Below are 68,239 nucleotides of genomic sequence, written 5' to 3' on the forward strand. Positions count from 1 at the left end.
CTATAGTATGTTGAAAATAGTAAAAAAGTCATAGTATAGTATGTCGAAAAAAGTAAAAAAGTCAAAGTATAGTATGTCATAAAATGTCATGATGATGAAGTCATAGTATAGTAAGTCGCAAAAAGTTATGATAAAGTCATAGTAGAGTATGTCAAAAAAGTCATCGTATATGTGGACTTATATGTCGTAAAAAAGTTATAGTATAGTACGTTGTAAAAAATCATAACAAAGTCATAGTATAGTATGTTGTAAAAAATGTAAAAAAAGTCATGATAAAGTCATAGTATATTGCCACAAAAGTATAGTATGTCATACAAATGTCATAAAAAGTCATAGTATAGTAGTTAATTAAAAATGTACTTAATAATGATCAGAATTAGAATAATTTTAATGGCCACGTAATTGTGAACACATACAGGGAATTTGACTTTGGCTTTTTGTTACTCTCACTCACAGTATAAACAGAAATAGACATAGGGCTAAAAACAAGGACAACAAAGCTGAACAAGGTTAACATAAAGATTTGACTACTATGTACAGGTATAGGTTTGTAAATAAAAAATGTATATGCACATTCATATGAATACACATGCGTATATATACACATGCGTATATATACACATGTAAACAAACAGCTCTGTGAGGATTAAAAGATCAGCACAGTACTTTCATTGAATGTGGGTGTTTTATTAAATTTTATAGCATGTGGAGAAAAAAAATATGATAAAAGAACGTTGAAAAGAGTGTCTAAAATGTCGGAAATGGGGGGGGAAAAACAACAAAAAAACCGTCAAAAAAAGCGCAGGAAAAATGTGACAAAAATATCAGTAAGAAGTGACAAAAAAACTTTGGGGAAAAGCGACAGAAGTGTCGAAAAAGACGACAACGTTGAAAAAAAGAAGTACATTTTGACCCAGAAAAATAAAAAGTTGCACGGTCGACGGGAAGAGTATTTCTTCGCATACTGATACTTTGACTAAACATATATCACTAACATATCCGAGCACTTCTTTCACCACTGTGTGTGGCAAGAAAAGCAAACATAAGAATGTGTGACTGAGAGTTGGCTGGCGTTGTGACACCTCTCCTGGAAGTCTGCAGAGACTGAGAAGGGCACCTAGTGATCCTCTGATTGGCCTGGATGTTGTGAAGCACTGCTGCAGCAGCTGCTGATACGACAGAACACTCACTGGTGTCACCAAACATGGAACTGCTGAGAGCGAAACTGGTGTCTGATGCTTGTGTGTTCAGTCAGTGGAATGAAACATCATTGAAACGTGCATTTACTCAAGCAGCCTACTGTACTTTTTTACTGTTAACATTTTATTTGAAGGTATCTACATAAGAGTGACATGACACTGTCATGAACACATGACACAGTCATGACACATGAACCCTAACCCTAACCCTGACCCTGACCCTGACCCTGACCCTGACCCTAACCATAACTTGTCATGACAAAAACCGAATGACACTAACTAAAAGAAGTGTAATGTCATAAATGTTTATAACTTGTTTATAATGTTTATGACACGTTCACGACAGTGTCATGTCACTCTTATGTAGATACCTTCAAGTAAAGTGTAACCTTTTTTACTTTTACTCCACTAAATTTGTCTGACAGCATTAGTTACTTTTCAGAAGACGAAGACATTTTTCATCCCCCGTCTTCTCCAGTGAAAACCCGGTCTCTCCAGATGTGTTGATGTTTGTGATGAACTGAAGGATGAAGTGTTGCTTTATGTTGAGAGAATTCTTCTGTTTCTTAAGCTAAATAAAGTCTTTAAAAAGCCTCATGGATCAGCTGGAAAATGCATCGTCACAATGCTGAAAACAGGGCTGTTTTTCTGACACCGTGAAAAGTTGACTTTTTAGAGATACGTGCTTCTCACAGGACAGCGACACTACAAACATATGATCATATTATGGAATATGATGTATTGCTGTACCCAACAGTTAAAACGAGCACAACCTTAAACATCTACAGCAGTAAAAATGCAACATACACATTAATGCAGCAGGAATATTAATCCAGAAACATCAGATAGAAGAGGAGAACACTGACAGGGAACATTTTACTGAACAATACATCATTTTACTTTAAGTACTTTAAGTGCATTTTGCTGATGATATTTTTACTTTAGTAAGGTTCTGAGTGGAGGACTTTTACTTTTAGTGGAGTATTTCCACAGTGTGACGTTAGTACTTTTACTGCAGTAAAGGATCTGTATACTTCTTTCACCACTATCATCAAGTATCATGTTCAAACAGCCTGGATTTCTAGATGAAGTCATGTTCTGTTCTTATTCTCTACAACAGTTCAACTGTTGATTGATGTTGATGTTGAGATGTTGAATAAAGGAAAAAACACTCATCTGATCGCCAGTTAAACTTCAATTTATCAAAAGAACGAGGAACAGAAAAGGCATAGACCTTGGGGAAAACAAAGTGCAAATTTTGAGTTTTTTTAAACACAACTTAAATGCCCCTCAATTTACTGAGAATGATACAGAAACAAATGTCAACACTTAAACCAACAGTCAGCGCTTTCAGGTACCACTGATGCCCATATCTTCATCATATTTTTGCTGTGTGCTGGCATGGAGCGTTTGGTTGGGTGTTGTTGTGTTATGGGTGGGGGGTGTGAGGGGGCTTCTGATCTCTCTCTGGTAATCCTGCTCCAACAGCTGCACCCCCTTAACTCCAAACCCCCAACCTCCCACCATTTAACAGCAGCATGCTTATATTAATTTTGTCAACAAAGTTATAGCACTGAAATGCTTCCAAAAATAGAAACTAACAGAAGTAGCTTGGTAATTAATCTGATTCGTATTCATTAGCCATTTTAGTCAGCTACTCTTTGCCACTTGTTACCGCATGTATTGTTAACTTTTGAAGTACATTCAGACAATGTATAAAAGAAACATAAAGCAATATAAAGACATGAGCTATATAAAGGGCAGAGCAAGGTATGAAAGAAATAGCCCTGAATTTAATTTCATAAAAGGCAAACAAAAAGTTTTCAGCCTCAAATTAAAAGAACTGAGAATTTGGAGAAGTCTTCTGAGAGTTTGTTCCAGAAGCTGCTTGCAAAAATGTTAACTGCATTAGTAGTAGTTAAGGAAAGGAGGTAAACCAAATACACAATACAGTATGGCTTAAAGTAGTGAGTACAGCATGTCGGGTACATGAACAAAATAATACCTTTTTAGTAACTACGTCCTTGCAACTGTGGCTTCAAACACAGTCAGATAAGAGCATAAAATACAAATAAAAAGGACAAATAGTTATGAGAGTAATACTAATAATAATAATACAAATAATAACTTTATTTGTATAGCGCCTTTAAAAACAACAGCTTACAATGTGCTTTAACAGAAGAAACAAAAGCATAAACAAAACGCAAGTATACACAGCACATCAATATACATAACTATACACACACAACAAAAGATGGGGCAGCTCTAAAGGACAGGAAGTAGATCGAAAATAAGTGGAAATAGCAAGTTATAGGATGACATACAGTCTGTAAGTGGCGTTGAACAGAGAAAAGGCAAAAGGATAAAACGATAAAAAGACAGCATCACATAAAACCAAGTCTATTAAACTGTGTTTTAAGAAGTGATTTAAAAGAAGTCACTGATTCAGCAAGCCTTATCTCCTCGGGCAGGTCGATCAAAAGCCGAGGCGCCCTGATCGAGAAGGCACCATCACCTCTGGTTACAAGCCTCGACCTCGGGACGGTTAAAAGGGCCCCGCCAGAGGATCTACAGCTGCGAACAGGCTCGTATGGGACAAGCATCTCCGAGATATAGTCGGGGGCCGGACCCTGACGAGCCTTAAAAGTGATCAGTGACATCTTGAAATCAATTCCCTTGTGTTGTCTTCCCGTCGACCACGCAACTTTTAGTTTTTTCTGGGTCCAAATTTTAAATGAAAACTTTTTTTTTCAACCTTTTGTTGTTCTTTTTCGACACTTGTCACTTTTCCAGATGTTTTAGTCTAAAATTTTTTTCCAGGTTTTTTTATCACTATTTGACGTTTTTGTCGATTTTTTCCAGTGATTTTTCTGACGTTTTTGTCGATTTAATTCAAAATTCTTTGGTCATTTTTCTTTTCAAATGCTATTAAATGAAATAAAACACCCAAATTCAATAAAAGTAGTGAACTGATCATTTATTATTTATGTATGGAACCATCCACTTTAGTTTCTTTGACAATTTGGTGGAAAGAAACCCACATTTCTGATATGGAAACTTTTAAAATATTTGACCCGAGGACAACAGGAGGGTTAAACGGACAGGGAGCCAGTGAAGTCAAGCTTGGGTTGGAGTAATGTGTTGCCGTCTGTGAAAACCACTGAGAAGCTTTATCACAGCCGTAATAAATGTCTAAACAGGCTAAAGGCTGAAAAGGAAAAGCTCATACTGTCCTCTGGGATGAACATGAACATCCAACCCAATAAAATGTAAAGATATGGGGATTTGTCTCAGCCAACATGCCCAGTAGGGATTCCCAAAACATATCGTCAGCTCAGCAGTGAGCTGGCCAGCAGAAACCCAGCCAGAGAGAGGTGCATTGTGGGTAAAGACTCACAGTGACATTACTGGAAAGTGACTGTCAGCTTGACGAGCTCAAAGCAGCTGCACAAACACACACACACACACACACACACACACACACACACACACACACACACACACACACACACACCTGCTCTCTTGTGCTGGTGTGTGTGACTCTCGTTCTTCAGTGCAAGTGAAACACAAGCGTGGGACACGTGGTGGAGACGAGCTGAGGTAATTCGGTCATCACCAGGATTTTCTGCATTTCTGATCACGTTCATGCAAAAGATCAGCAATTGTGGGTGTCCATATAGCTCAGTTGGTAGAGCGATACATGGAGGTTTGCTCCTTGACACAGAGGGCCAGGGTTTGACTCCGACCTATGACCCTTTGCTGCATGTCATTCCCCCTCTCTCTCCCCTTTCATGTCTTCAGCTGTCCTGTAAAAATAAAGGCTGAAAATGCCCACAAAAAAATCTTTAAAAAAGATTAGCAATTGTATCTGAGTACATTTTTTTAAGCAACCTTGCCATTCCCCGGTAATATGATACAGTTTATGATCTACAGTGACTGAAATGAATCTGAATGAGGATTCCTACGAAGCATGGTGTCCTGTGTCCGTGCTCCAAGAATTCGGACAGGTGAAAGATAGACGTCATCGAACGTGACAGAGGCAGAGCTGCGTGGTTGGTCATCATTGGTCTGCCACTGTGACTGCTTTGTTATTCTTGCAGTTATCGAACAGGAGAAAGCAAATCTCATGCAAGCAGCGCCCAGCATGACTTGGAATCTCCCATCAGAAAGTCATGAAAGCCTGCTGACAATGTAATATACTTTCCATTCAACCTTGACCAGTTTGTTTTTGGTTGAATGGATTATGAAAGTTTTAAATGAGTCCTTTTATACTGAATAAAAAAAGGTCTCCCAGAATAATCAGATCACTCCAGTTCTGACAGAAAATGATCTTTAACCTAATTCAGTTATTTTTTGTCTAATTATAAGTGGAATTAAAAGGCATATTATGTCATAGTGTCATAGTGCCAAAAGAATACAATCAAAGAAACTACAGATTTTTTTTTACTTCGACATGCTGATGAGTGCAGTTTTCCTTCCTGTTTCAGGTCAGAAGCTCATTAATCACGTCGGGACTGTCGTCACTTCAGTCTGTGCTCCATTGGTCACTGTGGCTTTGAACAGAACAGCAGCGTAGCTCTGATTTAGGAGGAGGAGGAGGAGGAGGAGGAGGAGTGAACAAACATCCCGCCGTCAGAGGCAGCTGATGACAAGGCCAGATCCCGGCCATCAGGGGATGTCCTGGGACAGAGCGCTGGACATTTGTCCCCTCTACAGGAAGTGACCTGATGGCTTTCTCACAGCAGGAGCAGATAGAGAGAGCAGGTTGAACTGATTTAACCTTTGACCCCTGAGAGGAGCGAAGACAGAGGCTGACCTGATCTGTTCTCAAGAACCAAAACGCAGAGGAGGAGCCCAGTGGGGGTAGAGAGATAGACGCTGCAGCTTCCTTAAACTGTAAATCACAGTTTGGAAATGATTATGATGTTCTGTAATGGTGTGTTCAGATATTCTACTTTTAAGTAAAGTTACCAATACCCCACTAAAAATACTCATTTACAAGTAAAAATTTAAGAATAAGGAAATTACAGATATATTAGCAACAAAACGTACTAAAACAGCCTGGTATCACCAAATGGCGTAGCCTATGAATAAACACGCCAGTTCCTTAAAGGACAATTCCGGCACAAAATGAACCTAGTGGTTAATAACACATTTGTACCAAGTTGACCGTTTTCTGGGATATGTTTTCATGCTAATCGAATGTGACCAGTTTTAGCGCAAACTGCTAATTAGCTTATAAAGCTAGTTGTCGGGGCACTGGTAAAGTATCTTTGGAAAACACTCACGATCAGTCGAACGTCGAATGCCGTGCAACCAGTAACCAGTAACATAGCTCAAGCACGGCGTTCGTCGTTCGACTGGTCGTGACTGTTTTCCCAAGATGGCGCCTGCCTGTATACGTGAACGGTACTGTCTTAATAATCTATCTTTTTAATAAACTGTCTGTACACTTACAAAGTTCTCAATGCTTCGGTTAACATGTAGGGACCCTCATTATGCTACCGTTTAAAAATTTAAATACTGAAGTACTGTATATGAGTAAACATTCCACCACTGAAATTACTTATAATAATAAATGTACAAGGATTTTTCTGTTTCTTGGGTTGACCATCCCTCTACTCAAATTCTGTTACCAAGTGATGAAATACATTCCTGTGGTTTTCTCTCAGCCGTGGTGATTCATAACTGCAGAGTTGTTTCATAAGAGAGGGGAACAATGACTGAAAAGTCCCAGAGCAGCAAGGAGTCATACAGATCAGACAGCAGCTGCTTGCTCACTTACTCTAGTACTTATAGCACAGTTACCATACAGCTTAACAAACTATATTACTATAATATAGTTACAGTGAAGTTACTGTAATTGACTTATTGGAGTTACTCAAGGAATTGTTTCAGTCCTATTGTACAGTATTGAAAACATAAACAAATAACTAAATCCCAGAATTCAAAACCCGAGTACCTGCCCAATGAACAAATATCTTAATAGTCAAATATCCGGATCCATCCCTAGATACAATATATAGAGTTTCCTTTAAGTGTTTATAGCCGAAAGGTTACGGACGCTTACGGTCTATTTTCATAATGATTAGGATACATTATAATCAAGCTAATGTAGGTTATCACCAAATTTAAGTTACTTTCTAACAGAATGGTATAACTGCAATTTGTTTTATATATAATACATTAAGAGCACAGTTACACATTTGAGTGCAGTTGTGTTTACAAGAAGCACTTGAGCAACTCCTTGATGTTGTATTTCTGACCTATTAAAGAGAAATTGTAACAACCGTTTTTCATAAGTTTTATAATCTCTTGCCACAAAGCTTGATTGGGTGCAGTCAGATGTCTGAGAGGACTACTCTATATGTCTGAATGGTCTGTGATGTTTTTAGTTTTGCAGAAAGTCCTCTTTACAAATAGATGTTATTTTGTATGAAGGGTTTGTTTTGTACATGGAGAACAAAACGCTGTACAACGGTTCAACCAGACGGACAACTGAAAGGGCAGAAAGAGACAAAGACCCCTCTGAGCAACAGTTGAACAAGAAGAGAAGAAATCAACAGTCGTTGGTAGAAGAAACGGGAAGCTCGGCATCTAAATGTGTGCAGATTTAAACAGGAACAGCTTCAGGTTTCAGGGTCAAGTTCACAATAAGAGCAGCCAATAAGAAGCTGGAATTACCAGGCAACGTGTTGCTTTAGCAAAACTCTTCTTCAAACTTCAGAATAGAAACAGAAGGTTAGCCTAGGGTTAGCATTTTTGGAACATCAGCGGAACACACTATGAACTGATAAATCATTGTTTAAACCTCTTCAATCTAACCACTGAGTAGACTGCAGAGGGCCCAAAGACAAAACGTAACAACTCAATATTTAGAGCCACATTGCACCATTGTGATTCAGTAATGATCGATGGTCAGTTACGCTTTTCTGGACTGGAAAACAAATTCAACATCCAAGGGTATTTATGTGTGTGTGTTTGTATGTGTGTGTGTCTGTGTGTGTGTGTGTGTGTGTGTGTGTGTGTGTGATTATGCATGTTTGTGTGTATTATGCCTGCGGCTTGTTGGCCAGGCCCTTTCAAGAGCCAAGCGAGTGGACATGTGGACACGTTAGGGATAAACCGATTATCGGGCCATTTTTTGGCAGTTAGCAGATTATCTGTGTCAGCGTTTTATTTGCCTGATAACCGATAAAGTTAATGAATTAAAAAGTGTTCTACTTTGGCTCTGCTACAGCTCTGTGTCTGATCCTCTGCTTCAGTTTCACTCACCACTGAGTCTGACTCAATGTCCCGCCCACAACGCTATCTGACTCTCTGTTACTGGCTATTATGTTTCTAATTTATTAAATAATTGCTTAAAGCATTTAAACAAAGTTTTGTGTTGGTGTTTGTAACATTCCAAAATCTTAATTTTGATTTATAGATTCACATTTTCACTGTAAATGCATATCGGCTCCAAATATCGGTTATCAGTTTCATTAACTACTAATAATCGGTAATGGCATCTGTCATGAAAAACCAGTATCGGTCGATCCCTAGTGTGTGTCTCTGTGTCTGTGTGTGTCTGTGTGTGTGTGAGTGTGTGTGTCCCAGCAGGCTACTTTCATCCCATCAGAGCAGTTAGTCGCGGCCATCCCAGTGTGTCCAGAGGTCGGCCACCTCGCCACGCAACAGGAAGTAGTAATTCACAGCCAGCCAGTGGCAGCGTCACTCAGCCTGTCCAGTGAGAAGTTGTACACCTGTCAAACTCCACCTCCACCTCTTCTCTCACATCACTACGACACACGGCAGCTGCTGGAATTGTTGTTTATTTTGGACTCCTTTTTTGTTTATTTTCCACCATTTTCCCGGGGTTGAGAAATAACTGCTTTGTGTGCTTTAAGGGTAGACTTTATACTTTCACAAGTTCACTGATTTCCTGTCTATTCTTTACCTATGTGTTTGAACCAGTATTGGCATATTTTAAGCAACTTTAAGTTATTATTGAACCTTTGTACCTCTAATTTGTTTTTTTTCTCCAAAATTCCTCAGGAAAAATCAAAAACTTTAGCTTGGCCTTAAATGTTTTGACAGTTAAGCCTCTTTAATTACTCTACGATTCATTCACTAAGTCTGTTTCCATTATACTTTGTCGCACTTTGTTTTATATTTTGACTTGGAAAAAAAAAAAACTCGTGTTTTCCTCGCAGGTTTTTATTAATGTACAAATTGAAAATAAGAAAAACAGGTGGATTTTAGAGAGTTGTGAGATTCGATGAATCGTACGTACAAAGAGTGCACCCTTCACAGGTTTTTTCAATTGTTTACACGCAATTTTGAAAACTGGGTTCTTTTTTGCGAAATATAATCATAATTATCCAAACACCACACAATTTGCATAATACCTAGATTGTTTGCAAAATGACACTTCAGTCAAAACATACACATATTTGTGAAAATGCTATTAGTTTTCATTTAACCAACACAGTCCTCAATGATCAGACACTAGTGCAGCCAGTTTCACACTGCTGTGTGAAATAAAAAACACATTTGTAAAAAAAAACTAATTTTAGGAAATAGCATGTGTTAGATTTTTGGCCAGACATTGTACATTATATACATTGACATTATAAGGGATAATTTAGATGACAAAAAGTGACAAACCCACAACATTCTTCATGATTAGTTTGAGATATAGGGAGAATGTACACAAATAGGCCTACTATAAACTTACCAAGCACTGCACAACACTGATGCTGCAGACTGAATATTTCAAGTATTTATTTCAATACTTACAGTATTTCTTACCATAATCAGTTACAGTAATAAACCAACAATGAAACAAATAAAATCTGTAGATAAATAAAAATTACTGCATGAAGTACATACACTTTGACTCTGAAGGAAAACTACTGTAAAAGCAACAAGAATACTGTAACTATTCATCATCTCTCCGTCTGGCTGGATCAGGCCATAAGATTTCATCCACATCACAGGCTATGTCTTCATTGGCAAGGCACCGTTGGAAGAATCGCCTCATGTGACGAATCCACCCCTGCACAGAAGCTGCTTCGATATGATCACAGGCCTGCTCCATGGCCTGAATGAGGGGCATACAGCCATAGGGCCATAGGTCGTATACCTTCCACCGCCATGCTGGAAAAAACTAAAAACTATTGGATTCAGGAAGGGGGAGTACGGGAGAAGGTATAAGACTTCAAATTCAGGGTGCTCATGGAACCAATTCTGGACCAGAGCAGCCCGATGGAATGAGACATTGTCCCAAACGACAATGTACCGCTCCTGGTCCACTTGGTTTAATGCTGTGACAATCTCGTGCAATCTGTCAAGAAATGCAAGTATTAGATTTGCATTATAGGGTCCTAGATTTGCATGGTGGTGGAGGACCCCCATTTTGTGTAATAGCAGCGCAAAGGGTGATGTTACCCCCCTCGCTGCCTTGGCACATTGGTGATTGCCCTGTGTCCAATTACATTTCTCCCATATTCTTGTTTTTGCAAGGTTAAATCCAGCCTCATCCACATATATACATTCATGTTGAATTTCTGCAGCATCCATTTGCAAGACTCTCTGAAACACAGTAAAAGACAATAGGATGCTATTCAATATCTATTGGACAGTATTTACTTGTGCCAGAACATTAGGAGCAGTGCACAATACCACACCATAGTAAGATGAACAATACATACCTCCAAATACTCATTGCGCAGATGTTTCACTCTCTCTGAATTTCTGTCAAATGGTACCCAATACAGTTGCTTCATGTATATTTGATTTTTCTTGAGGATTCGACCTAATGTTGACAGAGAGACTCGTTGGATGTTATTGAAAATATGGTCATCGTTGATGATATTGGCCTGATACAATTATTGGTCAAAACCCATGTTCACAACGGCGGCCTCTTGTACACGAGTGAACATAGGGCCCCTTCCACCTTGGTGTCCTCGACCCTCAATCCTATGTAAAAAAAGATATATAAAAAAAATACACATGCAGCCTACTGTCAAATGTCACAGTAAACAATATTGATGATAAGTACAGCAAGCTTCAGTTTCAATGTACCGTGTGGTTAGCTTACCCGTTTTCTCGATGAAATGTCCGAATTACTGACGCAACAGTATTTCTGCTGAGATTTGGTTGAACTCTTCGTCCAGCTTCCATCAGTGTCAGTCCATGGTTGATAACACGGTCAATAAGTGTTTCTTGAGTCTTGGTCCTCGTCTTCTTTGTTCAGGTTCTATCAACTCTTCAAGTCCTTCTCTACCTCTTCCTCTACCTAGGCCTCTTCCTCTATCTCCTTCTTCTCCTCTTCCTCTACCCGGGCCTCCTCCTCTACCTCTTTCTCCTCTTCCTCTACCTAGGCCTCTTCCTCTACCTCTTTCTCCTCTTCCTCTACCTAGGCCTCTTCCTCTATCTCCTTCTTCTCCTCTTCCTCTACCTCCTTCATCGCCTCTTTGAGCTCCCCCTCTCATTCTCATTCTCACTCTCACTCTTCTTCTTCTTCTTCTTCTTCTTCTTCTAGCTCCTTCCATTTTTGTTGAAGACAGGTGAACTCACCTGCTGCCTTTTATAGCACACCTGAGTGCTGCGTTTTCATATTAGCACATGTGTGCTTCCACACCTGGTGGATGTGATTATCCAATTCGTTCATTAGTGTGGTCATAGGCAATCCGGGGCTTTGTAATGACGAATGACGGAAGTAAGCTCACAATCCTTATCTGTGGTGATGAGGTGTGAAAATGTGTGCAGAGTTTTACAAATCACTGTGTGTAATGTTTTGCCAAAAGGGTGAAGCAGACATTGTGTGTAATGTTGTGCAAATCTGTGGAGGTGTTTTGCTCACTGAAGTAGAATTTTGCAAATTGTGTGGAAATTTTTATTTTAGTGTGTAAACAATCGTAAAAAACTGTAAGACAGTCTCTCCTCGAAGGCGTTCATGTTGTTGGACTCGGCACAAAAAGTGGTTGAGATAGGGGAAGATGAAAAAAGAAGAGCTTGAGAGGGATGTTCATACTCTGTCTAGTGTTTCACCCACATACAATTGTGGCCTATTGTGTGAAGTTGGTAGGATTGTCAGATTTTATCTTTTGTAAAGTTACAAAAATCGTGAACAGAAACCTAGTTTTTTTTGCCATTCCAAAGTGGGTTTCAGAGGCTTTTAGACAATCTGACAAGTGAATGACACATACTTAGGCCTTTAGTGAGCTCATAGTGTTGTGTCTCCTCTCCATTGAGTAGAACAGCGAGAAGAGTGCTGAGAATCAAGAGGAGTGAAACAACTTATTAGCCAGACGACGGTCAGTTTGCTTTGACTGTTAACAGGAGTCATAAAACTGAGCAGGGGGTACAGTGGTGTGTGTGTGTGTGTGTGTGTATGTATATGTGTGTATCTGTGTGTATCTGTGTGTGTGTATGTGTGTGTACGTGTGTATCTGTGTGTGTGTATCTGTGTGTGTGTGTGTGTGTCTATGTGTGTATCTGTGTGTGTGTGTGTGTGTGTGTGTGTGTGTGTGTGTGTGTGTGTGTGTGTGTGTGTGTGTGTGTGTGTGTGTATATGTGTGTGTGTATGTGTGTGTGTGTGTGTGTGTGTGTGTGTATGTGTGTGTGTGTGTGTGTGTGTGTGTGTGTGTGTGTGTGTGTGTGTGTGTGTGTGTGTGTGTGTGTTTGGGGCGTCCCTCTGAACTCCGATCCATCTGGAAACCACATCCCTGGCACCCTGTCCGATCCTACGTGTCCCAACATGTCCGCACTGAGCACAACAGATCAGACTGAGGTTTCATGGTTTCCTCGTTTGAGCTTTGATGATGACGCTGACGACAGGTGAAGATTTACTGTTTGTTAGTGTTCATTAAGACCAAAAACAACAGCAGCGTTGGACAACGACGGTGGGCTTTAACAAAACTCTTCAGCTGAAAACGATCAGTTAGGTAATCAGTTTATTCGATCAGGACCAAATTAATCTAATTAGAATTATTTTAGTACAAATACCAAACAGTTACAGCTTCAAAAATGTAAAGATTTTTTGTTTGTTGAGTTTCCATTTTCGTGGAGAAATTTGACTCTGGGAAATGTTATGGACTAAATAATTAATTAAATTATCAAGAAAAGGATTATAAAATATTTTTAGTTGCAGCTTGTTATAAAAATAAAAGACTGTTCATATGCTAATTAAGATAAACAAATCTAGCAACGATGGCATACTGTTGCCAATAAAGTTCACACTATACAATCTAACAAACCACCACAGTTAAAACAAACCCTAAATACAAATCAAGTCCAACACAACAGCAGAAGATGCCCTGAACAACACACACATACTGTACAACAACATGCTGAATAAAAATACCCTCGGCTGGTAGATGCTATAAACAGATCGGGCATCCGTCCCTGGTGGGATATCAAGGGCACTTGAATGAAACATGAGACGTTCGCTGTAACGGCGAGCAGACGGAAATGGGATTAAAAGGTTCAGACAAACTAAAAAAGCAGAGAGAATCTGGATTGAGGACAGACAGTGTGACAGGGGGAAGGACTGTGTTGGTTCTGCAGAACTACAGAACAAACAATTTAGTTTCAAAAAGTTCTGTTTCTAAAATGGGTACCTTTCTCAGTAATTGCATTTATCTGTTCTCATACTCTAACGGTGTAGTTCCAGTTTTTACTGTTGTTCAGGCTTACTCTATTCCACCCCCCCCCCACCCCACTCGTGACTGTGTGTATACCTCGTATATATATTAAAGTGTCTTTCATGTGTTTATACCTGCTGCACACCCAATCGCCCTTTTCCAGGACACAAATAAATAAAGTTAGTTGGGTGATGGGTCCTGTAACTGGCTAACAGGGAGGGGGTAATTAAGTCTTTGCAGAATGGATCCCTTTTTATTTCAGTAATATTTAATAGCCCATTTTCATTACTTTCGCTATTGACATTAGAATGGGAATCAAGGAAATTTTCAATGCAGATTATTGTCTTCACTGTGATGCTTGTGTAGCGTTTCTACTAGCTCCAGTTTGTGCTTCTAATGTATTACCAACCCGGTCTCACGCCAGTTCGTAAATAGTCACGTTATTTTTATTTATTGATACGTGTACATACAGGCTATTATATAAAGTATATGTAATTAGTCACAAATGAAGGTTGTTTAAATGCACATACCATTGTTCTAAACAATGGTATTCAAACATCACTGGTTAATTGTCTTTTAGAGAAACCTGTGGTTACCTCTGTGACTCGAACTTAATACATACACAGCCGGAACTGGATCGACAGTGTACTGGCATTTTACTCAGCAGTAACTGTCCTGACATCTCACCAGAAAATACACATTGAGTAATATAAAATATATAAATGATGTGTCCAGAGAGGGCTGGGGACTCTGGTTTCCTCTGGGTGCTCCGGTTTCCTCCCACAGTCCAAATACATGCAGGTGAAAGGGTGAACTGGAGACCCTGAATTACCCATAGGTGTGAATGTCAGTGCCAATGTGACAGACCACAGTTCAAGCCTGAGTGTAGTCCTGTGAGTTAAAGAAATAGTTCACTCAAAACAATATAAATTGTAGTACTCACCTCCCTAGGCTCTCTATGTTCCCAGAAAAAGTTTTATATTGAATGGTGTTAAGGAGAGCGGAGTGCCTTAAAAAATGAAGGCATATAAAGGCATAGGATTGCAAACAGAAGTCCCTAACGAAAGACACCAAAATGGTTACAAAATGTTCCAAAAACTCCTGTGCAGCATTATCCAGGTGTCTTGTATCCATTCACGAGCTTATGGAAATCCAAACAACCATTTCCCCACTAACTATTGCTTAACAAAGCATGTTTTTGAGGAGGTTGATAACCTTTTTTGCTGTCTTTCATTCACCCTCTGTCCTCCTTGCAACTTTAGTTCACTATTTTCATTATACAAATGAGGAACATTTCAAACTCTTCTGTGTTATACTGTACGGACACTGAACAAACAATTTCCCATAAGGCAACAGGTCACAGGAGGCTACAAAACTGCATCTCTCAAGCTTCAAAATTAAAAATACCAAAATACATAGAATAATAAAAAATCTAACTTGTGTATTAGTGTTTCAGTTCCACCTTGGCTATATTTAAACAATCAAAACATCCAAACATGTATCATCCCGGGGATCGGCACATCTGGGTGATGCCGTCGAATATTTGTTAGCATATTTGAAATGCTTCCAAAAACCCACCCTACAACAGTGGAGCCGACACAACGCCCTAGTCTAACTGACAACTCTCTCTCGTCTCCAGTGCTGTTGTAGCTGAGCAGGTCTCCATCTCCAGCATTTAATTTGCCCTCCCATAGTGTGCCAATCCGCTTGTTTTGTTTTGTTTTGTTTTGTTTTGTTTCTCGCCTCAGCACATGTTGCTAATGTCGATTGGCTTAAAGTATCCAGGCGGAACTCGTTCTTGTAAATTTGGATCCACAATAAAGACAGAGCGCAATGCGTCATACAGCTTGTCAGCCACGCCCACCGGAGGGGAAAACTTTCTCGCCACAATATGCAACCAAGGGCTAAAATGCTAACAAAATTCCTGTAGCTAGCTAAAAACATTCAATTTAAGTATCTAAAATGATTACTTTAGCAACCTATGTCTACCAGAGAGGACAAGTTAGCTGTTAGTAAGCTAATGTTAGCTATGTGTTAGGAAGCTAAGGCATGCTGCATAGCTTTAATAGAGTTGCATACTGTCAAAATGCTTTACCTTAACATAAAGAAAAATATAGTAGGCCTAAGTCTAAAACTGACATATGTGATGACAAATGTCAGTGCACACATAACGTTATAAATACCCATAGACAGTACCCATAGACAGTACAATGAATGGACAAAGCCACGCCGTAGACTTCCACGGAGACCAGTGAAGTCTATTAGAAGCACTTTTCCGGTGATGGCTGAGCGTTACTGCGCAGCCTCAAACTGAGCTTGATGATGTAAATGTGACGTGAGCAAAAGTTAAGTCTGAAAGTTAAGTCTTCTGGTAGCTGTGCCAAGAGAAATCTCAATCATTCAATCTTGCAGAGACAGAGAGATTGAGCTGTCAATGAGCGTAAGAGCAGGAGCAACTTGTGGTAAGTATTCTGATTCATTATTTTGTGATTTTGACTGTATGCCTCCACATCCCCCCGATTGCCTGCGAGCTTCTCCTGTACTATACGGTAATTCCTCTAATATGCGACAGTAAGTCGCGTGGTTATGACACAATCGTTAGCCTATTTTTATAAAATTGCCTGCTACGGGGCCATAACGTGAGATACAAGGTAATGGAGCCTTTTATACATTGTCGTGTTTCTTTAGAAATAAACACTGGACAAATAGAGTCTTTAAACGCTTCAGATGTAAAGTTTTTCGCTGTCAAAGTGACGCCAAAATGAATGGGCAGTCAATGGGATGCTAACGGCAGGTGCTGGCTTATTAGCATCAAAATGGCTCCATAGGAGGTACGCTTTGCGGGGGCTGGCTTACCCCTTGGACATACCCAGTGTCAGGATCTAGTCCTGCTAAGGCCATTGCACGTATCCACTTTTGTCTTCATAAAGCTCAGCTTTTTGGTTCTGTAGAAAAACTTAGTAATGGGTTCTTTACATTGCTGTTAGTGCATATCACCACACAGCAGCTTTTAGGCATTTTTCTGTTGTTTGCTAGCAGCCGGAATTCACAAGGAGGCACCTTTACGCAATGCAAAGTCAATGGAGAGCGATGATTTGTCTTCCCCTCCGGTGTGGGCGCTTAAATGCACTCTGTCTCTATATGTGCATCAATCTATACCGTGTATTCTGTGTGCAGCTGCCTGCAATACATGACTGTTACACCCCTCGGTTTCACCATTAGACTCTCTGCAATGAACCTGACAGCTTTAAAGTTGTGTAAAAACACAAAAACATTTGTAGGCTACTCTTTATATACTCTATACTCTCCCCCCTGACATACACACAGCCCTACACACTGAACCTCCCACACATCTGATATCAAAAGAAATGTTTGGCTGACGTAAACGGGTTGTGTAAGAGAAGAAGGAGTGCAGGGGTGTGTTGTTTCCAGGCATTACACTCATACATATATGATTATGGGAGGGGTGGTGATGAGGCTGACAAAGCATTCTCTACAAATCACCCAAAAAAAAGCATCAAAATACCAGCCGAGAATTTACAATCAGGAGTGGCTCACTTGTCTGTTACAGTAATAAACACTGAAGCGAACAATGACAATAGAAATAAACAAGTTTGCCTATTTCACATATCTCCGCAAATCAAATAAACTGCCATGTGGGACTGGGATTGGCCTCTGATTGGCTGCTTGCTCAGACACCTTTCGGGCTGTGTTCCAGCTGCGGAGAGTCTAGCTGAGAATCTGAGAATATCTGACCGTAATGCAGCATTATAACAGCTGACTGTAATGTTAAGTATCCCACTACAGAGTTAGTACTCAGTCTATGATCACACTAAAACAGCCTGTGTGTTAAATTAAAGGAAAAGTCTGATGATATTCTATATTTTTTAAGTATTGTGTGTGTATTACATCCTGATATCTCTTCTTCCTCTGTGCCATAGAGCTCCATTGTTGTTAAAACCACATCAGTGATCCATACTGTTGCACTGGCTGACATGTTCCTTCATCACCATAAACACACACACTGTAGTTTATTTTGACTCAATCACCGTCCTGCTGCCACAAATACTCGCTGGAGCACCAAATTCATCCACCGCAGAAAATAGTTACCCAACAAATGCACTATTTCCTCCTGTTTGTTTGATAAGAACTACAGTAACCAGCTGTTTTAGGAAACTTAAACTGTTAGATTTGCATCTTAGATGTGTAACACTTGGACAGTTTTTGGAGCATTTTATGTCCAAAAACCTTGTTCTAACAATTTATCTTATTTATTTGTTTGTATATTTCGTTCGTCAACACTCTCTCGTACATCTGTGTATATAATCTTTTTAATAGCTTGGAAAATTTCAAAACTGTGCCAACCCCTTCATGGCAGCATTTGACTCTGCTGCCATCAGGTTCATGTTTTTTTGGTTTATTTGAATATGTCCCAATGAGAGAAGGGGGTGAGAGAGTCCAGAATGATACCAGCCTCAGTTAAAAGGGCACTTGTCTTAGATTTCACGAGCTGCTAAATTTAACGCACTGCCTTCCCATTAAGCAGTGAGGAGTCTGTGATGTGAGCTGTTCTGTCACACAGCAACACTTCATATCTCTGAAGCTGTGGAAAAATCTCACTTTTACAAGACAACAAACAAATGAACACAAAACACATTTACAAGACAACAAATAGATATATAAAGATTAAAAATATCCAAACAAACTGTTTAAAACGAAAAATCTGAAGTTTGTGTGAAACAAACCATTAGGCCTATACATTTTCTGGCTTTGCTTTTTGGTCAAAGTTAAGTTTTGTGTCATTAATGCAAAAAAAAAAAAGAAAAAAAAAAAAACTCACATATTTCCCAATTTTTTTACATGTATGTTGACCAATATATATTGCTTTGGATATACAATATAGAAAAGTATGAGTTCACTGTAAAAAAGGTTTTTCATTTTTTTGCCAGCAATACATGTTATTCATGTTTACAATTCCAAGGGACTTGGGCAGCTTCCCCCAATCCATTGGACACACTAGAGTGCTGTCGGTCTGACAGATTTGATTTCCATTGGATCAGAGTCTGTCACTCTGCTGCCTGTTCCTCTGGTCACTGTCTTTGGTAAATGGATATATACTTTAAACATACATTGTATGGCAACTGTGTACTTTGTTGAAATGTTGAAACATATTGAACTCACTGTAGAGCACTAGCTGCTGTAAGAAATAAATAGTGTATTGCACTTTAATTCAGTTCAGTTTCCTGTTATCTGAAAATTGTACACAGCTACTTTTCATCTAGTTTATTGTGAGTGTATTTCACTTTATTTTTATACGGTTCTGTGAAAAAAATGAATGTTTCCATGAGGACTATCCAAATTTTTTCCTTAAGACCCCGTAGAAAATGTCGATTGTATTTGGACGCACAATTTGTTGCAAATAAAAACAAGTAAAAGTATTAGTGAATGTGATGTATTTTATTAAGCAAAATTACATTGTGTTGTTTATCCGATATTTCCTACATTTATTTCCTACATACAGATTTTCTATGCTGTATTCTGTGCCACCCCACTTAAAAAATGCTGTGAGCTGAGATCATTTCACCTGTTCGGACAAATTGTCTTAAACTGTTGTCCACTGGATGACACACACACGCACGCACGCGCACACGCACACACACACACTGAAATCAGAGACCTGACGACATGCGTGACATTACGACCGCCTCAGCAGGACGTCAGACTGAAGCACTCGGTCGACACAGCTCTGTCAGTCTGATGGAAAAGGACAAAAGTGCCTTCAAAAACCTGAGAAAATCTGACTTAAATTTTTTTATTTTTTATTAAAGAACCCTCAAGTACAATTACACTTCAAAAACCTTTGATGATTTACAGTAATGAGTTGCATTTTCAATTACAGCACAAGGTCACAATTAAAGACACTGAAACGCCAGAAAGTCACATACTGTCAGATATCTGCATGGTGTAAGGTTGTCACGACTTTGATACAATACTAGTATAAAGAAACCATTCTCAATACCTCTTTTGATACCACGGCAAAAAGAAAAAAAGGTCCTAGGCACACAAAATAGGATATTTTTCTTTTTTCTATGTATTAACAAATGTCACTGAACACATTTGTAATAATGTCATCGTTTGATTGAAAACGTGATTGTAGATCTGGTTTTTTTTATAGCTTTGGTACTCGCGATACTATCGATTGTACTGTATAATTAATGAAGATCGTATCGTCTTAAACACCCGGTATCGAACTAACACAAATACAATCTTGTTTCACTGGGATTTTAAACACAAAGAGCTCCAATAAATCAAAAGTAGGCAAAAACACACTAATGATATATGTATATTTATTTCTACTATTCTATCACTGTTTGTATCCCATTATTATTAATGACAATTATGATAATGAGTTGCTGCAGTGTGAACAGAAGTTCAGTCTCTAACAAGTTGTTTAAATTAGAATTAGAATGTAATATTTCTATTTATATAAATGACTAGTCTTTGAAATTATTGTTTTTCTTAACTGTGACAAAATTTGATCTGCAGTTATAGGAACAGTTATCATGTCATGTGAATATCAGGTGAAACTGTGACGAAAAGTTTACATGTGTGTACAAACCTGCCTGCACTGCCAAATGTTCTGGAAAAGTCATTTCTTGGAGTAAAATGATATTTTTTAACATCTAATTTTCAGAATCCAGATACTCTGACAGGAATCTAAACACTAAATGATGCATAAACAATCTCAAAGAGTCATCTTAGTTTAAACCTGAGGTTTTTTTATGTATTAAACATCAGAAGACTCAGAGTGAATGATATGTTAAGATGAACTTTTTTATTGCTTCCTTTTTGTTGCTGACTTTGACCACACACACACACACACACACACACACACACACACACACACACACACACACACACACACACACACACACACATACACACACAGAGATCATTGGTCACTTACACCACAGCCCCGCCTACACACTGACTTCTTTATAAAGACAGACCAAGCTGAGGGAGCTGAAGTTACACAGACTGGCCCTTTAAACACTCAGATCTCCTCTGCACTGCTCTGCAGACAGTTTTAAATCAGCCAAACAGCCTTTAAGAGACCTTTTCTTTTTCTATTCTTTTTTGCTTGTTTTGAAGACACTTGTGGAGACCTTTTCTTTCATCGGACACACGTTTCCGGGAACCTTGACTCTCTCTTGCCACTCTTGAGGGAATCTTCTGCAGGGGCCGATGGATCTGTCCGACCTTCCCTTCCCTCTCTCCTCTGCCGATGACCTGTACGATGACCCCTGCTTCAGCACCAGCGACATGAACTTCTTCGACGACCTGGACTCCCGGCTGGTGCACGCCGGCCTACTGAAGGCAGAGGACCATCTTCATCACCATCATCACCACCACGTCCCCATCGCAGAGGAGGAGGACGAGCATGTGAGGGCTCCGGGGGGCCTCCACCAGGCGGGGGGGCACTGTCTGCTCTGGGCCTGCAAGGCCTGCAAGAGGAAAACGTCAAACGAAGACCGGAGGAAAGCGGCGACGATGCGGGAAAGGCGGCGGCTTGGTAAAGTCAACGACGCCTTTGAGACCCTGAAGCGCTGCACGGCGTCTAATCCAAACCAGCGGCTGCCCAAAGTAGAGATCCTGCGCAACGCTATCAGCTACATCGAGTCCCTGCAGTCGCTGCTGAGGACCGGCCGGGATGACGGCTTCTACCCGTCGCTGGAGCACTACAGCGGGGATTCGGACGCCTCCAGCCCCCGCTCCAACTGCTCTGATGGCATGGTGAGTCAGAGAGCAGCTGAACGGTGCATGTGCTGCCTCATGAAATGTTTGGAATGTGTTTGGGATAGTTATTTTTGGCTACAGTGCTTCATTACATTTTCAATGTAGGGGGTCTTTAAAGTCAACTTTTATGTCACATTTTAAGGTAAAATCTTTTTATTCTAAACCATGAGATATGCTTCTTCAGCATATCAGTCAGCTGGTTTCAAATACTGAAACTAATTTGCTGTTTTTTTGGAAAGAGTGTGGAAATAAATGCATAATCAGATTTTGTCAAATATAGCAGACATTCATTTTCAGACGGTCTGCCTAAAATATACTTTTCAATTTGTCATTTTAATGTGACATATGTTTTGACCCGTGTCCTTGTTTTGTTGTCTGTGTGTTGCACAGGGAAGTTATGATTTAAAGAATTAGCAGAAGAGTCGTGCAGATTAACATTGGGAAGCTTTCAACAAGTCCCACGTTGTTGCCAAGCATATCCATCCATACTGTAATTACATGCTCAAATGTAGAATAAAGAGTAGAAATGATTTGTATCAAAGGCACACAGATGGGATGAAACCGATTATTTGACAGAATTAAATTTCTCTTGTTATTTGAAATGTTAAAATCCCAACAAACTCTGCAGAACAAATACCACAAAGACTTAAACAATGAAGTCATATAAAATTAGTTTATCTAGTTAACTGCTTGATCATTGATGTTGAGTCACTGACTGAAATCGACTTTCTTGATCCGTGTTTCCAGATGGATTTCATCTCTCCGTGTTCAACCCGAAGTGAGAACAGTGATGGTTCCTACTGCAGCCACACAGACGGTCAGTTTCCCATTCAGTCCTTTATTATGATGTGTTTCTACTTTATTAGGACTTCATTTGACCAGTTTCTGTTTTAATAAGACTTATTTCTGATGGTGTGTTTGTTCTTCAATACTAACTAGCTTCTTCTTTGATATAACCAATTTGTCTTCTACAGTGAACACATTTGTTGGCTTCTTCACTGATAAAACAGATTTGTCTTTTAACATGACCACACTGTAATTAAAAGTAACTTCCAGCTTAAGTTTCACTCTTAATATGATATATTATGTTGTCTCCTTAAACGTGTCTGCTTTCTCCTTTAATGTAACTAAAATGATGACTTTATGACTGCCCCTCCCCTCTTTAATTATGGTCACATGACAGATTTGTCCATTAATATGATATTCATTCAGTCATTTAATACAACTTTCCTCTCACCTCTTTGACCAGTTTCAATACGACCATTTTCTCCTGTGATATGCCTTAAATATGACCATTTGTTCTTTTGATACGATTACCGCCGTTTTTAATACGAGCAACTCATAAAACTAAGAAAAACTCAAGATGTTAGCCAACTGAGCAGAAACTGATGTTACCGTTTCTTTTCTTTACAGATTCCAGCATCCGTAAACCGTCGCTCATTTCCAGTTTGGATTGTTTGTCCAGCATCGTAGAGCGGATCAGCACAGATCCAGCTGTGGCCCCCCCGGGCGACAGTGTGGTCCCCCGGGGCCCCGGGTCGCCTCAGAGCAGCCCTGCAGGCTCTAGTTCTTCTGCTGAACCCAACAGCATCTACGAGCCGCTCTGAACCCGATGAAGCCGAGGACTTTTATTCCACAAAAAGCCAGGACAAACTTTATTTTTCCTGAAGTTAGAGTCGGTTTTTAGCCTCCTGAACAAACTGAAGAGTGCTGCTGTGTGTGACATTCATCAGCAGAAAAATACGACATTTTCCTGATGGATTTCTGCTGCAGAGATATGATAAGTGAGGACCATTTTGTACATCACGCACGCGCGCACACACACACACACACACACACACACACACACACACACACACACACACACACAGGGATGCTGCGATTGTTGTGTCATATGTTTATATATATATTATTTATGAGTGAATGACATTTTAATAAAGACATATTTATATCCAGTAAAATATTTTAATGGCTTTCATGTACTATTTTATTAATGGAGTCTATATTCAATTGAAATGCTTCATTCTCCTAAAGAAACAACTGGCATTATGAGCTTCGTGTATATTTGAGTCTTTTAGATCTTTTCATCTTTTGTTCCAAATGTGCAAAACTTTTTTTTAGTCCAATATTGACTTATGTTTTAGCTGTGCTTTTATTTTCTGGTCCTGGTTACTAACTTTATTATTGATTAGGTTTATGAGCACTTTTCCGCTGAAAAAACACTGATGAGAGAACTGAGACTGAACCAAAACAATGAGCTGAAAGACGCTAAGACGCTCCATAGAGCTGAGTCTGGATCATCACTATGACCAACCTCTTTTACAGTAAATACTAGTGGCGGGAATCTCTAGGCACCTCACAATGCAATTTGCGGAAATGTACTTGTGAAAAATGTACTTTATTGATCCCTCATCTGGGAAATTTAATTTGAAAAATGTAGTCAGACCATCTTTACGCTTCAAAATAAAGTACATTAACAATTGCACAAGTGGAACAACGCCACAGAGCCCTCAAGTCTAAGCGAACATTACCTTCCTTTTCTATAGACAGACTTTTGCAGCCTGTGAATACAATCGGTCAACTATTCCTCTGTATAGCATTAACAAGAATCAATCAGAAAAGAGGACAGGACTCTGAATGTCTGACAAGAAACAAAAACATCTATTGGACACCGCGGCGGGTGCAACAAGCAACAGCAGAAGAAAGAGATGTATAAACAACACAAACTAAAGCACACATTAAGCTGAACAGATTGTGCACAATGTGTAGGCCTATAGTACACCCACACTAGTTACAACCATCACAGTAGGTTTGTTATTGTGAGGGTCGCGCACCGTGAAGTCAGCCTCCATCTGCTCTGGGTTCAGCTTCTCTGCTCGTTCATACTCAAAGCTTTATATAACCAGTCCACTCCTCTCTGTCCCATTAAAACCAGTCCACTCCTCTCTGTCCCACTAAAACCAGTCCACTCCTCTCTGTCCCACTAAAACCAGTCCACTCAGTCTCTCTGTCCCACTAAAACCAGTCCACTCAGCCTCTCTGTCCCACTAAAACCAGTCCACTCAGTCTCTCTGTCCCACAGTAACCAGTCCACTCAGCCTCTCTGTCCCACTAAAACCAGTCCACTCAGCTACTCTGTCCCACTAAGACCAGTCCACTCAGCTACTCTGTCCCACTAAAACCAGACCACTCAGCCTCTCTGTCCCACTAAAACCAGTTCACTCAGCTACTCTGTCCCACTAAAACCAGTCCACTCAGTCTCTCTCTCCCACTAAAACCAGTCCACTCAGCCTCTCTGTCCCACAGTAACCAGTCCACTCAGCCTCTCTGTCCTACTAAAACCAGTCCACTCAGCTACTCTGTCCCACTAAGACCAGTCCACTCAGCCTCTCTGTCCCACTAAGACCAGTCCACTCAGCTACTCTGTCCCACTAAAACCAGTCCACTCAGCCTCTCTGTCCCACTAAAACCAGTCCACTCAGCTACTCTGTCCCACTAAATCCAGTCCACTCAGCCTCTCTGACCTACTAAAACCAGTCCACTTAGCCTCTTTTTTTTAAGATTATTTTTTGGGGCATTTTAGGCCTTTATTATGGAGGACAGCTGAATATGTGAAGGGGGAGAGAGAGAGGAAATGACATGCAGCAAAGGGCCACAGGTCAGAGTTGAAATTGCAGCCGCTGCGACAAGGACTGAGCCTTTGTAATGGGGTGCACGCTCTACCAGGTGGGCTCTCCAGGCATCCCGGCCTCTCGGTGTTCTCTCTTTTCGCTGGCTGGTGCATTAAATCATTGATTAATTAAGGTAGAGGCACCTTAACCCATAATGTCCTCATCCTTAATTTTATTTCATTGTTGTGCATGTATGTATAGCTCACAAACTGCTACGCCTGGCTTAGGTACGACCCTAACCCTAACCCCCCTGACAGTCGGCTGGTAAATGTACACATTTAACATTAATCAGCGGGTCAGAGGGTCAGCTGAGTGCAGTGTCACTTCTCAGAAACTCTGCCCTCCTGCAGCTGCAGACACACCAGCCACTTCAGACAGACAGATAGACAGACAGGTAAACAGACAGACAGGTAAACAGACGTACAAGTGAACAGACAGACAGGTGTACAGACAGTGTACTGCTCCATTCTCACACAGTTTATCAGGACCTTTTCATTTCTCTTTGATTTTACTGTGATGCAACTTGAAATGTAGGGAAGTACAATACTTGTGATAAAAAGTAGCCTACAAGAAACATTTAAGATTTTATAAAAGAAATACTCAAAAAGGTACAAGTATGTGAATGTAATGGGTTCTTCCTTGGCCCATGCTACCTTCTTCCACTAAGTTTTATGAAATTTGGGCAAGTCATTTTTCCAGAATCCTGCTGACAAACAAACGGTGCCGAAAACATGACCTCCTTGGCAGAGGTAATAAAGTTCTGAGTAATTGAATGCAAAACATTTTAGAAGCAGACTGTTAATATAGAATACAATTTAGGCTCAACAATAATAGGCTATATAATACAATTAAATATAATATAGGCTATTATTAGCCTATATTATATAGGCATATGTTTATAATATAAAAACTGCAAGAGGTTAGTTATAGTGATGCTGTTGGGGATTTTTCAAATAGTATTACCTTCAGATGCAGGTTTGTTAATTAGATCGATCAAACAGATTGATAGATACAAACTTAGATATGCAGGCGGGAGGATCAATACCTCTGGCAGTTTATTGTCTGAATTTTTTTTATTTATTTTTTTACACAAAGACAGTTATGACATTTTTTAAAATTTCTTTATTAGAGCTAAATTCATCCAGAAAAAGATTTGACTCAATCAGACATAAGACATCCAGTTGTTTCGGTGCTCCGGGTGTCTATGGGGGGGTCTGAGACGCTGGTACCCGAGTAGAGGCGCCTCCTGTCGGGGCTGACCGTCACTCAGCCGCTCACTTCCTGCGACGTGAGGCGGCTCCCTTCTTGCTGCTGCAAAGCGCAAAAGTGCAAAAACAGAGTCAGATGTGTACAGAGATCCTTTAAGTTGAATATTCTAGATGGATAGATGTTTAAAAAATATATAAAATATAATATATAAGAGAGCACAGGAGCACAGGATGAGTAATAAACAACTATTAGACCATAAACTATTGGACCAATTACCTGAAGCTACATCGCCCTCTAGTGGCCAGACATATGCCATGGACCTACATTCTATTTAACATGGCATTAAGTTGTGAAATATACAAAGTTAAGTGCTACTTAAGTAGCCTACACATTTTAAGGTACTTCTACAATACTTGAGTATTTCCATTTTATGCAACTTTATACTTCTACTCCACTACATTTCAGAAGGAAATATTGTAGGCTACCTTTTACTCCACTACATTTATTTGAGTGTTACTAGTAAAATTGTAGATTAAGGTCATTAACACTAAATTTAAATCAATTTATAAGTTATGATGTATTATTATAGGTTAAACTAGCCAGCAGTATATAAAGTAATTAAAATGAACTCCACCTTTACCAGCTGCAACATTAAAGTATACATCAATAATTATAATACAATATTACAATTTATATTATTTTGTATTGGGCCATTCTACATTACTTTTGATATTTTAAGTACATGTTGATGCTAATACTTTTGGACTTTTATTTCAGTAAGATTAAGAATGCAGGACTTTTACTTCTAAATACTTCTTCCACCACTGATTTGATGTCATTATAATGTAGCCTATGGTTGACCACACAGTAAATATATAGTCATATGTTCATAAGTAAATATCCTCCTGTAGAAGATGTATTAGTGTATCTTTTAGTTTTTATTAAATGCATTTTCTTTGTTTGCACTTAAGTATCAACATTACACTTAGTTTAAGTTTGGATTTTAAAGTTGGATTGTTTGGTCATTTTTCCAGTGTGAACATACTGTATGTGCACCCAAAGACCCAAATAGAATAAAAATCTAGTATGAGATGAACTGTGATGCAGAGTTTCTTGGATTGACTATGTATCCTCGGTGTGTTTTTAACACTTTGTTTATCTTGAGTGACTTACTGTTTCTGCAGCTCATCGATGCGGTTTCTGAGAGAGATTACCTGAAAGACAGACAGCTGTGTTTGAAGCAGATACACTCACCTGCATGCCTTCAGGACTTTGACATTGTCTGTTTAAAGCTGCAACATGCAACCTTTTCCAAATTAAAATGCCAACAATTGAACACAATACACACAGTATTTAGCCCCTTTCACACATGCACTGCAACCCTGAACTTATCTAGACATTACCCGGAGGAGCTGTATGTGAGAAAGCAAATGTCCAAATCAGTTAGATCAGACATAGTCTCGCATTGCCAGACCTTCCTCCACAGCGCTGCGTAGGAGGGTCTGGCTAGTCCACACAGTATTCCGGAATGGGAGAAAAAGATGCTCTTGTTTATTGGCATTTCTTTAAACCAATCACAATCGTCATGGCTGGTGCTAAGCGCCGAGCGGAGCCTATGGTGCCGCTGCAAAACAGTCTCGGGAAGGAACTTGTTTTGGTGGAACGTGTATGTTCAAAAGTTGTTTTAATCGTGCAACAGAAAACTCAGATTAGACAGATAGTCTAGCTAGCTGTCTGGATTTACCCTGCAGAGATCTGAGGAGCAGTTAACCATAGTCCTCAGAAATCCACCGGAGTTTTAAAGGCTAACACAAAGAAAGCAGAAGGTAACGGACATCCGAAAACGGACATCCGAAAACGGACATCCAAATAGAGTGACATCCAGCAGAATTTTCGGCAGATCAAGAGTTTACCCTGCCAGTTCTCTCGTACAAAGCCTGTGTAATGTACGATTGACGGATTGACCCCATGTGTGAATAGAGCAGCTCATTGTCCATGGGCATGTTGATGACATTTCTATTATGCGGCTGGCGTGAAACCAGAGGAACCAAACATCTTCGGGTGAAGAAGAAGGGTCATTTACACAGAGATGGCAACGCAAATGTCTAACTGAAGAGGCGACACGGTTCAGGAACGTTTGTCGGTAAGGGGCCGACATCGAAATCGTTATGTGTGTAATTTGCCTCATGTCTTGCCTCCTAAACACTCTTTCCAGGTGCCACCTCTCACCTAAACCAAACAAAGTGTTTCCAGTAGGTGAGAATGTGTCTCACAGGGACACTTTTCTGTTGTGTGCCACATGTGTGATGGAGAAAAAACGGACAATGCCCGGACTTCATTTTCTTGGATTTGTTGGCATTTAAATGAGAAAATAGCTTTTCAGTCCCAAAACTTTTGTTTACCTAAAACTAGTTAACCAGCATAGAGTGTCAATGGGAGATTTACACAAAAAGGACAAACACAAGTCGAGTACATTCGTACCTTTCTTCTCTGTGATCCAACAACCATAGTGAACTAAAGGCTAACCACAACAACTAAAGTCAAAACTTAAGTTTTTACTGCTTTTAATTTAAATTTTCCCTGCTATTTTGACAGATTTACTCAATCATTGAAAAAGCATATTTTCAAAAGATACTTCAGACAAAGTTTCACAATTTTTACATTTTAGTCTTTGATGTTGTGTGTTTTATTGTCGGTATTGAAATAAGTCGGTCTGATAAACAAAGGTTCTTGATACTACAAGCGTTGCTGGAGTTTTGACCTCCTCAGACTTTCCCTTCTGCATCCTGGCAGACGCTGAAGTTGTGCCAGAAACCGAACTCTGCTTCTCCTGTATGCTGTAAGTGGATCAAACTATCCCCACCAGAGGACAGACATCCACATACAGGAAAACTCACAGGGAGATTCAGAGTGTGTTGCAGTGTGCACAAACATTCCTCACTGACCTCATATCTCTGTCTCTTGAGACTCTCGCAGTGGTCGTATTTAATCGCCTCCAGGTTGTGCAGCCACTCCCACAGCTCCTTTGCCTTTTCCCTGACAAACACAAACCAGAAACCAAACATTCAATGAGGTATATTTTGCAGCAACTGAAGAAAAATACATGTTGCTTCATGCAAATGAAAAACAATCTTATACCCTTATTTTAACCCTTAACTGTGTTTTTTGGCTTGAGCCAGTCACTGTTATTTTAAAGGACAAATCTGGCGCAAAATGAACCTAGGAGTTAATAACACATGTGAACCGAGTCGACCGTTCTCTGGGATATGTTTTCATGTTAATTGAATGTGACCAGTTTTAGTGCAAACCGCTAATTAGCTTATAAAGCTAGTCGTCGGGGCACTGGTAAAGTAAAAAGAAATCTCTATTTCTATACCACTAACAAGGCTCAAAATAGCACCACACTTCCACGGTAGCATAATGAGGGTCCCTACATGTAAACCGAAGCATTGAGAAATTTGTAAGTGTAGAGACAGTTTATTAAAAAGATAGTTTATAAAGACTGTACCGTTACACGTATACATGCAGGCGCCATCTTGGGAAAACAGTCATGACCAGTCGAACGACGAACGCTGTGCTTGAGCTATGTTACTGGTTACTGGTTGCACGGCGTTCGACTGGTCATGACTGTTTTCCCAAGATGGCGCCCGCATGTATAAGTAAGTGTTAGTGGTATAGAAATAGCGATTTATTTTTACTTTACCTGTGCCCAGGGCTTCGTGTTTTTACAGAAGCCCTGAAAGGACATTGTTGGCCAAAACCAAAACTTTATGTCGTACGTACGAGATAAACTTATGGTTTTGGCCATGGATAGCAGTATTTTCCCTAGCAGACTTAGGTGCTTGTACTTGGCGGGGGGTTTAAGTGTCTTTCCTCAAAAAAGTGTGCATTTTCAATAAAAAAAATTAAAAATAAATGCAATTTCCCCATACATTTTGTGTCTCTTTGTGGGATTTTGTCTCTTTTTGGTCATTTGTGTTATCTTTGGGTTTGTTTTGGGTCTCTGTGGTCATTTGGCGTCAGTCTGTGTCCCTTTGTGGTAGTTTTGCGTCTTTTTTCACATCGTTTTGGACAGTTATTATTCCCATATCTGTGTCCAAAACATTTGAAAAGCTAGAGCAGATGATAAATAAATAACACTCAAAAAGCTTAAAGACAAAACTTAAAGCTTATAAAAAAAGTCCAACTACAATCATTAGATCTGAGAAAAGTATTTTAGTTAGATTCACCTGAACCTTAAAAAGGCAGGGAAAACCCTGGATAGCATCTTGTACGAGATAAACATTTACTTCTTAATTAGGGTGTTTTGAGGGCCACACTTAGTGCACAATAAGGAACATATAAGTTCAGCCAATTGAAACCCACGGAAAAGCCTGTGCAGCCAGGAAAAGGTAGAAGGAGTTTTCTTAATATAAGCCTACTTGTATTGTACTTTATTTTAGACGTTATCTAGCCTGGATGCCAGCCGGTCTGGACTTGATCCGTTGTGGAGCAACCATGCTTGAACCAGAGCTGTTCGGACCAATCAAATTGTCAGGGCGGGCTTTATTCGATGATGGACAGATGATCAACAGTAACGTAATCAACCACGTCACCAAAGAGCGCTTGGGTTGAATTTGTTTACAACAAAGATGGCTGCCGCTGGAGAATTGAGATGTGTAGATTCTGCCATCGCGTCTGTTATAGAAGATTTCGACAGCACATTCATTTTAAAAGAGGAACAGAGAACTGAGATCAAGGCATTTGTCGTTGTTTTTGCCGTCCTTCCTACGGGATTCAAAAGTTTAATTTGTCAGCTGGCCCCGATGGCTCAACATACATCACATACTCCGTTGCTCTGATTGGTTGTAGGTCTATCCAATTGAGTGCAGAGGCATTTTATTTCCTGGTTCGGTTGAAACACGCCCCAAAATCACAGCCCAATGGAGCGGTATCAGACTCATATTCTGACTAGAATCTGAGTATGACAACGCCAGGCTAGAAGTTATCTGCTGTAGTTATGGCTGATACTGGGGCAGGGCCATCACAGAAAAACAGGAAATTAAACGAAGAACAACTAAAAGCTAAAAGGGAAAGACAGACGACGGGCTGGTCAACTTCGGTCAGGTTTTCAACAAATGGAGAAAAATTACGGGTTTGCAAATTATTCAAAAACGACAGTGACAGTGATACCTGGTTTAGCTCACAATTCATCCAAAGTAGGCTAAGTTACCGTATGCAACACTTGAAATGCAACAATGCATCTGTAAGATATTCTATTACTGTAGCCTAAATTAATGCTTTTCTGTCTAAGCAAAACATTAATCGCAACTATATGACCTCCCCGTAATGCTAACTCAGTAATCTACGGTGGGCAATAGAGCATAAACAGTACCGCGGCCGCCCCTCCTCCGAGAGACCTTGGGTTCCGGAAGTAAATTTCCCATTCATTTCTCCCATTGACGTCTGGAAAAATCCGTATATAAAGAGTTTTAGACCATGCCTTAGGCTAACCAGCTACGACGTGACTCATAAGCATACAACATATCATTTCGAGTGAAAAAACGAACAGAAAATCCCCCAAAAAAGTCAAAGGTACAAGACTGTGTACATATTTTCATTATCGAGCGAAGGAACTACTCATCCCATAAACCACCGCACACCACTGAATAAAGGAAGCTAACGTTAGTTTAGCTAACGGTTAATTCGGCTAACCGCTAGCTGAGACAGCATGTAATAACTTTAAAAGACCCTCAAAATAAAACCTGAAAATAACTGTTAAAATATATAACAGCTGTTACGTCAGCTGTAGCCTGCTTTTCCCAGTGTTTAGTTTAAGTTAACGTTATTTTAGACTGAATCAAGCTGTCAGCTAGCGGATAGCCGAATTAGCTGTTAGCTAAACTAACGTTAGCATTCTGGTGGAGGCTAATGGCAGAAGCGTGGAACAGATCGTGATTGTGCAGTGTCCTAAATCCTCGTAAAACAGGATTATCATCTTGGGCATGCGCATGACGGATCGTGCAGGCAGCTCCCGGCAGCTCCCCCTCCTCTCCAGCATGAGTTCCACCAATCAGAGGCATCATTGTGGGATTGTGGGATTGTTCAGGATTGTGGGTAATGGAGTACTTATCCAAGACAAATTGCGAATAAAAGATATTTATCTCAAAACAAGGTTGGTGCCCCATGAAATTTTGGGATCTATTGGTGCTTTTCCATTACATGGTACCTGCTCGACTCGCCTCGACTCTACTCGCCTTTTTGGTTTTCCATTACGAAAAAAAGTCCCTGGTACCTGCTAACAGGTACTTTTTTTAGTACCACCTCAGTCAAGGTTCCAAGCGAGCTGAGCCGATACCAAAAGGTGACGTGAAAGCGACAGAGGGGGGTGTCCTGAACAAACCCGCTATTTTTAAATAGTTTAGCCAGCTGTGTTTTTTTTTGCTGCCTCCAGCTTCATTTGAAACAAAATGTGTCTTCTGGCTGTGGCAACAACAACACACCTTCGATGTTCTGTGTGTGTGTCATGTTAGGTCATGGCAGTTTCCTGTGGTGCCGCTTGTTTTACAGTTCTGCGGAGGCTCCAGGCAGAGCTTTCGCCGTAGCCTACGTACACACACACATGCCGGCTTGACGCACACACCAGCGCACAAGTATAAACATTAGGCCACTTACATAGGCTACGGTGGAGCCTCCACAGAACTGTAAAACAAGCTCAAGTGGCCTATTGTTTATATTTGTGCGCTGGTGTTTGCGTCGAGCCGGTGACCAGCCACACTGAGGCGGTACTAAAATCTGCAATGGAAAACGGACGCACAGTGTGTCGAGTCGAGTCGAGGCGAGGCGATTTGAGCAGGTACCATGTAATGGAAAAACGCCATATATGAGCATATACAATGTATATATAATGCTGTGGGCGGGACTGTTGAGCTCTATACAGCACCATAAAGAGAAGACCCTTACAACAGCAGGTGTGGTAAAAACACTGCTGCTTTTGTCCAAAGCGGCCGCTAGAATCAAAACAAATTGAAAGTTACAAATAGCCACTTTAACAACAAATCTCTACTGTAAAACAAAATGGAACTGTGGCGGCAACTTGGGTTAAACAGTGTAGATAGCCTCCTGTGAGTATACCTCAGTTTATCCTCGCTGAAATCGTCAACCTTCAGCGGTTTGCATCTCTCTGCCATGATCTTCTTCTTCTTTTCTCTTTCAGTCTGCTTCTTGCCTCTCTTCTGGTCAATCTAGAAAAAGTCCAGTTCAGTTAAAACACCATGTCTTCACAGACGCACAAAAAACATGTTGCTACCTGTTTTAAATGAGGTTGGAGCAACAATTTGAAAGCACGACAACAGAAGGAAAAGAAATGAAAACTGCCTTCTGCAGATGGCTGCTGTAGCCTGATCCCATGTTGCTCAGCGCTATCTTCTTCTTGGCTTCATCCTCAGCCTTCCTGTGGGCGTCGGCATCCTCTCTTTTCTGCCGCTCGGCCTGTAAAATTCAATTGAAAGTGTCACAATTTGGCAGCATGACAAGTGGAAAGACAACCACTTGCTTATTAACCGGTTTTATTTATTCCTATTCGCCAGTTATGTCCAAGTTTAAAGAGTAACTTTTGCTGACCTCCGGTGATTGAACTTTGCAGCTTTACAGGTGTTGCAGTGATGTAGAAATGTACTCAGTACACTCTGACATCACTGCTGGGTGTGGTGAGATGTGCAACATACTTGAAACTCCTAACTCCTACATTCTCGGGCGGAGGCGCCACGTTCTGGTATTGTTCCATCGTCTGCCATGTGTAATACCACACCAGGAGCGTCCGAAGCGGAGCGTTTTGCCTGGCTGACTCTAGCTTAAACCTTTCCACTCCTTGTTGAACACCCCACAAATAGCAGAAAAAAATAGACCTGGCATGTATTTTTAGCATAGCGAAGCGTAGAACTGCTTCTTGCACGCTTCCGGGACGCGCTGGTGGAATTTAGGGGTAAGACGTCAGTGTGATGCTGCTTTTCAGCCTGGTGTTAAAGTGCTCATATTATGCTTTTTGGCTTTTCCCCTTTCCTTTATTGGGTTATATATCTTTTTGTGCATGTTATAGGTTTACAAAGTGAAAAAGCCCAAAGTCCACCCCAAAGGGACTTACCATCTCCAACAGAAAACACTGTTCACAAACTACTCCAAACAGCTCTATTGTAGTCCAGCCTTCACTTAGAGACAAACGTGCGTCACTTTGTAACACACGTTATAATGCTCACCTAGCTGCTAGCGTGGCACGCCCTCATACTCTGCAACTGACCAGCTAGTAGTCCTTACCTAGCTACTGCACGAATGTGCGACTCCCAACAAAGATGGAACAGAAGTGAGATGTCTCACTCTGTAGCTAAAACGGAGAGCTCAACACACAGGGTGAAAAGAGGAGTTGCAGCAATGTGCAGTACAACAAAAATATGGTGTTTTTTGTAAATTAAACCACATAAACCTATTCTGGTACAACCTAAAAAAGCAATTATGAATCTGAAAATGAGCATAATATGAGCACTTTAAGTTACTCTTTAAATCCACTATTGTGTTCTCCACAGTCAGAAGCTTACATGCATTCAAAGTGGAATGAGTGCAAATACTGTATAAAAAGTCTAAGATAACAATAAGGTGCAAATCCAAAATATAGACAATAAATTACTGATGATGGGGTATTTTGTAAAGGTGAATCTATTTGAACAGTTCACTACCGTTGAACGAATCAAAAGAGTGAAGTTACAGATTAGGAAAACGTACCTCCCGCCTGGCCTGCCGCTCTTTATCCTTCTCATCGCGAACCCTTTTCTGCTCGGCTCGCTCAGCGCGACGCTTCTCCTGAAAATGCAAATCAAGACACAATGCTGCAAAGCTTTCTGCCACGTGCAGAAATTAAGCTTAAGCTTTAGTAGTCTGGTTTATTTTCCACATATCTGCTGTGGTCTTTAAAACCATCATGAACGTTTTTTTGTTTTTGTAAAAACACCAGCAGGTCATGCAGGTCATCAAGTGCATTGTGCAATGTATGTTTTTTATTTGGGTAAAATCTCACAATTCTGTCTTTGAGCGCAATGAGCTCCTCCTCCTCCTTCTTCCTGCACTCGAAGTGAGCGTCGATCAGCGACTGCAGCTCATACAGGTCTTTGTTCTGACGTTTCTTATGGATGTCCTTTAGGAGGTAGACAATACAGATCAAATAAAGAGTTGATATACAGTTGCAAGGTGATGTCTAAGTGGTATGGCAGTAACACAATAGAAATACAATAGTCCAAGTAAAAATACTGAACGTAGTACAAAGTCTATATACAGTTTGTGCAAATGGAATAGTGCAAAAGAGCATTAAACAAATATGACAGCAGTGCAGGGGAGAATGGGCCACTATGCAATGGATCAACGAGACAATAAAGTAAGGGTGTTCGATACTGCATAAATGGAATGAGTTAACACGTGCAGTGATCGGACAAGAGCTCAAGTGTTTCAATTATTAAGGTTTCTATGTAATTCATTCCAGTCATTGGGAGCTAAGAATGATGAGAGCAGGTTTTTTGGTAATTATCTTTTTTTGTGGTTTGTTCTTAGTAAGTGTAACGAATATAAACAATTATTTGTTTTTCACTTAAAGGTGCTCTAAGCGATGTCACACGTTTTTCAGGCTACAACATTTTTTGTCACATACAGCAAACATCTACTTACTATTCGCGAGCTGCCTGTCCCCTGAACACACTGTTCTGCGCAAACCGCATAGACAGTAAAATGAATGGACAAAGCGACGCTGTAGACTTCCACGGGAGAGCAGTGAAGTCTTGACGACGTAGATGTGACGTGAGCAACCTGTCTGAAAGTTGTAAGTCTTCTGGTAGCTGTGCCAAGAGAAATCTCAATCATTCCCAATCTTGCAGAGACGGAGAGCGTAGGTATATGTAAGGAGATAACATAGGCACAGGCTAATTATTGCTAAAAGTGTTATTATGCTAGTTAACATTAGTAATTAAACTTAAACAGCTAATGGAAGTCGAAACTGCCTGCGAGCTTCTCCTGTACTGTACAGTAATTTATCCACAATGCGACAGAAAGACACGTGGTTATGACACAATCGTTTTTACAAAAACGTCTGCTACGGGGCCATAAATACAAGGTAATGGAGCCTTTTATACATTGTCGTGTTTCTTTAGAAATAAACAATGAACAAATAGAGTCTTTAAACGCTTCAGATGTAAAGTTATTCGCTGTCAAAGTGACGCCAAAATGAATGGCAGTCAATGGAATGCTAACGGGGGGTGAGTGCTTGTTAGCATCAAAAAGTCTCCATAGGTAGATAGATATAGATAGAGGTACGCTTTGCGGATGTTCGCTTACCCCCTTGGCCAACCTGCACCACGAAACATAACAAACAGTGTTCTAGCTAATAACCGACAAGAAGGATTTGGGGGTGGGGGTTAGTGCGCGGAAGGGAGGGGGAGGGTACGGGATGAGGAGGACGGAGGGACGAGCTAGCCTCCGTTTTGTTTGACAATACTTCGAACGTCAACAAGAAGTGACGTCACCCAACATCGCTTAGAGCACCTTTAAAATCCCTCTCCATTTGATTTTGTCATTACTGTAGTGTTGCCTTTTACCCATCTGTTCACGCTGACCTTCTCCCTATACGCAGACTTAGATAAGTATTTGTGATACAAAAACAAATATAATCCGGAAGAAAATACGTTTCCCTCCAAACGTAATTGAGAATGCAGTTTTCGTTGTATGGAACATACATTTTTTGGAGACAGGGCTGGGTAGGGAGAACTAAGCCTACACATTCATGTATCTTTCACTTGATGAATATCAATCAACATAAACAAGTCGACTTACATCAAAGTCCACTTTCTCGCCATCAGGTAACTTTGGAGCAGGAGCTCTGTTAAAAAATAAATATTATGAAAAATAACTTCAAGCTGCCAGCAGTGTAAAAACATGACAGGTCAGAAGAAAGACAATACATCTTTAAAATTATATATATATATCCATTCAAATTGTATAAATGTGTATGTGTGTATATATATAGTATTATTAAGTATATATGTGTATGTGTATAGTATATGTATACATATTTATATTTCAATTTACAATGCTCTTTGCACGTTTATAATATAATGTCATTTGCACGTTTGTGATCCCACCTGCTGTCCTGATTCTGTGAATAATGTTGATAATATCAATAATATTGTGTTCTTTTTTTTTATTTTCTGTTTATGTGCCCGCCACCTGCACTGTTTTTTGGAAGCCACTGACCTACATTTCATCACATATGTGCCTGCACATTGTGTCACATACAATACAATAACATTTTATTTAACTGAATAAATGGACTCACTTGAACTTCGGCTTCTCCTCTGTTTTTTTTCCAGCGATAAAACAGCAACAGAAAGAGAGAAGAGCGAGAGATCAAACTGTTAGAAACACAAATATGGAGAGAGACAAAGACTAAAAGGCTGCTGGTTAATCAGGGGGAAGATCCACGTGGACAAGTTGAGTTACATCTCAGGGCTGCAAGTGGTTTCACACCTCCAGTAGAACAAGAACAAGTCATTTGAGTAAGTCTAAATTTAGAAACACTTTTCATCACTGGTGGCCCAATTCCTGTGTGTTAGCCTCTGATTTAAGTACTGTAAGTACACAGTGTTACCTGCTTTTTCTATTTATTATGTGTTAATTTTGTATGCATTAGTGTGTAAATCAAACCAATATAATCTGGGACATTTGCGTGTGCCAAAAATCACCACATAAACTATTTAAGAGTTTAATTTTCTGAACATACTTCATCGCACACTTTTCACAACAGGGAGTTTTACTTTTGTAATTACTGTTAATTGATGTGCAGGTACAACAACAACACAAAAAAACACAACTGGGACTTTAACAGAAACAAATAACCAAGTTCGTGATTAGCTTTTTTAATTTTTTTTTTTTTTACGGGACCCTCAAATAAAAGACAACGGGCAACAAGGGGATGAAAAACGCAGGCAAAGCAACAGCGACTCAGCAGGAAATACAAACTACCATCTTGATCATCCTCGTCCCCTGGCAGGACACATTCATGCAAAAAAGAGAAGAAGCAGAGATGAGCAGTGGGGCCCGTAACCATGACTCAGCATTTCTGAATCCTTCGCCCTGTTCCTCCGTGTCACGAAAGCGAACAGATACATTCTGCCTTTCTTTTAAGAAAGATCAGTAAGACAAAGAACAGAGAAGAATGCAAATCAACATACCTTCCTCTTCATAGGCGTCTGCATGCAGCAAGCGTCCAAAGCAAGAGCAGAACAGAAATCATTAGTGGTCGGACTGGTCAGCCTGCTCCTGTCCTCTTTACGGTGCACAGCTTATGAAGCACATTTACCAAATTGGGGTGTTTATATTCGTAATGTACAGGCAGTGGCAGCCACTGCAGAAGACCCATGTCATGTCATGCATTAACACAGTTGGTAAATGGTGCGTTCCTTCTGACTGCATTATAAGGACGGTATATAATACGTTTATTTCTTTAACTGATTACAGCTCCTCATTTCACTGTGATAGATCATATTTACTATATTACAAAGCTCCTTTTATTTTTCTAAACTGTATGGACTTATCAGGAGAGAAATAACATTACGAGGATTTCACACCAAACATGTTTTATGCCTTGTACTTTCCTCTCCCAAATAAGCTACTTTCATTTAATATTCTAAGAGGTTTTGTGCCTAGAATCAAATTTCACTGGTTGACCAAGCCAGGAATAAACTGACACTGTCCTGACAGAATTGGTTAATTGTTTAAACCATAATTACATTGCTTAAAAGGACCAACATTTGGACTATGCCTTTCAGACAAGAGCCTTTTTGTGGTTGTGGCTGTCCTGTTTAGGTAGCAAAGATGGAAGTACTGTCACGTTGTTATACCTCCGTCAAACAGCTAACAAACTGTGTGACTTTGACTGGGCAAACGCTGGAAACACTCTTATAAGTTGTTTTTAAAATGGTCATATGAGTCCTGGGAATTTAGTGACAAATGACCTAGGCTATTATTTGTTGGTGACTGAAATGCTGATTAACACTGGACTTGCAATTCAACTCTAGGTGAGAAAAAAAATTCAATGCTAACCTACTAGCCACTATAACTTGGTAAATCAGTGGTTGATTTGGTATGTTTTGGGGTCTTTCTGCACCTGGTGTATGGAAGACTTACACTGACTAAATGAAAACAAAATACAAGGAAACAAAGTTAAAGGGATACTTCACCAATTTAGCATTAAACTTTGTATCAGCAGAAACACGGTAGTATTTTTGAATGACCGTGCTTCCCTCCCTCATGTCCCCCTGAGACCAGAGATCTCTGTATTGTGGGTCTGGAAAAAAATCTTCCGATTACGTAAAACAACGATTTTTGCGTCATCGGAAGATTTTTGCCAAGAGGCAAAGGACTACAGCCAGTACTAGGAGCTACTTCCGCATAGCCCATACAGGGTTGGACTGTTAAAGGTAAAAACCACCGGGATACATTGGTATAAATCGGAGAATATGCAGGAAACTTTATTACAGACGGAATACTCGATACACTTGCAAGTTTTGCCTGCTATGGAGACTAGCACCTCAGCCTGCGGTGTGGCTCGATGCCGCTAGCTGGTAAGGGGACATCCTCAGCGGTGTGCGGAAAGCGGGACGAGGGTAGGAGTTGGAGTTAGGTGGAAAGCTAACGCTAGCCGGCCACCTGTGCCAGGCTTCGCCTGCTACGGAGACCAGCACCTCAGCCTGCGGTGCCGCTAGCCGGAATACTTGACAGGCTTCGCCTGCTACGGAGACCAGCACCTCAGCCTGCGGTGCCGCTAGCCGGAATACTTGACAGGCTTCGCCTGCTACGGAGACCAGCACATGCCGCTAACCGGTAAGGGGGTTTCCTCAGCGGTGAAACGCGGAGGATGTCCCTAGCTCATACTCCTAGCTCATACTCCTGCGTATGAGCTAGGTGGAAAGCTAACGCTAGCCGGCCACCTGTCCCATCAATCCTGCTTGCAAGTGTCTCTTTGGACAACAAACTGGACTACATCCAACTTCAACGAAACTCCCAACGTGAGTTCAGAGACTGCTGTGTTTTTGTTGTTGTGAAAACATGGCTGAACAACAGTGCTGCTCTGTCACCGGGTAAGACTAGCTAGTAGAGGTGGGCTCAAAACAGACTGTTGCAGAATTGGGGCGCTTGTATCCAACTAACTGCTAACCGCTGGTGGAGTTTTTGACTGTTAGATGCCGACCATTCTACATTCCACGCAAATTTACGGCTGTGTTTATACTGTGTTTACAGCCTACCAAGCGCTAATGCTAGTATGTGTTAGCTGAACTTTACCGAGCATATAATGTGTTTCGTATGTTGTTTTTATATAATGTCGTTTTTATATATTTGAATTGTGTAACCACTTGAGCTACGGTGAAACGTTGTTTCGTGTATATGATTAAAATGACAATAAAACACAGTTGAATTGAGGCTTGGGAGTGGACTCAGAGCAGCGAAGCAATGCATTCTGGGATTTGGTGTCTTTCATCCAAATGAGCCAAAAACACATTTCCTGGCTTTGTCTCAACCTAGAAGGCACCAATTTCAAATTGTTTTTCACATTTATACTACATAAGTGACCCAATTTAAAGATATATTCAATTTTCCAGCGGTGAAATATCCCTTTAAATACAATACACATTGTAATTTGTATTTAATTTGTATGCATATATTTACTGTGTCATAATAGAATGAAAAACATAGGTTGAAAGGAAAATCAATTAGCCTTTTGCCTTTACAGTAATAAGAAAATGAATGAAGTGTTGTGACTTTTCCATGCCACATTAACATCCAATCGCAACACAAAAAAACGTCAGAGGTGTATTACATGTCAGTGCAACCTGCAAATAATAAATGCAAAGCACGGTGATTTGTTTTCATGAAGAGGTGCAAGGGAGCATTTTCCTTTTTGAAAAAGAGATGCATGATCTATTTCAAAATTAATATTGATCATACCTTGATTATGATCGGACAGTGGATTGTTTTTTCATTTTGGCATTGATGATACGACCATTCTGTTATTAAAGGCAAAAGGCTAATTAATTGTCCTATTAACATGTTTTTCATTTAATTATTTTACACAGCAAATGCATACATGCATAAAAAGGAAATACAAATTACAATGTGTATTTTATTTTACGTTTAATTTGGTTTTCATTTAGGCCTTGTACATCTTCCATACTAGTGATCAGATTTATTGTTTCTTCCTGCAACAAAGCAAAACTTCATTTTTCTAAACGGATACTGCTTAAGCAGCAAAATCAAAGCATTAGTTCAGCAAGCTAAAGTGAAGGTTGGGACTTCTGCAGTGACTCTATCTGTGTGAAACAGTTTGCACAGATCGTAAAAGCATTTAAACACACACAGTGAGGATGATCGCTCTGCATCACAACACCCCAATGTAAATGCTTTTGAGCAGTTTGCAAGTCTCACTCTTTAGCTACGCATGGAAAGAAAGATGCTAAACATGGAGTGAAGGGAGGCAAAGAAGAAACTTTTACATGACTGAAATTACCCATCATCCTTTTCTGCTACAGCCTTGAATATGAGTTTGACAAATGCAAACAATGGCAAAAATAGTTAACAACAAGAGAAGACATAAATATGGATAAAGTGGCGGATGAGACAGGGCAGTTGATTCATGTAAAAGCAGCTTCATTTCTTCTTGTCCCTTTCAACATTTATAAGCACATATTCAAAACACACATCGGACACTGGAATGCTGGAAACACGACAAATTGTTTTGTTTGTTGTGTCAGCTAACACTGATGGTGATGTGATGTGATAACCGTGGACATTTTATGAAGCAAGGAACAAATGCTTGCTGTAGTGCACTCTATAAAAACAACAAAAAACAGTGGTTTTTCGCGGAGCCCGAAGACACCAAAAGCACTTCAAGGTTCTTCATTAGAACAAGACTAAAGTGCAACACACACTGGCCTTGTCATGCCACGCCGACACGGGAAGCAAATGTGATAAAAACCGTTGTTTTTTTACGCTGGCGTATCCCAATGTTAATGCTGCGGGTGTGCGTGGTTACATAGAAAACAATGAGTACTGAAAAGAACAATTTAACTCGATTTGAAATCATATGGGGTATGCAAGCATAAACAACGTTTTATGCTTTTAAGCTTTTTTACATAAAGGTCCAATATGTAATATATTTACTATAATAAATCAAAAAATGACCCCAATGCGTCATCAGATATTAAGGAAACGTGCTAAATTAAAATACTATCTTTTCTGACAACAATGCTAATTCCAGTATTTTCTCCTTTTGGAATGTCCATTCTGTGACGGAATTTCTGTTTGTGTTTTGGCCTGTGTTGTTATCAACTGCCCAGTTTGACAGCCAGACCGGGTTGCCAGATATACCTGTAAAAACGTAAACCCAGCACGCTACAGCTGTAACGTTAGTACAGCCATGAAAGCAGCAAACAAACGGACAGGATCAACGGAGGCAGATTCTACCCGACATAAAAAAAAACGATGGAGACAGCATAGAGCCCAAAAGGACGCAGAGTTGGCTAATTTCCTCCTGAACAGGTAAGCATTAGCTTCAAGCTAATTTATCACAGCTACTAGGGACGGGCATTATATGTTATTTGATATGTTATATGAGGTTGAGCCTGTTTGTTTGATGTGTGGAGTAAATGTGTTGTATGTTTTTTTTCTGTCTTGTTTTGCTTTGTCATTAAGATTGTGGGTCTCTGTTATGTTGCAATAAGTGTATATTGTATATATTGACAATTCTAAATAAAATCACATTTAAAAAGTAAAAGAAAACAATGGGTACAAGTGTTTGGACCATTGACTATAGCTTTGGACCCGTCTGGTGTGTGTTGCCTCACTAGTGGCCTCTAGTGGCTGAAATATTCATAACACTGGAATAAATGGACAAACTAATATTTTGCTGTTCTTCAGCAGTGGTGCAAGACGTTATTAAAATCAAAAGGATTTATCATGGCAATAAGCAGACTAGATTTAGAGATGTCTTTTGTCCAGTGTAATGATTACATTTGTGTCTGAGGTTGGTCTAAATTGATCAAAATGTGTAATCTGGCCTGTTTTGCAGCCTTGCTTCTGACCTTATTTTTGTAACACGGGGGTTGTAACTTCACTGCTTTGGTATGAGAGGCTGTAGTGGATACTGGCAGCCAATGTAATCTCTTTGAACCTTTAAGTTGGCTTAAATAGCTGCATTGTCTGTCTATGTTTAGGAAAAAGCACAACCCGGTCAAACCACTCCAATATTTGGAGGAGATTTGCAGCTGCTAGCATGCTGCAGCTAAATTTAGCTGGGTAACATGTGGGTTTTGTGTTTGTTGTTTTGTTCTTCTAAAATGTTAGCACCATCTGCTCCTGCTGGGAATGCATTCTGACACTGAAATTCTTAACTCACGCTGCAGATTTACAGCTATTGTGATACTGGGCGCCAGAGAAGGTAACTCCAGTGGAAAGGGAAGCTAAAAGGGAACTAGATGAGTGAACTGCAAAAATATCTAACCTAACAAGACAATTGAGTCTTCAATATTTTTATAACAAGTGGAAAGAAATCTGCCAGATGAGTGTGAATGTGCGATATAGCAGCACTGTAGTTTAGATAAAAAAAGATGACTCTGAACTGGAGATGGGAGAATATCTCCACACACTGGAGGATTTCTATCAATGCGTTAAGAAAAATACCAGTTTTAGTGTGACCTCGGCAACCTCTCATGGCTGTAGTAATTATCGCAGGGGTAAACGAGAATGTCACGTTATGTCGCATTATGTCACGTCACGTTACGTTACGCCACGTTACGTCTCGTTATGTCATGTCATGTCACGTCATGTCACGTCATGTCACGTTATGTCACGCTATGTCACACGTGACATAACTTGACGTAACGTGACATTATGTGACATTATGTTATTTTACATTATGTTATGTCACATTATGTCACATTATGTCATGTTACGTCAAGTTATGTCACGTTGTGTCACGTATTGTACTCATTTTTGTAGATTAACGTGACTCATTTTAAGCCAATCCCTGATGCCTAAATTTAACAAGTTCCGTCTCACGCTAACTACCTGTTTAAAACAGCGCCTGTTACGTTAAATGAAACAGTCACATGATCACAGTAACATTTCCTCGGCAGTTAGGCGTTACGGTCACATGTTTGAAAGTATATAAATAGCGCTAAATAGAACTGAATAGAGCGGTCCTACCTATTCTGACTTTTAGGTATGAGAATGTGTTGGTGCGAAAGTTAATTTTTTTTACCTTGGAAATGATGATTTGATTAAAACATACTAATCTATCTAAAGTACCTTTTGGCTAATTCTGTTTTTTTTAATCCATGTATAATCATATACTTTTATAGTTTTTTTTATTAATTTGCACTGTCCTGTTATTAAATAAACTGAAGTGAATTGAACAAAGGAGAGATGTAAAATGTAAAACGTGAAAAACTCGAATCATGCCTAACTGACTCTTGACTTTTTAGGCAGGATATGTTTTGCAGCGTGTTGATGCTGACAGGACGGTCTACCCTACGGAGCACAGTGCTGAGTGTCCTGCAGGAGAACGGGGAACAGACTGCCCATGCCACGTACCTTCCTCTTCCCCTCGCTGCACCACCTCCTGTGGCTCTGGCTCTGGTTCTGGTTCTGGTTCAGGCTCTACCTCTGGCTCTGCTTCTACCTGGGCCTCCGCCTCAGGGGCTACTTCTACTTCTACCTCCTGGGCTACGGGCACGCAGCATGCACCAAACCGCCGGGGAGAGGGAGGGTGTCGGAGAGAAGGCCGTTAATGAAGACCACAGACATGACACAAAGTGAGAGATTACTTTAGTTACAGAGAGGATGGATGGGTGAGCGATGGACAGAGCTGCTGGAGAGAGAGAGAGAACAACATGATGATGAAAGAAAGTCAGTTGACCTTTCACACAGAAGCCATATTGAACTGTTGAGGCGGAAAACATCCCTGAAGAGCAGTATGTTTTGTGCTGTTGCTGTTTACAAGGACAATCATTTCTTAAATTCATTTTTTTTTATTTCTCTCATTATCTAATAACTTAGTTAGGAAATTTTCTAATTTGTTCTAATAACTTTGTCATATAAAAAAGAAAGCAAAACACTTATCATTTATAACTAATAAGCATTTATACTGTATATAACGAGCAAAAATTGTAGAAACAAAAAGTGAATAGCTTCTGCAACCAAAATGTCAGTGAGATTTTTCAGAGGCAAATATAATACTTTTACTCAACAAATAAATAGTAAAGTAGGCCTAATAGACTATAATTAGCCTCACCTTTACCAGCAGCAACATTAAAGTGATGTTTATAATTATGCATCAATAATTATGATCCAATAACATAATAAACATTATTCTAAATTGCGCCATTCTACAAAATAAGTACTTTTACTTTTGGTACTTTAAGTATATTTTGATGCTCATACTTTTGTACTTTTACTTAAGTCAAATTGTAAATGCATTACTTTTACTTAACAGAGTATTTCTTTTTTTGCCTGTAATCAATAGGAAAGCTGTATACAGGAAAGGGGGGAGAGAGACGGGGGACGACATGCAGCAAAGGGCCGCGGGTTGCAATCGAACCCTGGCCGATGCGGTAAGGACTGAGCCTTGGTACATGGGGCGCACACTCTACCAGGTGAGCTAACAGGGCGTCCCTTAACAGAGTATTTCTGCATTGTGGTAATACTACTTTTACTTAAATAAAAAAAAGTCTGAGTACTTTTTCCACCACTGGTTACAAGCTAGTGGAACAGCTGCTAGACTCCAGTAAGCTATAGGTCTTGCGATGTGACTTCTATCTGAATTATTGCCAGTGTGAGTTTTAATGTCCATTGTGAGTTTTCCGGGTAGTTTTTCGCTTCCACTATTAGAAATATGGCCGCTGTGTGAAAGAGGTCAATGACAGCTGCATCGATGTGACATCAACAGATGACTACGTCAACATGTCACATGCTGAGAAAACAAATGCAGAGGGCGTAGAAGCTCACTCCCATTTTCTTCTCAACCGTGTCATTCAAAACATCACTCAGTCAGAAAAAGTCACCCTTAACTTGGTCGTGTTTGACTGACGGCTGTGTGTTAGTTAGCGTCCTACCTGCCAGAAAATAAACATCTACGCATCCTTATTGTTTGGACAATTAAATATTTTACGAGGAAAAAACATTGTCCCCTTTTCATTTGAATGTGAAACATCCACAAAGCTATTTTTAATGCAACCGAGAGTAAATAAAGCAACAAAGCAGATGCAGCCTATATTCAACTGAGATTCTGACCTGTTTATCTTTTATTAAACCAAAGTGAGTTCTTACAGTTCCACTTTGCTTAGGAAATCCTGCTACGACTCAAATTGAATCTGTGCAGATGTTAGTACATCCTGTGTAAAGAGCAGGTGTCAGCGTCAAACTCTTCAAATTAAGGGTGAAATCAGGCAGCTGACAAATTAGTGCAGTGGAGAAAAGATCGTGAATATGGAATCGATTCAGTCGTCTTTACCTTCCTCGTCTTCAGTTTTGGAAAAACAAGGCATGAGGCGGGACAACAGAAACAAATAGAACATGGTGTCATTTCCTTGATATAAATTACAATTCATTTTTCATCAAGTCCTATTAAATTCCTGTGCAAATATGTGACATACTTTCAAAATATGTATTTCCAAATGCATTCAAAACATATAGTAAAAATATAATTAATATATATATATTAGCAGTGCATTAGAGGCATATTTCTAATATATTTTGAGAAATCGAATTGTAGTGTTAAGATAGAATGATCCATGTCTGTGTGGACACAAAACCTATTAAAGTCAGTAAAAATAACTTTAAATACAAATCATAAGAAATTCTGTTAATTGGATTTAAAGCATTTTATGTTACTAATTTGAATACAGCCATACGTCATGCAGCTTACTTATTTTTGTTCTTATGTATAATAAAACAAATTGATTGGTGGTCACTTACCCTCTACATGATCCCTGAAATATGAAAAAGACATTCACAAATCAATCAAACATGACATTACATTTTTGTAATGAAGTTGAAACTGCTAAAATTACATCAGACAGCTGTGTGTGTTTGCTATTGACACTTACAGTTCCTCAGTGTCGGACATGGTGACAGTAGACTTCACACCTGGGGGAGAAGACAAAGAGCCCGATGAGCTGACAGGAAGAGACTGTGCTGATATGAAAGGTTAAGAGTTTGATCCCCTGTCCAGCTGCAGAAATGTCAAACTTCTCCAGCATACTCTTTCTTCTTATTAGACTGGAAATCTTTATCATGAAAGGTGTATTCGAAAACCCAAATACACTTATTCGCTTTCTTGTTAGAAAAGTTAGATGAGATGAACGATACCACTTCTGCAAAAGAGAGTCTCAGTCTTGGCTAGAAAGCAGTGTATCTCGCAAAATTCAAACTATTACTTTAAGGAAAGTAATTTACTAGGGCCCCATGAATCCCAAGTGTAATTTTGGGGAGACAAATCTTAAAAGAAGAGCTTAAAACTCAGTTGTGTGCACCGCTGAAGTTAAAGAGTTGAAGTTTCAACAGTTTGTGTTGCTCTTACTATTTATGGGTTCATTTTGGACGTGTTTTGTTCCCAGCTGCACCCTTTTGAAAATAACTCTAAACTTAAACTGCTTATATATAATAAGGAAACATACTTCTGGGACGTGGCTCCAGCAATGGTGGAATGTAACTGTACATTTGCTCAAGTACAATACTTGTTCTTTACTCATTTTTATTATAATTTATAATTTAATTCCACTTGCATCTCAGATGGAAATATTGTACTTTTTACTCCACTACGTTTATAGGTCTTTTGTAAGTGTTATAATAATACAAGTATGAAGTATAAACTATTGAATGTGTCCTCACTGAAGCATTTTCACACTACTTCCAAACACCTCGACTGTTGACTCAGCTGGCTGGGAGGTGTCACCTTCTTTGCAGGTTTGTTTTCCTTTTCACACATGATACCCGTAACAAGCCCACAGAAGACCACACATCATCACCGCTTATGTCACAAGGATTATTTTTAGCTTAAAGACATATTATGCTCATTTTCAGGTTCATAATTGTATTTAGAGGTTGTACCAGAATAGGTTTACATGGTTTAATTTTCAAAAAGCACCATATTTTTGTTGTACTACACATTGCTGCAGCTCCTCTTTTCACCCTGTGTGCTGAGCTCTCTGTTTTAGCTACAGAGTGAGACATCTCACTTCTGTTCCATCTTTGTTGGGAGTCGCACATGCGCAGTAGCTAGGTAAGGACTACTAGCCAGTCAGGAGCAGAGTATGAGGGCGTGCCACGCTAGCAGCTAGGTGATCATTATAACATGTGTTACAAAGTGATTCACGTTCATCACGGAAGTAAAGGCTGGACTACAATAGAGCTGTTTGGAGCAGTTTGTGAACAGTGTTTTCTGTTGGAGATGGTAAGTCTCTTTGGGGTGGACTTTGGGCTTTTTTTACTTTGTAAACCTATAACGTGCACAAAAAAGATATATAACACAATAAAGGAAAGGGAAAACGCCAAAAAGCATAATATGAGCACTTTAGAGAATATGTAATGCTTCGTTCCCGTTGATTTAATGCTACTTTGACTTTATATTTCAAAATCCACATTTGGTTTCAAGTAGACATTTGGCATTTGGCACAAAGGGAATCCAACAATAACAAATATGTTCTTTTCTTTTACTTCTCTCTCATGGTATAATGCCATGCAGTTAGTTTTGGTTTTATTTGCCCAGTGTTTGAGAGATCTGTCTCTATTTTTCGTTTTTGCTTGTGGTGCTCAATGCACAAAAAACTGCGGTCGCACTTTATTTTCCGGTACATTAAAAAGAAGTTATAAGCCGTACTTTGTATCAACTTAGACCAATAATAAAAGAAATAATGTAGTTTTTCTTAGACAGAAAACTAACAGTTATACCCTAATTAAAGGCCAAACTCCTAGATTATGCTGTAATTAGTACATTTATAAGATATAATAAGCCTTATTTTCTATGTGCGACCAAAATTACTTCTAACCTGGATTATCCACAGATGTCATTGTTAACAGTTTTCAGACAAACTCTTTCTGTGCTCAAAGGAAGTAAACACTACTGTAGCCGATCACAGACAAACAACGGCGAACTTTCACATCAGAAGCAAAAGTAGACAAGATGGGCAGAACACTTCAGCGAGGTCCTAAACAGACCACCACCAACAGCAGAGGCCGGGATGCAGGAACCCAAAAACTGTCCTCGATGTACAATGTACTGCTCTCAAGAACGGGAAATCATCTCGGCCATCAGGACAACCTTAAAGGAGAATTCCGGCCGACGGGAGAGAAAGCAGAAACAAAGATGCCTGTCGGGCCTGCTAGCCCGGCTAGCAGGCCAAGCTAGCTACCAGCAGGATCGAGACAGGTGACAGTACAAACTTTGAATTTAAACGGTTTCTTCACATTGTCTGAGTTGAAAACGCATCTTGTTGTCACGTAGGGGCCGTGTTCATGTTGTACATACATTTTAATTGCATTTGTGTCTGTTAAGAGGCACAAAGGCACTCTTTATAAGATGCCCAAGATGCAAATATTAATGCTTAATTCAGAATTTTTGCTCAGATCTGATTTTTTGTTTGGCTGTTCACATTACCTTTTAAAATGTGGCCTATATCAGATTCCAGTGTGAACTGTTTGCGGTTTCAAACTGACCCGCATGCGCAAAAGAACAATAACAATGACGCAGTACGCTGTTGCACTAAAGTTAGGGAGGTTATGGAGGAGGTAAGCATTTTCGCTTTTATTTAAAAATGTTTGTGTAATGGCAGCTGTAACATTAATGAGCAGGTGCTGAGGAGGAGAAGAATGAAGAGAAAGAGAGACAAATTTTGGCCTCCTGTGGGGTTATGGCTGCAAATTCACTACAGAGGTCTGTGTGACCGGACGACCAATTTGCACGTCAGGACCAGTACTGGCCTCCACCAGAGTTTCCTCTGACGTCGCCCTGCCCAGGCATAGTTCACAATCTTTCGGGTCCTATCGCACGCGCTCACGCTCCACCTCCCCGCCACTTTTGCCTGCAGTCTGAACATAGCCTAAGTGCATACAATTCAGAATTCAGACACTGAAATGAAAAGGCTAAGGGTACAATACACTATATAGTAAATAGGGAAGTTTGAGGTCCCCTGCTGGAGCTGCTGCCCCCGTGATCCGACCCTGGTTAAGCGGACGAAGATGGATGGATGGATGGATGGGAAGGATTTCAGACACAGCCCCAGAGTTTTTAAAGATATTTTTTTTGAATTGAAATTCCATTTATTTCCATTGTATTGGAGTTGAGGCAGAAATCTCAACACTTTACAAATCAAAACCAACAGTGGTTGCATAATCAGATACCACTGGAGGTAAGTAAGAAAATATGTTTGAACCAACCCTAACACTATTTAACTTTGAGGATACATAGTAAATGTATTTCACAACAGACAATCCACCAAAATGTGCTTGATTTGCGTTGAACTATGACGTCTTCTCTGGATTCAACACCAGCTTTCACAGGTTATAAAGCGATGCCATACTTCAGTCCTGTTTACGGGAAATACGCCACTAATCCGCTCAAGGTCTTGCTGACTCCAAGTCCAAAGCGGGATGAGGAGCAGCTCTGTTGGAGATGATGTGGGAGGATTTGTGCTCACTGTATATACTATATATCATATTTGATATATATAAAGTGTCTTTGGATGACTCCTTCACACGTAGCAGTGAGCACAGCTGCAGAGGACTCAGAGGATTAGTTCTGGATCATATTTCTACCCATCAGCTGAGGAACGGTGTCCAAATAGCGCCTTAATCCCTCGGCTCGATCTGGCGGGAGGATCCCCGGCACTCAAACAACCAATCAGCATCCACCTCCAACAAACAAGCTCTTTGATCGACTTACAGCTGACAGCGACCTCACCTCTGTATGTCCAGTGTTCACTCAGTACATACCGACACTTCAGCACTCTGTATATTTGGTGGATGGTCACTTCACCTCTTCAGTATGAGAACACTGAATGCTGCAAAGTGTTTCTGAGTATTTCCAAAGCTAAATCAAGGCGCTTAAACTTAAAGACCGATGAAACAGGTGAGACTGCATCCAGAGCCAATCAAGAGCAGATGTAGATTGAAATGCCGATATGAGACGAATTTATAGACTGATACATCAGTCTGGTGGTGAAGGATGTGTATTTTGCTTCTGGCAGCAAACAGACGCTCTGCATCGTCACCATCTCAAAACCTCACATCTCTAAGATGTCTGCCTAGTTTTCAGGTCGACCATGATGGCTACATGGGTGTTTAAAGTTCAACTTTAAAGTTCAACATACCAACAAGAGGTTAAAGGAGGAGAATCTTTCAGTTACTGCAATATATGGTTGTGTAAAATGAAAAAGTTTAACAAAGAGAAAAGAGATCATTTTGAAGAAGAAGCGGAAGTTGAACCAAACATTCTGACAATTCGGCGTCTGCTCATGTAAAACCAATTCTGTTTGTGTAAATTGGGGGCAGAATCAAATTTACAAAAAAAAGAATATGCAGGAGGAAACAAAGACAAAAAGATGTTTAACCAATAAAATGTAATAAATAAGAGACATAAAGTTCTGAGGCATAATAACGCAGATAAACACTACGTGTAGTTGGTATTTTGGTGGTGTGTATGTCCCATCTGTGAGCCTCTCTAAACTACCAGCACCCTATCCCCAGGAATTACATTCACTAGTAAGTTCAGCTGGTCAGTTTACATCCAAACTTCAATGCCATTGTGGCAATAGGCTATTTGGAAGTGAATGTAAGTGTAACTGGACTTTATATTAAAGTATTAAAAATATTAAAGTTAACGCTGCTGTGTGCAGGTAAAACCATCAGACATCAAATTGAAGAGATGGTAAACAAATACAAGAATCAGTTAATAGCTACAATTCACAGCTGAACACCTCAACGTCACATAAAGTGAATGTGCAAACTTCTCTGATTTCATTGAACCTTTGTCAGTATATCACCGTACTTTATACGCCTTTGATTACTTAAATACACTCATCTAATTCCCTCCAGAGCACTTAAGTTTAACTACATCATTTCAAATGATGATCTACGCCCTGAAAAAAGGTACAAACAGTAAAACACATTATTCAATTACATAAAGTGACATTTTTATGAACCTGTTAATCAATCTGGTCCCAGGAAACTGGACTCCAGCTCTCGAGCCAGACTCTTAACCACCCCCAACATAAACTACATGTTCGACATGCAGCAGAACATGTCTACACCTATTTCAAACGTCCCTTCTGGGGTTTCAGCCTGCAGCGTATGAGGACGGACGAGGAGCCGAGTCTCTGTTCTCCTGCTGCACACAAAAGCAGCAATAAAAACATAATCTACAACTAGATTTTGGCCAAAAAGGAGAAACAAATCAGAAAAAAAAACATTTAGTTTAGTAGTGAGAAGGGATTTCAGGGCCACTGCCTGCCTGTGTTTGTCTTACCTCAGAGAGGAAGAGAAGCTCCTCGGACGATGAAGATGAAGGTCTGTAAGAATCTGCAGGCTCCGCTCAGAGAATAAGTCCTTGTGTTCTAGTGATACTTGAGCTCATCCGGCCCTTATTGGCTGTGGATTGAGAGTGAGGTGTGTGTGTGTGTGTGTGTGTGTGTGTGTGTGTGTGTGTGTGTAGAAAAGATGGGGAGAGAAAGAGGGGGCTGGTATGACCCTGGAGAAGGAGATGGGTTAAATACTATGGATGGAAGAGGAGGGCTCAGGTTTTGGAAAGGAGCAGCTGAGAAGCTTCTGTTGCTAAATTTACAGTGATAGAAAGCTGAGGGGCGGGGGAGGGGTGGGGGGGGGGAGTTACACATCAGCTTGGCATCTAGACAATGGTGGGAAACTGTGTATGTGTGTGTGTGTGTGTGTGTGTGTGTGTGTGTGTGTGTGCGTGCGTGCGTGCATGCGTGCGTGCGTGTGTGTGTGCGTGTGTGTGGGAGTGCCAGACACTTCACCAACCAGTCAATCAATCAGTAACACAATAGTAGAATAATAATAGAACTGGACTGAAAACAGAATGCTTGCTACCAGTTGGTCAATTGTAATGTGATTTCTAGAGCAATTGAAATCACTGTAATGTGTTTAATCAGGTAAACTTACACACACATACATATATTAGGGATGCACCGATGAGGACATTTTAGCAGATACCGTTAACATTGCTGTTCTGGCCAATAGACGATATTTACCGATGCTGATATGATCTGTATAAAACAAGCTTCTATGATAATCATTTTTAATATTTTTTTGTACGTACCGAAGGCATTATTATGGATCCCACGTAACTTCTAGGCAAGTCCCGCCATACGAAGTAGCTCGATTGGTTGGGGTTAGGCATTGACCTTGAGTGGTTAAGGTTAGAATAGCTGATTGGTCAGTGGATAGGACCTGAACAAATCGGGTTACGTTACCTTGGATGCCTGGCCAATAGTAGTGTGTGAATGCTATTGAAGGGCGGGTCTTGCCTAGTTGCCAAGTTGCATGGGTTCCTTAATAAATCGTACCGAAAAATTTGGAAAAGTAATGACTTTCTTTATTGCAAAACATTTACAAAAACCTATAAATCATGGATTTACTGCATTGTTTTCCTCTCAAGTTCCAGGGCCACCATGAGAAACACAAGTAGTGTCACACCGACACTGGGCTCTCCCTCAGCCACCCTTACTAACCATTCTCCACTCAATCAGTATCATCGTTCACTATCCCCAGCCTATTAGCACTCCTCACCTGTTGCCTGTTTCAGCTCGTTAACCCATCTACAAAAACCCTCTCCAGTCCTCAGTTGTTGTCTGGTCTCATCTCTACATTGCATACGGACTCCCTTAGTATTTTCGCTTTGTATGCGTGTGGAAGCACCAGAGACACAAAATAACACCCCAAATCCCAGAAAAAGACACTTTAAACAATGCTTGGTACTCTCCCAAACACATGCTCACACGCACGAGTAGCGTGCCTGCGCAAGCTTGAGATTGATTAAAGTGCTCATATTATGCTCATTTTCAGGTTCATAATTGTATTTAGAGGTTATATCGGAATAGGTTTACATGGTTTAATTTTCTAAAAACACCATATATTTGTTGTACTGCACATTGCTGCAGCTCCTCTTTTCACCCTGTGTGTTGAGCTCTCTGTTTTAGCTACAGAGTGAGACATCACACTTCTGTTCAGTGTATCGCCTTGTGTAACGTTACTTCGTCTACAGCAATCCCACCAATCGGTCCCAAAACGTCCCAGTTAGAGAGTAAATGCCGTAAACATATTCTTTGTAAATCTTTACGATCATTCCCCGAAAGAACCAAGCAGGCCTGGCTTGTTGCACGACCCAAATTTTCTTCAAAAAATGCCATTTTCAGTGTTAAGCTCGCTAGTTCGAAGTTTGTTGTTGTTTCCCTAAACGAAGGGAGTTTTGCAAGGCGAGGGACATCCAGTAATTGAACTGTCGTTGATCGAGACTAGGGAAGTATTGAGCATAGGCTACTACTTAAAAAAAAAGTACTTTTCCACGCCAAGATGGGTGGCAAGCAGAGTAAACCACACGGCCCAGAGGGACCAATAGTGGATATCAGTGGCGCAACTACCCAGTGTCAGAGGGGTATGCAGCAACAATTTTGGCGCCCAAAACAAAAAAAAAGTGCCGGACATTATCATGTATGGGCTTTAAATAATAAAGGTTTATTTTAAAGTATATCAGCGACGTTAACGGTTGCCCGGTTGCCCTTGACAACCAAATTGTGACAATTGGAAACCTAATCATCACCCATGGTTGATGTGATTTGAGTGGTGAGTGGCTTTCCATCTCTGTCTGCACTATTTCTTCCCCCAAAAAGGACACAGTGAATAGGTTGGTAAAGCACTTTGAATTGCCTTGTTGCTGAAATGTGCTATACAAATAAAGCTGCCTTGCCTTGCCTTACTGGATAAACAAGATTTGGATTATACTGCGTGAGTTCTGTCAGAGTTTGTAAACGGATGTTTCCATATAGTTTGGCTGTTGTTAAATCCAGTACCCTTTTACTACAATTCATCAAGAAGTTTTTCAATCTTTTGATTCTCCGTTTGCTGTGGAGGAATGCGAATAAAAACAGTTTTTTCAAGAATTCATGTTTTAAGTTTAAAAAAAAATATTAAAATGTCTTAACATGAATATAACATATTATTTGCAAATATAAACCAGCCTTTTTGTTAAAAAAACAAAACACGTTGATGATAGACTAACTGGCCTATTGGTAAGGACATCCGGAAGGTAGCCATCCACAGATGTAAGGACTCACTGTGCCACATGTATGTTCAACATTAAAACATGATTTACAAAATCATGCCAACTATTATTTAATAGCTTAGTATTCTATGCACTAAAAAGGTATGTATAAAGGCTTTAGGCCCAGTTTAATATGCAACTTAATTTCATACAATATGTAGTAGGGGGTCCCTGCTCCGTTTCTCTTTCAGTTAAAAGGTCTTTGGCCTAAAAAACGTTGAAGGCCCCTGCTTTAAACAGTTCCATCTGGCAGAAAAGGCTCTGCTCTTTGAGGGAGCTTTTAATGAATCTGAGCAGCCATGAGGACAAGAGAGCTAACGCTTATCCTCATTAACAGGCATAAACATCTACATTGGGCAGAGGAAGGTGCGTTGACATGAGGATATCAGCAGAATAATAGTGAAATGTGTCAGGTTATAATGACCAAGCTGTACACCTGAATGAAGAGGATGAGTTGTCAGTAGTCAGCTGGTAGCCAAGTTATAGTTGTAGCCATGAATGAGCCACAGATGGTGAAGTATGAATGGAGCAGCTGATGATTAAATGCAAGCCAGACTTCAGTGCTTTGCCTGAGCTTACACTATGCTCTATCTCATTACTGCACACAAGTGAAATTCTATACTATATACTACTATAATACTATCAGCTACTCTTAGACATCCCTGATAGTGTACAGAGACCAACCAGAGCTAAATGGAGAGTGAATATTGCAACTAAATTAATCAGGTGGCCAGAAACACAACCCCTAATGAATGCTAATGTTGCTAAGTGTTTGATAACTAGCTATGTACTGTAACAACTTTGTAAGCTGGTGGCAGGGTGGTGGTTGTTTCTCTGTCAGCTTGTTTTAGCTATGGTGGCCAAAACTGATTAATACAGCTTTAAAGATAGTGTACCGTCAAAATCAATTTGACTGTTAACTTGATAGAAAGAAACATAACAATGTACTTAAGGTTTATTAGGCAGCAACTCCTTTTGATTAATAGTGAGAAAGTGTAAAAGCAGACGAAGAACATCCTGAACTTGTAGGGGTGCTCTTGAATTTGTTGCTGGTTTTCTCCTGATGTGTCCGTCTGAAAAATGCCATTTTAGTGTCAGAATGTTCTGGAGATATTTGGCTTGTGAGAAATGGGTCCAATATCTACTTTGGTGACTATGGGGCAAAAGGATCGCTCAAAATCTCATCTCTCCTACCTTCTTTTGAATACTGTAGAACCTGAGTTGCAACAGACAAAGAGTTAAAGTATAAGTCCTTTGGGAGGCCCGAGTTGGACTCGGTTAACTTGTTAAGTCCTCTGTAAGGCCCAGTTTGGAACTGGTTAAGTCCTCTGGGAGGCCAGGTTTGGAACCTGAGTTGCAACAGAAAACATAAGTACTTTGGGAGGCCCGAGTTGGACTCGGTTAACTTGTTGTTATACTGCACTGTAAATTTTATTCTCGTCTTTTATCTGTTTTTAATTTTTTTAATCGTTTTTAACTGCTCTTTAATGTTTTATGTAAAGCACTTTGAATTGCCCTGTTGCTGAAATGTGCTATACAAATAAAGCTGCCTTGCCTTGCCTTGCCTAGAAACATTGTAGCTTTAGGTTCCCTATTCCAATCCTCCTGCCAATTTTTTTTATTTCTGCTTTGATACTTTTAACTTCAGCCTTACTATAATTTACTTCCATATTTAACTCTGAATTTCTTGTTTCACCTTTTGCGTATTTGTCAGCCAAAATGAATTTCCATCTACTCCTATGTGGGCTGGAATTCAGATTAATTTCACTATTCCTCCTGCTTTGTTAATCCTGAAAACAGAGCTATTTCTAACATAATGTCCTGTCTTGCTTCTGACTGCATGTTTTTGAAACTGAACACTGAGTTTGTGATCATTAGTTCTTTTTGTACACTTGCTTGAGGCCAGCCTGAGATTTATTAGAGTTTTATTCAAATACAGATTACAAAATACACAAAACTATGCCACACAATTACATAAAATTGGAATACTGTTTCTACTGCCCCTGGGAGCTGAACAGTGCAACAGGGGCCTGAGTTGATCCATTGGTGTAGGTAAGGGTGTACATGACTTGCCTAAATGCAAATCGGCAGACTTCTCCATCATTTCAAAGATTCTATCCTCTAGTCCCAGGCCCACTACCTCAACCTGCCTCGTAGAAATTAATTCCACAAGAGGAAGGGAATTTTTACAAGGTAAAGTGACACTCGATTTGGCCTACAGAACAGGCGCTGCATAGCAACACAAGTTAATAACAGCAGTTGACAGGCACTGTAACTGTAGTGAAATCACAAAAACTCAAAGTTTGGGTGTTAGATAATGGATAGGTTCCAACTGGCAACTTCCTGGCCTGAAAAGTGAAGCCAATGCATAAATGCCTAAACCTGCATTCTATCTTATTTACAGCAGGGGAATGACTCCAATAGCTCCAAGTCTATGGAGAAATGACCCTACTTCTCACTAGGGCTGGGCAATATATCGATGTTATATCGATATCGCGATATGAGACTAGATATCGTCTTAGATTTTGGATATCGTAATATGGTAAGTCTTTTCCTGGTTTTACAGGCTGCATTACAGTAAAGTGATGTAATTTTCTGAACTTACCAGACTGTTCTAGCTGTTCTTTTATTTACCTTTACCCACTAAGTCATTAAATCATTTCTGGAGATTATTTATCAGAAATCTCATTGTGTAAATAACATTTTGTTAAAGCACCAATAGTCAACCATACAATATAGTCGCAATATCGACATCTAGGTATTTGGTCAAGAATATCGTGATATTTGATTTTGTCTTTATCGCCCAGCCCTACTTCTCACTGATTTTTTACTCAGTAAACATTTTCATAATGAGTTTATGGCCTCAATTGCTAGTTTCAAGTCTTCTTCAATTCAGCATGATGTTCATTTTGTAAATTACAGTCCCATTTATTTTAAGATAGACAATAAAGTAGAGGATGCTTTAGGGCGTGGCTAAATGCCGACTTATTAATCACAACAAAGTTTTCATGCAAAACGTTGTACCGCTCACTGTGTTTTTACATAGTCAAAGTTAATTGGAACAGTATGGTAGCCTAAAATGTCTTGTTCAGCATTCGAAAGCACCTTGCCAACCACAGCTAGCTAGCGCTAGCGTTAGCTGGTAACGAAGGTCTGCCAATTTTCAACCAGCTCTGACAGTGTACTGCCACACATGCAGATGAAGGGCAGCAATCCCCTGGAGGTCCCTGCCGACAAAACCCCACTGGATGACTTGTGTCAGCCAGACACTTAGAATTGTACAGTACTGTAAAACAATTACACCCACAGTATTATTAAGTTATGAAAAACTCGTCATTTTTTTTTTTTTTTTTGTCATTTAGGACTTCAAAGTCATTATAAATCTTCTTTTCGAAAACAGAAATGTAACTGCTTTCAGTCTATCAGGACTACATCTGTACCTGAAAAAGAAATCTGGTCAAATACAGTATATATATATATATATATATATATATATATATCAGCAGTCATGCCACCTTTTTTAATTTAACAAATTGGCAGCCAAGATGACATATTTTACTGCCGTTAGCATGTAACTACTACAGTTAGCAGTGGACAGTAATAGAATATAGCAGCACTTTCTACAGTAAAAAATAATGGCTTTTAAACCAAATACTGCATGACCGGAAATGTTTCAGGAGTAATGTGACCCGGAATTGGATGAGAATTTAACAACACTGGCAGCCAAGGTGACATCATTTACTGCCATTACCATGTAGCTACATGGGACAATGTTAACACCGCAGTAACTTAAAAAATAAAAAAAAACTCTCCAGTCCTGCCTACTTGGAGCAGATGACCAATCATAGGAGGCCGGCTTAGAATTACATAAAAACTGTTGAAACCAGAATGTTCAGAACAGTTGGAAATCTGAACTCACGGGGATTTCTCTAGAATACGTTTACCTCATTATTTGAAATTTTTTTACATTATAACATTGTAGATATGATAGAAAATACGGAAAAGCATAATATGTCCACTTTAAAAGAACCTTAAATGGAGCTTTATCACGGTTTTTGAAGGCCTGAAAAAACTGCATAAAAGTGGTTATTTCCCCCACACTAAAGGTGTGATTTAGGTTGTAAACAACACTATACTTTAACTTACTACTACATTACTTTACTTTATACACTACATACTTTACTTTAAGGGTGAACACCCTTGTTGATGTCAGGTAAATAATTCATGTCCTGATTAGATACTGGATCTCTCCCCGCTGTTCTGCTGACAAAAAAATTTCCACCTTCTCTCAGGTGGAGGTGTCTGCCGACCGCCTGTAGGGGCTGCACCTCAGCCATCTCAGGTGGCCTGGAAACCCCCATCTGCCCCTGCAACACACACTGAAGGAAACAGTTTTATTTTTGGAGTGGCCGCGGGCACGGTGGCTCGCTCCCTAAGGCTTTAGTTCACTTCAGGATGAGTGGCCCTGTGGCACTCTGAGCCGGGATTAACAAGCAGAGAGCAGTTTGTCTCGACAGCCGCTCGCCAAAGGTAAACCAGTCAAACTCAGTGTCTGCTTGATTGACAAGCTGGTGGTACTGCAGAGTGCTCCTGACCCATCAGCTGGGTGCTAACCTGCAAACGGTGCATAGGATTTGATAGAAGCACGTGCACGATCTGAAATCTTAAATGCATGATGCATATCAGACATTATTATAAATGAGAGGAAGGGCTTGCAAAGCAGTGTTTACCGTGCTGTATGTTTCTGCCCAATTTTGTGTCATGATAGATAATGTAAGCATGAGTCAGCGATTAAACCCTGCACACCAGCATATTTAATGATTATAATTATACTATTCTTATATATGTATATGTATATATGTGCTTTTAGTTGTAAAAAAATGAATTGTCTCTGTAGGTCTATTCTTACACTAAACTGTTTGTTTTGCAGACTTTCCAGCAAAATACGAGCAACACCTATTTCCGCTTCAGGAAAGTGTTGCTCAGATTGATATCCCAACCTAATGATTAATAAAGAGCTCATCCGCCATTTTGTTTAACTGAGTTCTTTACAGCTAGATAGATTGAGGTCATGGTACAGTTTTATCACAAAGCTAATCTTATACTTTCCTCTTTTGAGCTGCACCAGTTGAAGCCTCCCAGATATCCAACCCCAGAGCCTTAAAAGGGGTACCGCTCATGTGTCAGCTGGCCCTCTTGTCACTGTGACTGCAGGAGGCACTTTGACAACATTGATTCATGTTAAACATTTGCTCAAAACCAGCCAACCATATCAGAGTGTTTAAATGTATTTCAAGACAGGGACAACATCTCAAGGGAGCTATTCCTATGTTGCAGCTTCTATACTTACTATTCAAAACAGAGATTGTCAAACTTGCAGAAAATATCCCATTGGGTATATTTCTTCTCCTGCTTCTCTTAGACCAAACTGGTGCTAACATGACATATACATATGTACGTATAAACATTTTAAGATAACCATTGCTTTGAAACACGAGGCTAAGCTCACAGTCGGCGTATAGCTCTGAGAGGATTTGGGCCTCGGATTGATATCCAGCAGACTGAGGCTGTTTGTGTGAGTGCAGGACATGCAGGCAGCAGGTGCTCGGTGTCAGGATGTTTGCTCTTATTTTTCCTTGGTCTAAAATTAGACTGTGGACCTTTTCTAGTGTCACTCCAAAGATCCACTCCAATATTCAGACAGAGAGGGAACAATTCAGCTCATGCTGCTGCTCGAGACGACCTAGTGGAAGTATGTTACTCAGTGAACAAAACCAACTACTGTAAAATGTCAATTACATTTGAATATGAATTCTCTTTTGTATAAATTTTCATACATTATGTGGATCAAAATTCAGATCCAATTCAAACTGGAAAACACACCTTTGTCTAATATAATCCTGGGTGCAGAGGAATGTATCTTACATTTAGATTAGTCAGTTAATTATGCTCATGACCTTTGGGTATCTTCTAATTGTTTGCTTGTAATGCTAATGACCCCATTTACTGCTGCTCACGTTTTGAGTTTCTTTGCTTATGAACAGTAGCTAAATACTGCCACCCCTCCTTCCTGCAGGAACTTGGTCACCCTCCTGTATGTGTCAATCATCCTCCTTTGGGATTACTTTTATTTCCCGCATAGGTCATTTTTATATCCGATAGTCTCCTTGAGAGACTATTTTCACAAGTAGTTTGTCATCATTTCAAAGCAGACTTGCCATAAGCAACAGCTTTACATGCCTTTCTATTTCCAATAGTGACGCTTGTTGTATCCATGCAGCATCTTCAGGACCCAATTAAAAGTTTTGAAACCTGCTAATGAGCCCGTTGTCATGAGAGCTCATAGTTTTCTAAAGCCAGCTGCAGACTTGTCTCGGAGCACGGGTTAAATCAGTACAGTTGGGAAACAGCTGAGTACACTATACTGGGAACTAGAAGAAGAGCTTGTCTACACAGTCAATGACAAAGGAAGCAAACACAGACACTCTCAACAGTATTAAGGAATCAAATGTCAGGAATGTGTTTAATTGAAGTTAATTCATCGTATTAAAAGATGTACTACTGCAGAGATTATTATTCACAGGATAAAATGAAACAAAAAAAGACTCACAATTTGTTTCACTACCTTTTTGTAAAATGATAAGAGGCACAAGAAATGTGTCATTGCAACAGGATTTAAGTACATTCAAAACCTTAAGCTTGAAATACAGAGAATGGTAAAGTGATAACAAATATTTTTTTCATAATCCAGAATTCTTCAAAGTCCAGCATGTGTTTCACAAATCGTCATAGAACGGTCCAGCTGAAAAGGAAGAAAAACAACTTATTGTATACTTGTCATACAAACATAATTAATGACCTAAATCAAATATCTATTATGTCCATAATTAATCAAAAGCAAATTCAGTAATTATTTGGCCAGCTGCTGAGATATCTTTCTGGCCCGACTCTGGCCCGACTCTGTATTGGAACAAAACTCCTCAACATTTCTAACTGCTTAGTGATTGAGAACATCACACCATGCAACCGGCATCTCATCAAATTCCTGCTCTGACGTCTTAATAATCTCTTTCCTAAGCCATAAAAAACAATGCCAAAACAGGAAGGTGATTTGTAACCTCCTCATAAAAGATTTTATTGGGTCTTGGCTCTAATTTAGTCTTTTTTTGGGAAACTGACTCATTATTCGTATTGACTACAAAGGATGTTTAAAGCGTTTGTTTTGTTATCAAGCAAATATGACAAAAAACATGTTTACATGACAGGCCTCTTTGATGAATAATTTGACTGTTTTGTGTCTGCTTTGCTGTTATTATATAAGTAGATTTGTGTCTGAAGACAAATAGACTGATGTGTCTCATCTGTCTTACAGGAGTCTAAAAATGTTAATGGAAGTCGGCTACAGTAACGGGCTGGACCCTGACCTTTCCCAGCAGTATCCTCCACCCTTACTGCCAAAACCAGGCAAGGACAACGCAAGGCTTCAGAAACTCAAGAAGAAGAGAGCCAAGAAAAAAGGCAGCCTTTCTCAGACGCCAATCCCCTTTCGCTCCTGTTTGTCGCCTGTCAACGAAGCGAGCACAGACCTCGAGCACAGTGACCAGTCCAGCCCACCAAGGACACCAGATTCAGTCTACGCTGCAGATCCTTCAGTATCCAATTTCCCCTTTGACTCCTTCTACGATCACTCTGCATCTGCATTTCCTCATCCTCGGAGCAGCCCCTATGGCCAAACTGGCAGCTTCCCCCCTCAGTCCTACATAGCTCAGATCAGGACTTCTGAAGAGCAGGTGGCTCCGCTATATGAGTGCTCAACTTTTTTATTCGATGACGTGACTCCTTTCATGATGCCACCTTCGGCTTCAACACCCCCATTACCACCTGAGCAGGTTTCAGCACCACCTCCTCCCTGTGCTTTAAATTTAAACATGACACCAAACTCCCATGGGTCAGTCACAACAGTCCCTCCAGTCACTGTGTTGCAATCCAGCACTAAAATATCAACTCACAGCCTGACCCTATCCCCAGCCGCCCCCAATTGTGGCCCAGGTCCGGCACCTTCTCAGGTTGCAGACCTACCTCCTCTTCCAGCGTTGCTATCCGTTTCAGACACTCAGACACAACGTTTTATTGCCAACCAGAGGGAGACAAATGCCAGTTCAAACGACAACCCTCAGAGCCAGATGTCGTCTTGGACTGCCAGACCTACCAGTAATGGCAACTTCCAGATGTCGCCTGAGATAACTGCCTCAAAAATATCACTTGTTGAAGCAGTTAAAGAGGCAAAGCCTGACACCCAACAAAGCAGGATTTATACATCAAAGGCAACATTTTATGAGATTTCTAAACCTCCCTCCATCCAAGACCTCACAGTAATAAACCCAACCTACCAGGGAGCATCATTATCTGACGTATACAGAAAGAAAACACCTGTGTCAGTGGAGAAAACTGATCAGAAACTGAATGTGTCCATGACCCAATGTGGAAGACCTAAGACTCCCTCTTCTACCCCAGCTCGAGCATCAACACCCTTTATTGAAATATCCAAACCTAACCCACTTTTATTTACTGCTTTCAACTCCTCCAAAGGTCTAGAAGCTCCTGCAATTCCCAACGAGGCTCCAAGACAAAAACCAACGATTCAAACCAGTGGTTTAAGTAAACTTCCAGCTTCCACAGAAGAACTGAAGCGGACTGATGTTAATCACATTACTGCTATCAAACAAGCCAGCAATTACGAAGAGTTAGAGATTCAAAAAACACAAAGGAGTACAATAAATCCAAGCTATGCTAATACTGAGCTGTACCCCAGAGAGAAATTAGCATCAAGTATGATTGCACCTGACTCTGCTGTGGTCATCCCAAAACTACAAACAAACCAAGTCTCTGAAAGTAAAGCTTCATCTTTGCCAAAGGTCCCATCATTTTTATCCACTGTACCAAAGACTTCAAGTCTCAACCCTACGCAAGTGATTTCAATGCAAGCACCACCTCCAAGTCCAAGCCCCCTGTCGACCCCTTATCGTCCTCCAGTGGTTGATGCACGCAAGTCTTTGTCGTCACTATTGGAGAGCCAAATGTCATTAGCGACCTCAAAGCCCAAATCACGATCAACATATTATGGCCTTACTCCATCTGAGTATGCTGCCTACGGTGGGATTAGGACTATTTCATCACATCACAGCCCTGTACCCACCAGGGTTAGAGAAACCTCTTCAAATAAAATACAGTCAGATGTAGCTGTAGATGGATCACACGTCTCAATGTCTAATGCAACAAAACTACTCAATGGACATCAGGATCTTCCATCTTTGATGGAGGCTCCTGCTGCTAACATTTTACAACCTCTAAGGGAATCTGAGCTTCCAGCAGAACGGATGGTCACACGTAGCAAAGATGAGTTTGGGGAGAATGTGTCTGAAGCTCAAAGTATTGGAATGCAATCACATAAAACATCAAAGGTGGACACCATAAAATCTGAGCTTCCTCTTGACTTGGCACAGAAAACAATGCAACAATCCACAAGTGACGTATCCACACCAAAAAGCTCTTTCTCTGAGGCTTCAATACCATTGTCTAAAGCAGGTGAGGTACACACACAAAGTGCGGCACTATTTTCTATAGAGGCAGCGCTAAGTACAACCCCATGCCTAACTGATAGCAATGGTGTGTTGAGTTCTTTCTCACCCTTAGTGAAAGTAGATTCAAATGAAGAAACCCAGCAGAGTGCAGAAGGGATAGATGCCATAGAGAAAGGTGACAATCTTGAGAAAACACCTACAAAAGGAGAATTCAGGATCACAAATGCAAAACAACAGTCAGGAAAAATAGAGATAGCTTCATTCCAGTCTTACCAAACTGCTGGTGGAGTCAGTCCATCAACAGCCAATGGTCCAAATGTCCAACTCACTGTCAAACCTGCTAAAGACCTAACTGAGCGTAAAGACCTGGTTGTTCAATCTCCTGCCACAGAGTCAGAGCCAAAATTCTCAGGGAGTGCCATCATAAATGGTGCGTTCATTTTAGGAATACCACCAGCCACTAGACTGGTTTCAGATAGACCACTGCCCAGTGAAGTGGCTACTGAAGCTGTTTTACACAAACAAAGGGAAGAGGTTAACCAGCAAATCAAAGTGAGCAGGGGGGTTACTCTACCCAATAAAACAAAGATGCCGAACATAGCCTTAACAAAAACAAACACTGAGCCCCAATTCTCAAATGTATTCTCTAAAGAATCAATTATCGCTACCAAAGGATCCATTTTGCAACATGAGCCTGTCACAGCATCTGTATGTTCTGCACAGTACAGTATCTGCACAGTGTCTGCAGTAGGAAACAACCTCCATTTTCCTGCAGAAGGTCTCTCTTTGAAATATTCTCAAGTACCAAGTGTACCAAATTCCCTTGCTGTTAATAATAATGTAATGGGCAAACCTACTACAGAAACAAAACTACCTGACCTCTCTGTCACTGCAACCAAATCCCCAAACATTTCAGACATTAAATACCCTTTAGATATGACCTTCAATTTGCCCACAAAAGAGCCCTTAAAGCTAACCAAAACTAGTGAGAATGTATTTCTAAAAACACACAGTAGTATATTTTCCAGTGGTCAAGATGAACTTGTTCAAGCAGCAAGTTTTTACTCAAACTCAAGCACAGCTATAGGAGAGGCCACACAAGCAATTGAAACCCTTCTTAACATCCATGCTAAAGACGCAATACTGTCACACCAATTTAATACAGAACATAAACTCCCCAATTTTAATAACATTAACAAATTTAGCAATTCAGCAGTAGACACAGAATTGCATCCACAACCGACCAATGGAAGAATATGTTTATTGACTGGGAAAACACCAACAGAGAATCTTCCCGGTATGCCTATAAGAACAGAAAACATTAAATCAAAAGATGTCATAGAAACGAGACCAGCTTCTAATCTCTCAAAAGGAAACACAGTATTGAACATACCTAGCAGTGAAACCAAACTGTCCGACAAACTGTCTGCAGGATTGCTTACTGTCAGCAAGTCTTCCACAGACTCATGTGGGCAACCAGGAGGTGTAAACGCTATTCAACATGGCCTACCAGCTGCAGAAACTGCACAGTCTAGCAAATCTAATTTTGGCAGTCATGTTCAAAGTATTCCTTCGGCTGAAAGCAAAGTCCCCAACAAGCTTCATACAGAAGTTATTTTGCCTATTATGACAGACCAAGCAGTGAGCATTAATCCATATTTTCATACTGCACAGGTTAGTAAAACTACCGTGCCATCTAGCCCTACCATGAGGCATGTCATACCAAGAAGCCCTCAGCTGAGATTAGACAGACCTAAGAGTCAATCTGCAACAAAGCAAGCAATGGATTTAAAACCAGTTTCTGGCTCTGTTGCTCAAACAAGAATCTACACAAACTCAAAAGCAGATGGTGAACTGACTGCCAACCTTCTTGCTGAGCAAAGATCATCTGCGGCATCTGCACAACAAACTACAACTAAAAGCACATTAAAGGAGCAATTGTCTTTCAACCAGCCAGTTATAGTCAATACATTTGTAGCAAGTCCCCCTCCAAGGACAAAATCTAAATCTGTATTATCTAAGATTGAGACAGCAGATTCCTCATCTTCTGGTTATGCCATGGCTAATAGAGTAGAACAGCAAACCATTGCAAGTCGAATCACGTTGTCTGGAGATAATATCCAAACCTCTGTGAATTCAGTGAGCTCTCAGACTGGAATTAATCAGTTTAGGAAATCTGTCACTGAAACAAAGAAATTGATAGAAACTAACATTCAAACTGTAAATACTCAAACTGTCTCACACACTGAATTTAAAAACCATGCTGCCACAAATATTCACCCCTTTGCTGAAGCCACCAGAGATGCTAAAGCCCCACTTATTTTAACCAGAGCAACTACACCTCGGAGCACTACAGGAGCCTCCCCTCTACCAGAGCCAAGAGTGTGTAATACACCGATTCAAACCTATACACCAACCTTGCCCCAGTCCTCCCAAACCCCCATCTATTTGAACCATACCACAGACACCAAACACTCGTCTGTCATTATGAAAAACCAGACAAACCCTCCCATTACATCTCATCCAATTAATACAAACGTTCATCCCTCTGCTAAGTCAATCACAGAGATGATTCCAAAACCAGAAATAAAACCACCCACAACTAAGGACAATTCAGTCCTGACTAACAGTGGTGAGGTAAAAGTACAATCCCCATTGCACAAGATAAAAACCAGCCTAGCAACAAATTCTAGTAAGGAAGGAAAACTCTCCTTTGAAACTAACATTCCCATTCATTGTTCCGATCCTGTTTTAA

The 68,239-nt window shown here is 40.1% G+C and overlaps 2 protein-coding genes across 2 annotated transcripts; one reads left to right on the plus strand and one right to left on the minus strand.

Annotated features, from left to right (window-relative positions):
- Positions 1-21,076: 21,076 nt before the first annotated feature.
- On the plus strand, positions 21,077-23,235 carry LOC144520536 (myoblast determination protein 1 homolog). Its single transcript, XM_078254310.1, has 3 exons — positions 21,077-21,625; positions 22,376-22,445; positions 23,042-23,235. Exons 1-3 carry the CDS (start codon positions 21,077-21,079, stop codon positions 23,233-23,235), a joined length of 813 nt encoding a protein of 270 aa, XP_078110436.1.
- Positions 23,236-26,573: 3,338 nt separating this feature from the next.
- Positions 26,574-60,264, minus strand: LOC144523309 (troponin T, fast skeletal muscle isoforms-like). Its single transcript, XM_078258795.1, has 15 exons — positions 60,186-60,264; positions 47,679-47,718; positions 47,548-47,561; positions 45,166-45,297; positions 38,751-38,768; positions 38,542-38,562; positions 37,856-37,874; positions 37,354-37,399; positions 35,555-35,671; positions 35,263-35,340; positions 33,865-33,978; positions 33,622-33,731; positions 29,454-29,544; positions 27,682-27,722; positions 26,574-26,610 (listed from the first exon to the last, which is right to left on the minus strand). Exons 1-15 carry the CDS (start codon positions 60,262-60,264, stop codon positions 26,574-26,576), a joined length of 957 nt encoding a protein of 318 aa, XP_078114921.1.
- Between the last annotated feature and the right edge of the window lie 7,975 nt (positions 60,265-68,239).

The sequence above is a fragment of the Sander vitreus genome, chromosome 1, assembly GCF_031162955.1.
Source record: "Sander vitreus isolate 19-12246 chromosome 1, sanVit1, whole genome shotgun sequence".
Taxonomy (NCBI): Eukaryota; Metazoa; Chordata; class Actinopteri; order Perciformes; family Percidae; genus Sander; species Sander vitreus.

What these genes read in the sequence shown, in the direction of transcription:
- LOC144520536 (XM_078254310.1), top strand. Translation starts at nt 21,077, where the DNA reads ATGGATCTGTCCGACCTTCCCTTCCCTCTCTCCTCTGCCGATGACCTG. An exon ending in CCAACTGCTCTGATGGCATG is followed by an intron (nt 21,626 to 22,375) that starts GTGAGTCAGAGA and finishes CCGTGTTTCCAG; the next exon opens with ATGGATTTCATCTCTCCGTG. An exon ending in CTACTGCAGCCACACAGACG is followed by an intron (nt 22,446 to 23,041) that starts GTCAGTTTCCCA and finishes TTTTCTTTACAG; the next exon opens with ATTCCAGCATCCGTAAACCG.
- LOC144523309 (XM_078258795.1), bottom strand. Translation starts at nt 60,264, where the DNA reads ATGGGGGTTTCCAGGCCACCTGAGATGGCTGAGGTGCAGCCCCTACAG. An exon ending in GCGAGAAAGTGGACTTTGAT is followed by an intron (nt 35,672 to 37,353) that starts GTAAGTCGACTT and finishes TACCTCCTAAAG; the next exon opens with GACATCCATAAGAAACGTCA. An exon ending in TTCAGCGAGGATAAACTGAG is followed by an intron (nt 29,545 to 33,621) that starts GTATACTCACAG and finishes TGTGTTTGTCAG; the next exon opens with GGAAAAGGCAAAGGAGCTGT.